At 52.3% G+C, this 55506-nt stretch overlaps 2 protein-coding genes across 2 annotated transcripts; one reads left to right on the top strand and one right to left on the bottom strand.

Annotated features, from left to right (window-relative positions):
- The first annotated feature begins 3740 nt into the window (after positions 1-3740).
- On the top strand, positions 3741-29870 carry ZAN (zonadhesin). Its single transcript, XM_059691965.1, has 38 exons — positions 3741-3783; positions 4744-4806; positions 5294-5440; positions 5606-5877; positions 6074-6161; positions 7221-7829; positions 8966-9150; positions 11143-11284; positions 11460-11576; positions 11679-11803; positions 12244-12389; positions 13382-13525; positions 14267-14371; positions 14480-14649; positions 15350-15552; positions 16710-16851; positions 17152-17399; positions 17633-17813; positions 18108-18219; positions 18570-18664; positions 18952-19128; positions 19935-20143; positions 20381-20522; positions 20942-21189; positions 21288-21452; positions 21653-21777; positions 22119-22429; positions 23810-24021; positions 24749-24890; positions 25215-25462; positions 25952-26081; positions 26253-26424; positions 26674-26847; positions 27135-27274; positions 28551-28691; positions 29530-29626; positions 29718-29761; positions 29836-29870. Exons 1-38 carry the CDS (start codon positions 3741-3743, stop codon positions 29868-29870), a joined length of 6249 nt encoding a protein of 2082 aa, XP_059547948.1.
- Positions 29871-31925: 2055 nt separating this feature from the next.
- On the bottom strand, positions 31926-47672 carry EPHB4 (EPH receptor B4). Its single transcript, XM_059693614.1, has 17 exons — positions 47149-47672; positions 44405-44475; positions 43885-44172; positions 42844-43240; positions 41697-41852; positions 41188-41520; positions 40742-40866; positions 40225-40390; positions 38859-38961; positions 38607-38671; positions 38381-38494; positions 38032-38279; positions 35625-35840; positions 35185-35334; positions 34598-34791; positions 34249-34404; positions 31926-33019 (listed from the first exon to the last, which is right to left on the bottom strand). The coding sequence occupies exons 1-17, from the start codon at positions 47198-47200 to the stop codon at positions 32890-32892; spliced, it is 2964 nt and encodes a 987-aa protein (XP_059549597.1). The 5' UTR covers positions 47201-47672; the 3' UTR covers positions 31926-32889.
- Between the last annotated feature and the right edge of the window lie 7834 nt (positions 47673-55506).

Below are 55506 nucleotides of genomic sequence, written 5' to 3'. Positions count from 1 at the left end.
AATATATATTTTATTGATTTTTTACAGAGAGGAAGGGAGAGGGATAGAGAGTTAGAAACATCGATGAGAGAGAAACATCAATCAGCTGCCTCCTGCACACCCCCCACTGGGGATGTGTCTGCAACCAAGGTACATGCCCTTGACTGGAATCGAACCTGGGACCTTTCAGTCTGCAGGCCGACGTCCTATCCACTGAGCCAAACCAGTCAGGCTAAAAATATTTCTTAAGATTGTGATAAAATGCACATAACATTTATCATCTTATCCATTTTTAAGTGTGCAGTTCATATGCACGAAGTACATTCACATTGTTTGTGCAATCCATTACCACCACCCATCTCCAGAACTTTCATCCTGTAAAACTGAAACTTTATACCTATTAAACACTAACTGCTCATTCTCCATTCCTCCCAGCTCCTGGCAACACCATTCTAATCTCTGTCTATGAATTTGCCTATGCTAGGTACTACTGGATAGAATCATATAGTATTTGTCCTTCTGTGATGGACTTATTTCACTTAGCATAATGTCCTCAATGTTGTAGCATGTGTAAGAGTTTTCTTCCATTTTAAGGCTGAATAATATTCCACTGTATGTATATATTATATTTTGTTTATCCATTCATTTGTCTATGGATACTTGGGTTGCCTCCACCTTTTGGCTACTATGAATAATGCTGCTATGGACATGGGTGTACAAATATCTGTTCCAGTCCTTGCTTTCAATTCTTTTAAATTTTCTCAATTCTATATACCTAGAAGTGGAATTGATGAACCATATGGTAACTATTTTTTTGAGAAACACTGTTTTAATTTAATACTTGCATAATATTCCTTGATATAAATAATATTCCTTGAATATGATCTACTGGTAAACATTTGGGTAATCTCAATTATTTTCCTATTGTAAACAATGCTGCAATGAACATATTAAAGGTATGTACATCTTTGTGCAAATAAGCGTGTATTTCTGTGGGAAGATTATTAGAAAGATAATGCTGGGTCAGAGATATGCACATTTGGAAGTTTAATAGTCATTGTCAAATTACCTTCTAAGATGTTTTCACCAACATACAGTCTTATCAACAATGTATTTGAGTGTATCTACCTGTATACTGATCAGCACTCAATGCTATCAATATTTTTAAAAAAATATATTGATTTTTAGAGAGACAGGAAGGGAGAGGTAGAGGAAAAGAAACATCAGTGTGAGAAAGAAACATCAAGTGGTTGCCTCCTGCATGTGCCCCAACTGAGAATTGAACTGGTGACCTTTCAGTGCATGGGAGGATGCTCAACCAACTGAGCCACACTGACCAAGGCTCAATGTTATCAATCTTTTATTTATTTATTTATTTTTAGGGTTTTTTTGTTTTTTTTTAAATCTTTATTGTTGAGAGTATTACAGACGCCCCCTTCGCTCCCCCAACCCTCATTACCCCCCTCCACCCAGTTCCCACACCATCACAGGTCTTCACCACCCTATTGTCTGTGTCCATAGGTAATGCACATATGCATATAAGATCTTTGGTTAATCTCTTCCCACCGCCCCCCTCACCCCTTCCCTTTGAGATTCATTAGTCTGTTCCATGTTTCCATGCCTCTGATTATATTTTAGTCATCAGTTTATTTTGTTCATTAGATTTCTTGTTCATTTATTTTGATTTTTTTAAAAAATATATTTTATTGATTTTTTACAGAGAGGAAGGGAGAGAGATAGAGAGTTAGAAACATCGATGAGAGAGAAACATCGATCAGCCGCCTCCTGCACAGCCAGCCCCCCGTGGGGACGTGCCCGCAACCAAGGTACATGCCCCTGACCGGAATCGAACCTGGGACCCCTCAGTCCGCAGGCTGATGCTCTATCCACCGAGCCAAGCAGGGGTGGGCAAACTTTTTGACTCGAGGGCCACAATGGGTTCTTAAACTGGACCGGAGGGCCGGAACAAAAGCATGGATGGAGTGTTTGTGTGAATTAATATAAATTCAAAGTAAACATCATTACATAAAAGGGTACGGTCTTTTTTTTTTTTTTTTTTTTTTAGTTTTATTCATTTCAAACGGGCCGGATCCGGCCCCCGGGCTGTAGTTTGCCCACGGCTGGCTAGGGTCATTTATTTTGATTTTTAAATTCAGTTGTTGGTAGAAACCTATTTATTGCCATTTTATTGTTCATATCTCCTTCCTCCTCCTCCTCCTCCTCCTCCTCCTCCTCCTCCTCCTCCTCCTCCTCCTCCTCTTAAAGAATGCCCTTCAACATTCCATGTAATGCTAGTTTGGTGGTGATGAACTCCTTTTGCTTTTTTTTTTTTTTTTTTTTGTCTGTGAAACTCTTTATCTGACCCTCAATTCTAAATGAGAGCTTTGCTGGGTAGAGTAATCTTGGTTGTAGGTCCTTGCTTTTCATCACTTTGAGTATTTCTTGCCATTCACTTTTGGCCTGCAAAGTGTCTGTTGAGAAATCAGCTGACAACTGTATGGGTGCTCCCTTGTAGGTAACTAACTACTTTTCTCTTGCTGCTTTTACGATTCTCTCTCTGTCTTTAACCTTGGCATTTTAATTATGATGTGTCCTTGGTGTGGGCCTCTTTGGGTTCCTCATGTAAATCTACTTTTTTCAAGGGAAAGTTTTCTGCCATTATTTCTTCAAACAGGTTTTCAATATCTTGCTCTTTCTCTTTTCCTTCTGGCACTCCCATAATGCGAATGTTGGTACACTTAAAATTGTCCCAGAGACTCCTTACACTATCTTCATATTTTTGGATTCTTTTTTCTTTTTGCTCTTCTGATTTTTTTTTTTTTGCTTCCTCATACTCCAAATAATTGATTTGATTCTCAGAATCCTCTACTCTACTGTTGAATCCATGTAAATTATTCTTTATTTCAGTTAGTGTATGTCTAATTTCTGACTGGTCCTTTTTCATGCCTTTGACATTCTCACTAAGATCCTTTCAATCTTTTAAATTATTGTCAATATGGCAACTTAATTTGCTCAGCATTTTCTTTATTACTATTGAAGTAGAGAATACTTTCCAATACTTGCAGGCTGCTTATATATCTTCTATGACTTGTCCTTTTCAATTATTTGCCAATAAGGATTTCAGCCTTCACTTTACTTGACCTTCTTGTTGTCTTTGCCATTGTTGCCAGCTATAGAATTTCAGGTTTTAAGTTATTTTCTGTTGGAATTCTGCAGACAATGTTCCGCTGACTCTTAGAATCTATGGTTGCCATGCTGATTCCTGATACTTAGTGTGTGACCTGCTTTTTTCTGTCTGAAAGTGTTCAGGATTTTCCCTTCACCCCAATATTCTGAAATTTTATGACAAGCCTTTCGTGGGTCTCTTTGCATTCATCATACCAGACTCTCTTAAATCAAGAGACTCATGTTTCTGTTCTGGGAAATCTTATGTAGTTCTTCTGAAGTAATTTCTTTATCTTTTTTTTGAACTATTTTGGTGGATGCTAGCCATCCGAGACTGACCTTCCAAGTCTCTTTTCTTTCTCTCTTGCTTTCCTTTTCTTTCACTCTCATTTTATTTTCTCAATTTCAATTTATAACTCTTCTATTTGGATTTTAAATTTCAGCCATCATAGTTTTTATTTCCAGTTCTCTGATTGTTCACTTTTCATGGCATCCTTGGGAGGATGCCCAGCAAGTAGGATCGGGAATATTTAAAGTAGCCTGGGCCCCTTACTCTTCCCTCCCCTTATCCCCTGAGAGTTGACTCCGAGTCCCGCATGGCTTCAACAGTCTGGATCCTGGTGCTAATGATGGGGGCTGCCTATAGCCAGGACTACATTCCCACCTCTGTCTGGTAAGCTGGGTTCAGGGCGTGCTTGGGATTGGCTCTGAGGAATAGTGAGGGTCAAAGTCAGAGGGGCAAGCAGACTAGTGATGAAGGGCACAACCCTGGGAGGAAAATGGGAACCCCATGGGATTGAAAGAGGATGAACGGAAACAAGGGGGGCCCCACAGCCTGAGAGCCGGGAACTGAGAGGTGCGAGAGCTCAGTGGGAGCAGGATGGAGCTGAAACATGAGGAAAGGGGAGGCGGTATAAGGCTGGGGTGACAGGTCTGAGAATGGCACCCCCTTAATGCGAATGTTGGTCCACTTAAAATTGTCCCAGAGGAGAAGAGAGACATCAAATCGTCAGGAAATGGACAAAACCTAGAGCAGACCCAGCACATAGGAGAGACTTCAAATAGGAAGTATGAAATGCATGGCTCAGCGTCCCAGAGCTCATTTGGGGGGATTTGAACAAGTGGAACTTGGACAACTAAAACCAAGGACTATTTTATGTGGCCCACGCCACCTGAGGAGGGGCAGGGACTTCTCTGTAGACTTTGGAAGGAGAGGAGGGGCGGTCCCTTGGTGAGTCCTACGTTCAGATGCATGTCGCTGGGGCAATATCACCCCCACCACACACCTAACAAAACAGGACCCAATACAGTCCCTTCTTTGTGGGGAAATCTGGGCGATAGGACAAGAAGATCTCAACCCAAAGGAAGGAGATTCCCCAGGTATAAACTGGTTCCTCCTCACCCAAGATTCCACCATGCCTGACCCCCAGCGCATAGAGGGATAGAGGCTACTGGCAGGGATGTGAGGACCTCTCAGGGAAGATACCTTTTTGGAGAGAGATGAGAACTTAAGGTGAACTCACAGTTATTGAGGCTTATAATTCTTTGATATTGACAAGTATTACATTTTTTCTTTTTCTTTTTTTCTTTTTTCCAAATCAACCTCAAGGACTGAGACGCCTCCAGACCAGAAGCCAGTTGCCCAAAGTTCTAGGGACAACTGTGAGTTGAAAACCAGGACTGCTCAGACTTTCTCTCCCTTCCAGGGTGGCCACCCATGTGCCCTCCAGGCCAGGCAATTACGTAAATGTGTGAAGGGCAGCCCTTACATGACAGAGGGTGGAGGGAACAGTGAGTAGTACAAGACCTGCCCACAAGAGTCACATTCAAATGAACAACAACAACAAAGTGTGTGCTGCCCAGACAAAGCCTGTCTGGTTCCCCGAATCCAGGCCCCTGGACCTCAGTGTGTGACTCCAGACCTAGGCATTCTGCCCTCCCCACCCCACCCCAACCCACCCCTGCCCTGAATTTCTCCTAAGCGGTGACTTATTTCTCAGCTTCTCTTTCCCAAATCTCTGCTCTGGACCCTAATCTTGGTGGCTGCCTTCTCTAAGCTTAGCAGTCTTGCTAACACCGACCCCCCTAGTTCGGCTCAGCAGCTAGTCCTCTCCCCACTCGTGGCCTCACAACGGTCTTTTCTTCCTAGCCGTTATCACCCAGTGTGATTTTGAGGACAACTCCAAACCCTTCTGTGACTGGACTCAAATACCCACAAATTATGGGAACTGGATTCGAGCCAGTGGGCCCTCCATCATGGGCAGCACTGGGCCCACCGGGGGTTACCCCAATGGACGTGAGAAAGCCTAAGGTTTAGGGAGGCAGCTGGGAGGTGGCACGGGCAGATCTGGCTGGAGGGACCAATGGAAGGAGCTGGGAGTGGGCATCTGGGCTCTGGGAAAGGGTTGGAGCAGCCCAGGGGGGTGGCAGGGCCTCACTGTCCTGGTGTCTGCCTCCTCAGAGGGCTGCTACCTGCATCTGGACTTCGGCACCTCCCACCAGGGCTGGGTGGCCCGCCTGCTCAGCTCCCCCATATGGGAGCAAGGCCCTCTGTGTGTGCACTTCGCCTACTACATGTTCGGGCTGTCGTGGGGTGCCCAGCTCAAACTGCTGTTGCTCACGGGCACAAAGAACAGGCACCCCAACCTGCTTTGGAAACACATTAACACTCAGAGCCCCTCCTGGATGCCCACCACTGTCACTGTGCCCAAGGGGCATATCCTGCCCACCCAGGTGAGGCCAAGGGCAGAGTCTGGGGACCCATTGGGAATCTTGGTATCAGGTGTGGTGGAGGGGCGGAGGGGGGGGCGAGGGGGGGGCCAGAAGGGACTGGGACAATGAGGAGGTGTGGAGAAGGCTGGGCCATCAGGAAACTGGGAGCCTGAGGCAAAGGGGCTCACAGGGTGGGTCATCCTGCTCCCTCCCACAGCTGATATTTGAAGGAGTGAGGGGCAGCCCTGCTTTCCTGGACATCTCTCTGGATTCTGTCTCTATCCGCCGTGGCTCCTGCAATAGGGGTGAGTCCCTTTCTCTCCTTTCTTCCCACCTCACCATCTGGCTAGGGTGGCAGGAGTAGCTTAGGAATCATGACCTGGTTTCTCGCAAAGAGAGTCTACTTGCTTCTCTCTACCTTCATCCCCTGTACCTTTGATTCCTGAAGCAACCACACCTAAAGAGAGGTTCTCTTTTAACACAGAGCTGTGGTGATAGCTGTCCTGGGTGACCAACCATTCCAGTTTGCCCCGGGCTGTCCCTATCTTAGCATTGACAGCCTTACATCTCAGGGAGCACATCAGTCCTGGCCAAACTGGAATGTTTGGTCACCCTGGAGGCTACCCCAGATCCGTCCAGAATTAGCTCTCTAAGCTGATGTTAGAAATTTGAGGGGAGCAAACTCAAAGGAAGGAAAATTCCAGAAGCTGGATGCAAGGAACTACCAGTTACTGAGCACAGGCACTGTGCTAGATGCTCCCCACGCATAATCTAGGCTACAACATGCGGGCGCTGTTGTTCCCAGTCTACAGATGAGGGAACAGAGGATTGGGCAGTTAAGTAATCTGTGCCAGCAACAGCCGCTGGGGAGCGGAACGGTAGCGGCTTGAAAGCCTTCCATGGCTCACAGGACCCAGATTGGGACCCACAATTCTGACTCCAGATGGAGGTGTTCTTTTTGGAGCTGCCTCCTTTTAGAAAAAGCTAATCCTCCCTCCTTTCATTCACCTGTGGTGGGGTCCAGAACACCTCACCTAAGGAACAGTGATCCTGGAGGGAGGACCAATATCCTATTCATTTTGTGTTTTCTGTATCTGGCACAACATCTGACATATATTAGGAGCCGTGGTTGCTGAGTGTTTATTAAGTGAGTGAAGGTTAGGTTGGGAGTAGAAGGAGGAATATGAATGCTACCCTTTTGATCCCATCCACTCCAATTAGATGTGAGTGAAGAGGGTAGTGGTATGATTTTGACTAAACTCCAGGAATTTTTTTTTCTCTCTCTGCAGGATCTGTGCCAACAATGCTTCCTTCCAAATATCCAGTTCCTCTTACTGGCCCTTCTGCGACCCCTCTCTCCACAGAAAAACCTATGGCCCCCACTGAAAAGCCCACACTCCCCACTGAAAAGCCCACCCTCCCCACTGAAAAAACCACCCTCCCCACTGAAAAAACCACCCTCCCCACTGAAAAAACCACACTCCCCACTGAAAAACCCACCCTCCCCACTGAAAAAACCACACTCCCCACTGAAAAACCCACCCTCCCCACTGAAAAAACCACACTCCCCACTGAAAAACCCACCCTCTCCACTGAAAAAACCACCCTCTCCACTGAAAAAACCACCCTCCCCACTGAAAAACCCACCCTCTCCACTGAAAAATCCACCCTCCCCACTGAAAAAACCACCCTCCCCACTGAAAAACCCACCCTCTCCACTGAAAAACCCACCCTCTCCACTGAAAAAACCACCCTCCCCACTGAAAAAACCACACTCCCCACTGAAAAAACCACCCTCCCCACTGAAAAACCCACCCTCCCCACTGAAAAAACCACCCTCCCCACTGAAAGGCCCACAACTCCTACCACACTTACACCCACTAGGCCTACACTCTTTTTGCCTCTTCATCTTCCAAGTACCTCCATATCTACTGTGACCCTGGCCACCACTACAGCCCCTAGGCCTACTCCAGGTAGGTGATCATTGGATAAAGAGCTAAAAGCAAGAGACAATGACTAGGAGAGAGCATTCGGGAAAGGGGGTCTTCAAGTAGAAAACTACAGTCTTAGAGAAGGATGAATCAGACACAGGGACTTTAGAAAAAATAATGAGGACTGACTACACTGAGAGCGAGGGACAGCGGGGCACAGGTGGGGGGGCATTTGGGGATCAAGCAGGGCTTTATTCTTATTATTACTATTCATTCTCTTAAAGTATACAATTCAGTCCTGGCTGGTTTGGTTCAGTGGATAGAGCGTTGGCCTGAGAACTGAGGGGTTCCAGGTTTGATTCTGGTCAAGGACTCATGTCTGGTTGTGGGCTCAATTCCCAGTGGGGGTAGTGTAGGAGGCAGCCAATCAATGATTCACTTTCATCGTTGATGTTCCTATCTCTCTATATTCCTCTCCTTTCCTCTCTGAAATTAATAAAAAAGATATATTAAAAAAACAAAGTATACAATTCAGTGTTTTAGTATATTCACAAGATTGTGCAAACATTATCACTTTCTAATTCCAGAATATTTTCATAACCCTCAAAAGAAACCCCATACCCATTAGCAGTCACTCCCTACTCCCCCTCATCCCCCAACCCCTGGCAACCACTAATCTACTTTCTATCTCTATGGATTTACTCGTTCTAGACATTACATACAAATGGAACCATATAATATATGACTGGTTTCTTTCACTGAGAATAATATTTGTGTGTTTTTTAAAAATATATTTTTATTGACTTCAAAGAGGAAGTGAGAGGGAGAGAGAAATAGAAACATCAATGATGAGAGAGAATTATTGATCGGCTGTGTCGCGGACGCCCCACACTGGGATCAAGCCTGCAGCCCAAGCATATGTCCTGGCAGGGAATTGAACCATGACTTCCGGGTTCATAGGTTGATGTTCAATCACTGAGCCATGCTGGCTGGGCTGAGCATAATGTTTTCAAGGTTCATCCCTGTTGCAGGACTCCATTCTTTTTTTTTTTTTTTTTTTTTTTTGCTGAATAATATAGACTTACTTCTTAGAGAAGAAGGAGAGTAGATGAGAGACAGGAAGTCTCCCCTAGGGAAGCTGTAGAGTGTCTGCTTGATGGAAACTGTTTCCCCTTTAGCAAGCTGCCCCCCAAATGCCCACCACGAACCCTGCGCCTGCCCAGCATCCTGCCAGAACCCCAAGCCCAACTGTGAGCTCGCCTGCAAGCCCGGCTGTGTCTGCAATCCTGGCTTTTTGTTTAATGACTCCCACTGCATCAATGCCTCTTCCTGTAACTGCTTCTACAACAATAATTACTATAAGGTAAGACCAGTGGGATGCCCAGGTCCTCCAAGGGAATTGCGAGTGGAACACCTGAGTTCTGGTTCCATCTGCTTCCCTGGTGAGGTGAATTTGGATCCATGGAACAGTCCAAAGGGGTCAGCTCTCAAGCATTGGTAACACAATGATGGAGTCATTCATTCAGGTTGTGGTTTTGATTGGCATCTCTGTTCATATAATAAATATTTGTTAAGAACCCACTTTGACTGGGCATGATGCTAAGCTGTGCAGATGCTTCCATTATCCCGTGGTTCTGTGCTAAGTGCGCCTAACGGTCTGGATATCTCTGTACTCTCTGTTCCATACTGGCAGTCTTGATGCATTAGACACTAGACCACCAGGTGACACAGGGCCCTCATTTCCATCATGAGGGAAGTTTGGGGTCCCTGAGTATATAGAGAGCCCTGGATGTTGAGTACAGCTTCTGCCATGTTCAGGGCAGAGTTCAGTATTCCAGACTCTTCCAAAGGAACTTGCAAATCCTGATAGGATAGGTCGAAAGAGAGGAGTTGTGTTCTTATATCCCCTTGTCGATGCCCACCCTGGGGGAACATTTGGCAGGAACAGAGGCTCTCAAGGGGAACAGGTTCTGGGCCAGCACTGTCCAAAGGGGATAGCATTCAAGCCACGCGCCATTTTACCTTTCCTAATAAACACATCAAAAACATAAAAGGAAACAGGTTAAACCAATACCAATAGCACCTCAGTCCCGAATATTCTGATTTCAACATGTGACCAATAGTTATTAATAATATTGTTTACATTCCTTTTTTTCATACAAATAGTCTACAAAACCCAGTGTATATTTTACACTTACAGTATATCTGAATTTGGACCAGCTACATTTCAAGAGCTCAGTGGCCACATGGCTAATGGCCACTGTGTTGAACAGAGCCCCCCAGAGTCAGGCCAGTCTGAGCTTGACTCCTGGCTCCCGCACTTGGCCGGATGACCTCGGGCAAGGTTCTTTGCCTCCCCAAGTCTGTTTCCATGTCCATAAAATGTGCACGATAAGATTTTCTACTTTATTAGATGGTTGTGAGATGAAGTGAGATCCTGACACAGACCAATTACTTAATACATGTTAATTATTATTATTCTTAACAGTGTGTAGCTATCATTTGCAGCCTATTAATTAGCAGTGCATTTCAGCTATTTATTAGTGTCCAGTGCCTCTTCTCAGAGCCTAGTGTTCTCCCTTTCGGGTTGTCAGAGTTCCTAATTGTCTCTTCAGGGGCTACTTCCTCCGTAGTCCACCTCCCTTTACCAGTCTCCTGGGTGTCCCTGTGTCAGTGTTAGGATTAGCCTCAGCTGCAGCCTGGGTGGAAAGATCTGTGATGGCTGTCAGTATCAAGCATCTCTTCCCTGCCAAGGAAGACATACATTAACTTATTCTATAGTCACTTATGCATTCAGTGAATGTTTGTTGAGTACTTTGAACCCTCCTGGCACTGGGGTCACCATGAATAGGGCATGGTCCTTGCTCTCCTAATACTGTCTGATCCTTTGGGACACATTGGATCTTCATTCAACAGGTATTTACTGAATGAGAGCTCTCTGCCAGGCACTGTGCTATGTGTTGGGGCTTAAGTAGCGAGTGAAGATAGACATGGTGCCTCACAGGGGGATTATAATCAAACAATCCCAAAAGAAAATATAAAAGTGCAATTGTGGTAAGTCCTGGGAAGGAAAGGTACTCAGAGCTATGAGCCAGACCCCTAGTCAGGGAGGTCTGGAGCGTCTTCCTGAGAAAGTAGTGTCCCTTGAACTGACCTGCTGAGGCCTAAGAATGATGTAAAAGAGGGAGAAGGGAGAGCACTCCAGGATGAGAGAACAGCAAGTGCAAATGTGCTGTGGTGGGCAGGAATACCTAGTCGGGGTGGGAAGAGGAAAAGGCTAGGGCGGGTGCACTGGAGGAGAGGGGGTTATAGCATGGGGTGACAGAGTGTTGTAACCCCTGACCCCTACTCCCAGCCTGGGGCAGAGTGGCTCAGCCCCAACTGCACAGAACGATGTCACTGCTGGCCTGGCAGCCGGGTACAGTGCCAGACCTTTCAATGCAAGGAAAACAAGGTGTGCCAGCAGAAGAACGGCCAGTATGGATGTCACAACTATGGTGAGACCCGCCCCTTCTTCTTTCCCCACCTGCCAGCCTTTCAGAGTGGCTGTGATACCAGGGTTCCAATCCCTCCCTTGACAAGAGAAGCCACTTGTGGGGGGGGGGGGTGAGGTGGCTGTGAAACCTGGCATGGTGACCCTGTTTCCCATGGTCTCCTTTCTTCCCTCAACAGGCTCTGCCACCTGCTTTGTCTATGGGGATCCTCATTATCTCACCTTTGACGGGAGGCACTTTAGCTTCATGGGCAAATGCACCTACATCTTGGCCCAATTCTGTGGCAACTCGTTAGGTAGGGTTGCCCCAGTGCCAGGTGTGGGGCGCTCCCTCGGGGGTGCTCAGAAATGCTTGTTGAATGAGCTCCTGGGTGCTTTCCCCTCCTCCCCCCAACCAGAGCCCTTCTTCAGGGTGGCGGGGAAGAACGAGGAGGGAGCACAGGAAGGCATGTCTTGCCTGAGCAAAGTCTACGTGACGCTGCCTGAGACCACAGTCACCCTGCTCAGGGGCAGGCGCACGCTGGTGAGTCCATTTTCTGTGCAGCTCAGCTGGGGCCCCTGGGGCTGCCGCAGCCTTGTCCTGGCCCATTCCTGCAGCTTCTAGGCCAGTGATGGCGAGCGAACCTTTTGAGCTCGGCGTGTCAGCATTTTGAAAAACCCTAACTTAACTCCGTGTCACATATAGAAAATTTTTGATATTTGCAACCATAGTAAAACACAGACTTATATTTTTGACATTTATTTTATATATTTAAATGCCATTTAACAAAGAAAAATCAACCAAAAAAATGAGTTCGCGTGTCATAGGTTCGCCATCACTGTGACCCTCTGAGGCACAGGCTCCAGAGCACTCCCCGTGAAGATGTCTTTAGGGTGCTGTGAGGGGGGATGTGGGAGAGTTCCGGGGGTCTTCCTGACCCACGGAGCTGTCTCTCTGTCTCTGTTCTCGGCTCCTCTTTCCAGGTTGAGGGTCAGGAAGTCAACCTCCCAGCCATGCCTTCTAAAGGCATCTTTCTGGTTTCAAGCGGGCGATTTGTGGAGCTGCAGACTGCATTTGGTTTGCGGATAAGATGGGATGGTGACCAGCAGCTGTTTATAAGTGTGCCCAGGTGAGGCAGCTGCCACTTCTCCCTGCTCCGCTCCTCCATCTCCCAGGACCCTCCAGTCCTCTGCACTTTCCATTCCAGGCATTAATTCTCAGTCTAGCTCAACAGCAGGCCTCCCTTTGGATGAGGAGGCAGGAGGAAACGGTTTCCGGGCAGTGGGTAATAGCAGGATATACTCACAGTGCTTTGGGGAAGTACTAGAAGAAGTCACTAATGGGCAGTGGGAGCTTTCAGAAGAGTGGTCACTTGATCTCAGTCTTCAAAGAAGGCTCATAGGAGAAGGAAAGACTTTATAGAATAGTGATCAGCAAATGCAAGAAAAATCTGGAATGTCTTGGGACCGGCAAAAGGTTTATTATGGACCTGGCTGGTGTGGCTCAGTTAGAGCGTCATCTCATGTACCGAAGGGCTGCGGGTTCGATTCCCGGTCAGGGCACATATTCAGGTTCGGGGTGTGTGCATGCAGGAGACAACCAATTGATGCTTCTCTCTCACATTGATTTTTTTTATTGTTTTATTCTTTAAGTATTACAAAGAGAATTATATATGTCTCGTTTTTTTCTCCCCTTGACCCTCCCCTAGCCTCCCATACCCCCCAGTGTCTTGTGTCCATTGGTTATGCTCATATGCATGCATACAAGTCCTTCGGTTGATCTCTTACCCACCCCCCCCAACCCTCCCCTGCTTGATTTTTTCTCTCTCTCTCCCCTCTCCCTTCCTCTCTCTGGAATCAATGAAAAAAAAGAAAAAGGAATTTGTTAGGCTGGAATATGAAATGTGAGCAAAAGAATGGGAGGAAAGGAGACTATAAAGATGGCTTGGGGGTGAGGGCTGTGAGGTCCTTGGGTGTCTGGCACTTGGCATGGAACCCTTGATCTGAGTCTGCACCTCTTCCTTCCCTGCCCGTCTCACTCATCCCACTTTGCTGTGGTCCCTCAGATAACTAAGGCCCCTTCCTTCCATTAACGCCTCCTCCTCACCCTGCCCCCCCGCAGCACCTACTATGGCCAACTCTGTGGTTTCTGTGGCAACTATGATGGCGACAGTAGCAACGACAACAAGATGCCTGATGGCAGGCCAGCACAAGATGAGGAGGAACTGGGCATAAGCTGGCAGACAATAGAGGATATAGAGGAGGAGTGAGTGAGGACGTCTCCATCTCTGTCACCGCCCTCCTGCTTCTTTATCCCTTTTAAGAACCAAACACCCTGACTGGAATCACCCTTCTCCTCCTCTTTCTTCTTCTGCACACCCCCACTTCTGTCCCAGCCAAGTCCATGAACTCATTATCAACACGCGCACGCATCCCACTCTGCTATGATCCCTCACATGATGAAGGCCTCTTCTTTCCATTAATGCTTCCGTGTCTCTCTGCCCCCCGCAGCACCTACTCTAGCAAGCTCTGTCGTTTCTGTGGCAGCCATGACAGCGACAGTAGCACACGTAGCAACAACTATCAGATACCTGATGACATGCTAGAGCAACACGAGGAGCTGGGCAACAGCTGGCCGGCAGAAGACAATATGGAAAAGAAGTGCGTGAAAACGTCTCCATCTCTTTCAACAGCCTCCTTTGCCCCCTTTAAGAACCAAGCGCTCTGACTGGCATCACCCCTTTTCTCCTCTTCTTCGGCACGCCCCCACTTTTCTCCCAGCCAAGTCCATGAACTCATTACCAACATGCTCACCCTACCACCAGTGTTCTTCAGACAGTTGTGAAAAGGCCCCCTCTTGCTTGTCCAGCCCAGGTTTCCCATCTTTAGAGCTTGGTGTTCAAGTGTTCTCTACTAGGGGTTGCTGAGAACCGGGAGACTGCTGGGGTAGGGGCTGAATGGAGGAAAACTTTGGCTCTTAGGGCATTTGTGGGGGGGTCTCTTCTAGGTGCCATAACAAGGCAACTCCCCCATCTTGCAACTCAACCTTGCAGAACACTCTATCGGGGCCAGAGTTCTGTGGACGGATCATAGTCTTCCATGGAGCTTTTGAGTATGAAGGGGGGCAGGATGGGTGTGGGGGGGCGGTTGGGGGTCCTCCAAGACAAGAAGGTCTTCCCTCTCTGCCCCTTGGTCCCTCTGACCTGGCCTCTCTCTGCAGGACATGTCTGCCTCACCTCATGGCCTCTTTCTTCTTCAACAACTGCATGTTTGACATGTGCAAATACCAGGGGCTGCAGCAGATGCTGTGTGTCCATATGGCAGCCTTGACTGAGGCCTGCCAGGATGCTGGCCACATGGTGAAGCCCTGGAGGGGACCCCAGTTCTGCTGTGAGTTGTGCAGAGACGCGGGGGGTTGGGGGGAAGGGCAGTGCTTCCTCCAGGCACATGGAAGCAGAGGGCCAGCATCTAAGGGTGTTGTTAGCACAGGCTTGGGAGCACCTGGTTTAATCCCTTCACTTCCACATGTGGATGGGGAAATCTGCAGAATCATAAACATTCACTGAGAAAATCAGTCACTTAGAAACTCAGAAAGCCTTCCCAGCTGCCTGAGCTGTGCAGAGCAATGCCTATGGGTAGATGCCTGATGCACACACAAAATACAGACTTGTGGCTGGGAGGTTGCACCATGGCTGCTGCACACCTGCTGATTATGACCCAGCTCTCTGGAGAGATGCTTTAGGGCAAGGCCATGCCCTTGTTCGAGGCCACATGGTGGTCCCCTAGCTCTCCTTCCACCCTGACCATTTATGTTGGCTTTGTCTACATAGCACACTCTTGAGGTTCTTGGATCAGTCTGCTCCCACAGACCTGACTCTTGGTCGTCCCCTGCAGGTCTCTCTTCCAGGCTTAAGGTAGACACTAAGCTCCTCAGTCATGCTGCTCCCAGCTCCTCTCTTCTTCTCAACATGGGCAGAAGTCTCTAGTTGTGGGCCTTCTGAACTCTGTATTATGAACTAGATACGGACCTTCTTTCTCTTGTCCTCGGCTGGCCTCATACCCTTCTCACTTGTGCTTTTCCTTCCACCAGCTCTGGACTGCCCACCTAACAGCAAGTACACCATATGTGCCAAGCAGTGCCCTGAGACCTGCCACTCTACGTTCTCTGGCATGTCCTGCCAGGACCGATGTGTGGAGGGCTGTGAGTGCAACCCTGGCTTCGTCCTCAGTGGTCTCCAGTGCATCCCCCGATCCCAATGTGGGTGCCTTGACTCCATGGGCCACTACATCATGGTGAGTCTCTGGGGCTGGGCCTCTTAGCCATGAAGCCAGAAAGCCCTCCTCAGGCATCTGAAGTGACAGCAAGAGAGAAGGGGGTGTGGCAGGGCCTGCAGGGCTGGGATTAGGGAAATTCTGGCTCAGTTCTCCTTGCCCTTTTCCCTTGTTTAACTCTAGCACTTTTTAAGCAGACAGGGATGGAGTCAGTTACTGCTTACACTACCCGGCCGAGCCCGAGACCCCTGCTATTCTCCCCTCCCACCTTCCCTGCCTCCATGTCCCTGAGTCATTTTCTTGCATCTGTGTCTTCCCTGCACGTTTTCCAAACACTCTTCTCTCCTACCAAGCCTTCTTTCTCTGCTGAAAGACTTCGGCTCCCTCCTAGGCCACTGTCTCCACATTTTTCTCAGAGGCAGCATTGGAGTCAAATCCTCATCTATATCGCTTCTCTTTTTCCTTCTTTGCCTGTCCTTCATTCACCCCAAGTTCTGGAAATAACACTGATGTCTGTCAAAGCCATCTACCATCTGAGGTCCACTTGGATCTCCTCCCCTGGGCCCCAGTTCCAGGCTCACTGAACGCTCTCTCTCTATGTCTTGCCTTCCTCTCAATTTCACCTTCTTTTCAGTTCCTTTCACCCTGCTCTGCCTCCAGCCACCTATGCCTGTTGGAATTCTTCACCTCCTTTGAGGTCCTGTTGAAATGCCGCCTCCTCCTTAAAGCCTTCTTGAAAGGCAAAGTCAGAAAGCACCCTCTAATCTCTTGTAGCAAGCACTTACCGTCTGTTTTGAAGGCAGGAAACTCTCACTGGATGCCCTGCTTGTCTTCTTTGGCTGCATATGGTGTTGGAGTACATGGTCTATCAGTTTATTTGTTTACTGCCCCCACTGGGTATGAGTTGCCTTATGGCAAGGGCATCGTCCATCCAGTTGGTTACTAAATTCCTAATGCTTGGCACCCTGCAGACATAAATATCTGTTGAAATAGTGAAGGAACAAGCAGATGATGGAATTATTGGATTGGTGAGTGAATGCCAGACTTCTGCCACTAATCCTGGAGCTTTGGGCAGGCCAATGAGCAGGCCAATGGTCTGAATAGCAGTGGGCACTGAATAGCACTGAATAGTCAGACCTGGGAATAACCTCTTTTTCTTCCTTCCTGTCTTTCTCCAGGTAGGGCAGCACTGGTTTGCACCAGACTGCAGACAGCTCTGTATCTGTGAGGGCAACAGCAAAATCCGCTGTGTTCTCTGGAAGTGCGAGGCTCAGGAGGTCTGCAGTCAGCAGGATGGCATTTATGGCTGCCATGCCACAGGTGAGCAGCCAGGTGGAAGGTGAGCAGAGGGGCTGCCTATGCAGCCTCAAGCAAGGGCATGACCTTGCCCTAAAGCAGGCTCCCCAGAGAGCTGGAGCATATCCAGGGGCTGGAAGGCAGCTGCCCAGAACCGAGCAGTGTCTTCAAGGACCCAGAGAGCGAGGTTGGGGTAGTCCCTGTTCTTGACCTCTCCAAGCCAAGCTGACCACCCAGTGAGATATGGGGACCACCCCAATGCGGACTGACCAGGATGGAACCTCAGGGTTAGTGCACCTCTGAACTCCATCTCGGCCTTCCCAGGGACCGCCACCTGCACCGCCTCAGGAGACCCCCACTACCTGACATTCGATGGAGCCCTGCACCACTTCATGGGCACCTGCAGCTACACCCTCACCCAGCTTTGCTGGCCGAGGTCCTTCGACAACTACTTTGTCGTGAGCACCACCAATGAATTCCAAGGTGGGAATGCGGAGGTCTCCCACGTGACCGCCGTCCACATACAGGTCTTCAAACTCAGAATCTCACTGATCAAAGGCTACAAGGTTGTGGTACGTGCCTACCTCCCGGGGCTCCACACCGACCAGTCTGCTCAGAACCTCTATTCTGACCCTCCTTGCCTGCAGACCTGCCTATCTGGCTTCCAGGGCCCCTAGGAGTTCCCCACAGCAGATCCAGCCCCAGGTCCTGACACACCCTCTGCCCCCCTCCTGCTCCCGTCTTGGTCCTGTTGTTATTCTTGTTCCAAATGCCTTTCTTTACCACGTCCTCCCTGCCTTTGTAGCTGAATGGTCGCCGGGTGACCCTGCCTGTATGGCCTGCACAAGGTCGGGTCGGCATTAGGCACAGTGGCTCTTTTATTTTCCTCTACACGGATTTGGGGCTTCAAGTTCGCTATGATGGGAACCACCTGGTCAAAGTGACAGTGCCCTCCACCTATGCTGGCCGGCTCTGCGGGCTGTGCGGTGAGTTCCTTGGGCACCTGCAGGCAAAGCCAGGACAACAGGAAGGAGCCTGTCCTATTCATCGCTTAGCCACACACTCAGTTCCGTGTCCCAGGCGCTTGTCCACTGCTGCATGGGTGGAGGGCTTTAGGCGTGAGGGGGGTGTTAAGGGAAGCTCAAGGTGAAGAGAAAGTTAACCTGAGTCTGTGGAGTGCAGAGCGAAGGAGCCTCATGGGGGAAGGAGAGTGGTGGTCCTGGGGCTGGGTCTGCTTGCAGGATTCGTCTGTGGCCTCTGTTAACTGCTCCCTCCTCCAGGAAACTACAACGGCAACAGCTCAGATGACAATCTGAAACCAGATGGAAAGCCTGCAGACAACTCCATCGAACTGGGGGCGGCCTGGAAGTCAAATGAATACTCTGAATCTGGGTGAGCTGGGAAGAGAGGGGCGATGCACCCGGGGAAGAGCCGCAGCAGGCAGCCTGCGGGTGTCCTCGGTGCCCCCAGTCTCTCCGACACCGGATTTGATGGAAGGTGTTCGTACCTCCCGCCCCCTGCCTCCTGTGCTCACTGATCTGTCTCTTTGGAGAACCTTGGGCAGTCTATACTGAGAAGGAAGCTTCCTTCCTTCTGTATCTTCTGACCTTCCTACTTGAGGGCACAACTTGGTTCTCTTCTCCTGTTCTTATTCATGTCCCTGTTTTTCTCTCTACTTTTCAGTTTTGGGGAAGGTTCCCCCAACCCTAAATTCCTATCTTTCCTCCCTTTTTTTGGGTTAGCTGCTTCTCTGCGGGTGGCAAACCTCCCAGATGCCAGGAGAATGAAGTGGCAGACACCTGGAATAAGAACTGTAATGTCTTAATCAACCCTCTGGGTAAGCCTCATCCCCTGCTGGCTCTTTTTACCTCCCCCAAGGCCAGAGAAAGAGGAGGGAGCTGGTCAGGGAGGCAGGAAGAGAGACATGAAATAGACGGAAGGTCAGGAGGAAGTGTGCAGAGGTAGTGTGTACCTTCTTGGGAGCCTGAAGGATAAGCTGCTTTTACGTCTCAGGAAGTAGGTTCTCAGTAAATACAGGTTTTGATGAAAATGGATGTTGAATTTGCCCCAAGCAGCTTCCCAGGTTTCTGCTCTTCTCTCACACACTATGGTTTCCTCCTCCAGGCCCCTTCTCCCAGTGCCACAAGGCGGTACCCCCAGAATCCAGCTTTGCCAGTTGTGTGCATGGCCAGTGTGGGACCAAGGGTGATGCCCTGACCCTGTGCCGCTCCCTGCAGGCCTATGCATCCCAGTGTGCACAGGCCGGCCAGCCCCCTGTCTGGCGGAACAGCACCTTCTGCCGTAAGTGACCTGCGGCCTGGAGGAGTCCTCCCCACCCCAGCCTTGTCCTCTCCTCCTTTCCCTACGTTCTGTTCCTCTGATCTTCCCTTCACAGCCTGGTCCTCAGCGCCCACAGGGGACCTCCTCTGTTCTCCACTCTCCAGTCTCCCCAAGCCCAGCCCTCATCCTCTACTGCACCGGGAGCCTCCTCCACCCGATTCTCACCTCACCCAAAAGTTCCACCCTCACTTGGTTACTGCATCTTTCCCTCTTACTTAGGCCAGCTCTGTTTCCTCTCTTCCTGTCTTTCCCAGGAACTCATTTTTTTTTTTTTAAATTGCGTGTAAAATATACATACTGTAAAATTTCCCATTTTAAAGATTTTTAAGTGTCCAGTTCTATAACATTAAGTACATTCACACTGTTATGCAACCATCAACTCCATTCATCTCTGGAACTTTTTCATCTTCCCAAACTGAAACTCTGTCCCCATTAAGCACTAACGCCCCATCCCCACCCCACCCTCCCTAACCCCGGGCACCCAGCATTTTCTTCTCTGTCTCTATGAATTTGACCGCTCTAGGGACCTCAAGTATTTGTCTTTTTGTGACTGGCTTGTTTCACTTAGCATAATGTACTCAAGGTCCATCCCTGTTGTAGTAGGTGCCAGAATTCCCTTCTTTTTAAGGCTGAATCATATTCCATTACCTGGATTGACCCCATTTCATTTGCCCACTGGTCTAACACACATTCCCAGGAATCACTGATGTCCCACGGGCAGGGAGGTGGAGATCACGCAGCCCTTCCTAACACTGGTTTCTTCTTAGCTCTGAAGTGCCCCTCTGGCAGCAGCTACAGCCCCTGTGCCAACCCTTGCCCAGCCACCTGCCGCACCCTGAGCACCCCAAAAGACTGCCCGGCAGCACTGCCCTGTGCCGAGGGCTGCGAGTGCCAGAAAGGCCATGTCCTGAGTGGAGCCTCCTGTGTGCCCTTCAACGAGTGCGGCTGCACCGACCCCCGGGGCTCCTACCAACCGGTGAGAGGCCAGACAAAAGGCGTGCCCTGCCCTTCCGAGCTCTGCGACTTTGGGGGCAGAAGGAGTAAGGCGGGCCAGTACGCGGGGCTGAGGAGTAAGTCCAGAGCCAAAAGGCTGAGAGAGGGTTGCGATGGAGGGAAACACTGTGTGAAGCCAGCCTCACAGGGAGCTCTCGGGGTGTGTGGGGTCAGTCTGTCTCTGGCTTCCAAGTTTCTGCCGCATGCCCACATCCCACAGGTTGGGGAGAGCTGGTACACGGACACAACCTGCTCCAGGCTCTGCTCCTGCTCCACCCACAACATCTCCTGCCTCGACACCTCCTGCATGCCTGGACAGCTGTGCTGGGCCCTGCACGGGCTGATACGCTGCCGGAGTTCAGGTATGAGGCCACTGAGCATGCAAGAGGAGCCCCCGGCCACCAAGACAAGCTCTCCCCAATTTCCCCTTACACTCTCCTCGCTGCCGTCGGTAGCACTCCAGTTTGTGGCCCTGCTGTACAGAGCTTCTGGTGGGGAAAGATGACCACTGCACTGTCTGCTGGGAAGGACTCCTTGAAGTCACTCATGGTTCTCCCATAGCGGATGTGGACTTAGATGGGACATTCGAAGTCTCTTCCTGGCAGAATAATACCCGTCCTACCCCTAAGCCTCACACCAGCCTAGCCCTTGTTTCCTGATTCTTTTATTTTGTCTTCCTTCCCTTTGGAGGCCCCTTGCCTTCACATCCTTTCCTTGAAGGTGAGGAGAAAGCCTGTTCTTGATTGAGGCTGGGCACTCCTCAGCCACCTCTCCCCTGCAGGTATGGGAGTGTGCCGGATCGCAGACAAGTCCTACTATGTGAGCTTTGATGGCCATTATCATGCCATCAGGGGCACCTGTGCTTATGTCCTGGTGAAAACATGTCACTTCACCACGGACCTGCCCTTCTTCAAGATCAGTGGCGAAAATGAGGAGAGGGAAGGCCAGTCCCCTGCTTTCTACCTCCGCCAGCTCAATATTAGCATCTTTGATTCCCTGATCACCCTACAAAAGGACCATCATGTGCTGGTGAGCTGGGCGACACAGGCAGGGACAAAGGAAGCAAGCTCTGGGGAGAGGGCTCTCTGGTCCTTCTTGCTACTCGCGCGCCCTGCTCTCCTCTGCAGATCAATGGCAAACGGGTCACCCTTCCCTCGAACAACCGGGTCCGGGGCGTCAGCATCTCTGCCAGCGGCACCTACACTGTGCTCAGGCTTTACATTGGGCTGGTAGTCAAGTTTGATGGCAATGGGTTCTTAGAGATTGAAATCCCTAGAGCCTATTATGGAAAGGTGAGGAAAACACCTGGCTCTTGCCCTAGGGGAGTCAGCACCCCCACCAGGGGTGGGGCCCTCGACCCAAGATGGCCCTGCCCAGAACAGGAGAGGGATGGCAAGTGCTCCTTTCTCTTTAGCGTGGAAAAAGGGGTACCAAATGAGAAGTGCCTTCCTGCCCCGACCCTGCAGGCTGAGACTCCCCTCTGCTCACCCAGGTCTGTGGCATATGCGGAAACTTCAATGATGAGGAAGAGGATGAAATAATGATGCCCAATGACGAACTAGCCCAGAATGACATTGACTTTGTGCATAGTTGGCAAGACAAGGAGGCCAGCCCAAAGTAATTGTCCCCAATATCGTTCTGCCTTTCCATAGGAACAGGAGTTGGGATTCTAGATAATGTGGCACACCTGGGGTAGAGGGCGCGGAGCCCTTCCTTCACGCGTGTGATTTGACTGGGGGTGGCTTCTGGGTTCTGGGGGCCTATTTGGAGAAACATGCAAGTTTTCTTTTCTTGGCTTCAAAACATGGGCGCGAACCGAGCCTGCATGGAAGGTGGCCAGAGCTCAAACCAGCTTCCCAGTGAAAACAGGAGGTGTCTTCAGGGTCATTTGGGAGCACCAGATACTTTTCAGGGGTGGGGCAGTGGCTATCCCTACGATGACCCCTTCCCCTTCCCAGTTGCCAAGAAGATGACCAAATAGATGAGCAGATGAAGACCAAAGCAGGATATCAGGAGACTCGGACTGCCAACTGTAAGCCATCTCACCTAATGAGAGCCATGAAGCACTGCAAAGTGGCCTTTCAGACCCCGGCTTGGACCAAGTGTGCGGCCCAGGTGGCCCTCACGCCCTTTCTGCTGGACTGTATGCACAGCCTCTGTGAGTTAAGAAGCCTAAGCCATGCCCTCTGCGACGCTCTGCAAGCCTTTGGGGCCGCCTGCCAGGCCCAGGGGCTCAAGCCCCCAATCTGGAGAAACAGCAGTTTCTGCCGTGAGTGTCCCCTATGGTTACCCCAAATAGTTCCCAAACCCTGTTTCTATCTGTGGAGCCCTTACAGCTGTCCTCCTTTCCAATTACTTCCGACCCACTTCTGACCTCACTGTCTCTGAGAGTACTGTTGACAATAACCTCTTAGCCCAGGCCCCTCCCCCCAGGACAGCATGCTGTTTCTCATCTATGTCACTAACACTGTCTTTCCAAAGGACATGTGGTCATGTTACTCCCCTGCATGGCTGTTGTCTGCGATATTAGTCCAAGCTCCCGCCTGAGATGTATGGTGTCCTGCACACTGCCCCAGCCTCTCCTCGCGCACCCCCGTCCTGGCGTCTGCCATCACCTGCACCCAGTGACCGCAGTCCCCACACAGCCCTGCTTTCCCGCACCCTCCCTGCCTTTATACACACTACACACTGCTCCTTGCACCTAGGAAGTTCTTCTCCCCTCCTGGCAGACTTCTAGGCGTCCTTCTGGAGCTCTTTTCTTTAACATTTTAAAGAAGAGATTAGTCACGTACCGTAATATTCACTCCTTTTCTTAAAATATATTTTTATTGATTTTAGAGAGGAAGGGAGAGGGAGAGAGAGCTAGAAACATCAATGACGAGAGAAAATCATTGATCGGCTGCCTTCTGCACGCTGGACATTGGGGGTGGAGCCTGCAACCCGGGCATGTGCTCTGACCGGGAATCGAACCCGTGACCTCCCGATTCATAGGTCCATGCTCAACCACTGAGCAACGCTGGCCAGGCTCCACTCCTTTTAAAGTGTACAGTCCACTGGCTTTTTGAATGTCCACGAGGTTCTACAACCATCACTACTATCTAATTCCTGAAACTTTTAAAATTTAAAACAGTGATTCAAGTGTTGTTAGTATGCGATGCATTCATATGGTTCAAAAACTTCAAAAGTATTAAGAGTCCTAGTGAAGTCTCCCTCCCACCCTGACCCCATGGGTGGAGTGCCTAGCCTGCTCTTATCAGCACCTCAGTATTTTCCCCAAGGTCTTTCTGCCCATACAAACATACAAATTTACTTTCCTTATTTTCTCACAAATAGCCTTTGAGACCCAGTTTTTGCACGTTTTTTCACTTGGCAATCTAACTTGGCGATGCTGCTATATCAGAGATTCTCTTCCATGTCAGGTAGCCACGTCCCATTTTGTCTTGCAGCTGGGTAATGTGCCATTATTATATCATAACCCATTTATCATCACTTATTTAACTAGTTTCCTATTAATGGACTTTCCAGTTGTTTCCAATCTTTTGTCTCCCAAGCTGAATTGGGGGAGCCATTCTTTTTCCTTCCTTCCCTGGGGCCCTGGCACATAGCCCACGATCACCAAGCCTTTACCTCTCCCCTTGGTTCCCCCCAGCTCTGGAGTGCCCCACCCACAGCACCTACACGCCCTGCGTTCCCTCCTGCTCACGTTCCTGCTGGGACCTGGAAGGCCAGTGTGATGACACCCACGTTCCCTCCACCTGCGAGGAGGGCTGCATTTGCCAGCCTGGCTATGTGCTCAATGAGCAACAGTGTGTGCCCAGAACGCAGTGCGGCTGCAGGGATGCCCAGGGCCGTTCCCTCCCCGTGAGTGGGGAAGGGGGTTGGGGTGGGGACAACACACCTTGAGGATGGTACTCTCTCCTTTCCTCAGCCTCTCTCAGCCTGGGTGCCGTGTCTGCATGGCTGGCCCGACCTGGGGCAACAGGGCAGGGCGGTCTCCAGCCAGGCCTGGGCTGGGGGGTGTGTGGTTCAGATCTGAGGAATTCAAAACTTGGGATACAGCACAGTGTATTGGAGGAGCATGGCCTTGGTTTGCATCCTAATGGTACCACTCAGGGGACCGTGTTACCTCAGTTTCCTTATCTGTAATATGGGTCCAGTAGTTAACTCCTGAACAACGTATGTAAGACACCAAGCACAATGCCTCTAGGGCAGGGGTGGGCAAACTTTTTGACTCGAGGGCCACAATGGGTTCTTAAACTGGACCGGAGGGCCGGAACAAAAGCATGGATGGAGTGTTTGTGTGAACTAATATAAATTCAAAGTAAACATCATCACATAAAAGGGTACGGTCTTTTTTTTTTTTTTTTTAGTTTTATTCATTTCAAACTGGCCGAATCCGGCCCGTGGGCCGTAGTTTGCCCACGGCTGCTCTAGGGGGTGGTACAGCGACATAAGTGTGGATGGCTCCAAAACTGCCTCTCGCCTGCACCAATTAAGCTATTTAGACTGTGGGCTTGGGCTGAAGGGGTGAAGGAAGGAGAACTGACCTTCCCGCCTCATTCCCTTGCTCTTCCTATGGCTTCCACAGACAGGGACAACCTGGCTCTCCAGTGGCTGCACCCAGAACTGTACCTGCAGAGCAGGAACCATTCAGTGCCAGCCCTTCGCCTGCTCCTCTGGCTCTCACTGCCAGACCAACTCCAACGGCAGCAGCACATGCGCCCCCCCAAGTAAGGGAGGCATATAGGAGGTGGAGAGTGGCTGCAAAGCCCTGCAGAGGGAAAGCCAAGCTCAGGCATGGGGTGGGCCTGGGTTCTCTGTGGCTCCCTGCAAGGCATGACCCTCCATGGGATTCACTCCTTTAAGAGCAAAAGGAGGGAACTGGACGAGATGCTCTCGGGTTTTTAATGGGACTGAGAGAGGGGCAAGTTTCAGCTTAAGTATCAAGGGGGCTCAGGGCTAAGAGTGGGGGTGGGGGCAAGAGACCAGGGCAGGATTCTGGGGGCCGTTATATCTGGGCAGGATGCCTTCTCAGTGTTGGCCCTTCTTGGCAGAGTTGGAACGTTGCTCAATTTTCGGAGACCCCCATTACCGCACATTTGACGGTGTTAGCTACCACTTCCAGGGCCGCATGACCTACGTTCTGGTCAAGACCGTGGACACGCTCCCCAGGAATGTGGTGCCCCTGGTCGTGGAGGGACGCAACAAAATGCAAACGCCCCTCAGCCAGATCTTCCTGCAGGAAGTCATTGTGGTAGTCTACGGCTACACAGTCCAGCTCCAGGCTGACCTGCAGCTTGTGGTGAGAGGCGGGCCAGGCCGGGAGGTTCTGGGGAGGCCACCGGGGTCGTGGGGGGCCACCTGGAGCAGGTGACGCCGGGACTCTGTTCCCTGGGAAGTTTCTGACGGCGGCTGCCTGATTATAGAACTCGGAGTTAGTGTCATCCTCATGTCATGGGGAGAGGCAGTGGACGGCATGTGATTAAGCAAAAGGCTGGAGAGAGACGGGATGAGAGAGAGAGAGAAAGCCTGCAATGAGAAGGTGGAGCTGCCCGAGGAACTACCAGGGCCATCCACTCTGCTAATGTTTTTGCAAGAAAGGGGCTGGGGCTGCAGAGGCAGCAGAACTCTGGGAGGCCTTTGACACACAGACAGCGAAGCCCACTGGCGTGTCTCATTCCATGGAACAATGCCGCAGAGAGGCACTGAGCTGTGCCAGGAGGGGCAGAGCCAGAGCTGCGGAGGGGCAGGTTGAGTCAGGGCTCCCCTGGCTCCTGTCTCCCCTCTCCAGGTCAACGACCAGAAGATGGACACCCCCTTCAACCCCAACCAGCAACTGCAGGTTACCATTCGGAGCCATCGGCTGTATCTGATCACTGATTTTGAGTTCACTGTCAGCTTTGATGGGAAGAACAATGCAGGTACCTGAGGCTGGGACAGGGACGGTTCTGGGATGGCAGCGGAGGCGGCCGGGGACCCAGCATGGTGAGAGAGGACCCCTGCCTGGGAGTGGGGCCCTGAGCTCCAATGGAGGCCCCAGGAGGGTGGGAAAGCACAGAGGTGGGAGTCTTGGATGCCCCTTCCTTCTGCAGTGATCTCCCTGCCCAGCACGTACGAGGGGCTTGTGTGTGGCCTGTGCGGGAACTTTGACAAGAATCAGGACAATGAATTTATGCTGCCCAACGGTGCCCTCACCCAGAACCTCAACCATTTCGGCAACAGTTGGGAGGTGAAGACCAAGGGCGGCCTCCCCCGCTTCTCAAGGTGAGAGGGTCGGGGCTCGGGGCAGGGAGCCCAGGCTCCTGGGCATGAGCAACAGCCCAATATCTGTCCACACCCCGCTCACTCCATCGTCTCAGCAGCGGAGGAAACCCGCAGGCGAGTGCCCGGACACATTGCCTGATTCTCCTAATCCTGGGGGTGGAGGGGCAGCTGTGCCTATGCCCTCCCCTCAGTTCTTCCTAAATTCATGGGCTTCTGTGCGCCCCTGGCCCTTGGCTGTCTCTGCCCCAGGTCCATCCAAGAGGAGGAGGAGGAGGGAGACGAGAAGGCAGGCTTCCATGTGTCAGAATGCAGCCCGGAGCAGCTGGAGCTCATCAACAGCACCCAGGCCTGCAGGGTGCTGGTGGACCCCCAGGGCCCCTTTGCCGCCTGTCACCAGACTGTGGCCCCGGAGCCCTTCCAGGAGTGAGTCAGGAGCCCAGGACACTGGGAATTGCCTTTCTCTGGGTCCTGCTGCCTATCTCTGTCTGTCCCTGTTTGGCTCACTTCTCTGTGGCCGCCATACCTTGTGACCCGCCCCCTACACACACACACACACACACACACACACACACACACACACACACACACACTGCCTGATGTCTTTCTACTGGGGCTTCCAGGCTTATTCTGCAGGGCCGGGTATTATTGCCCCTTCCCCCTCTCTCCCTCCCCCTCTCTGACAGCCTTCACTGTCCCCGCGACTCCCGTAGGCACTGTCTGTCTGATCTGTGTGCCACCCGGGACCCTGAAGAGCAGGTGGAGCTGCGCTGCCAGGTTCTCGGCGCCTACGCCATCATCTGCCAGGAGGCAGGTGCCACCTTGGCCAGCTGGCGGGACCACACTCACTGTGGTGAGGCACTGACCTGACCCCTCAGCCATTTCTACTTCTGTTCAGCTCTGTGCCTCCACCATTGCTCCTACCTGGGGCTTCCCCAACGGGTGCCCCATCACTCAACACTCACCATGCCAGCGTCCTCCCAACCTAAGCCGTCTCTGCCTCTGCCAGGGAAGCTTCAGCCCCACCTGTCACCAATCTTGCTCCTTCTCACCAATGCCCACCTTTTCTCCGCCATTTCCTTCATGTGCTTTAATGTCACAAGGAGACACTCAGAGCCGGCCGCTCTCTGGCTTCCCTGCCTATACCTTCTTGGCCGAGTTGGAACAACGCTCAATTTTTGGAGACCTCGTTCCCCCTCCAGTCCCACACTCCCCACACCTGTTGGGCCGACCCCAGCTGGCCACTCTCTGATTGTGACTCTGTCCCTTCAGCCTTGGCGTGCCCAGCCAATACCATCTACCAGAGCTGTATGACACCCTGCCCTGCCTCTTGTGCCAACCTGGCGGCTCCCAGGGACTGTGAGGGCCCCTGTGTGGAAGGCTGTGCCAGCCTCCCAGGCTACGTCTACAGTGGCGCCCAGAGCCTCCCCCTGGCCCTCTGTGGTTGCACCAACAATGGCATCTATCACCAGGTCAGGGGGGTGTGGGAGGCCCTGGGGGGTGGAGGTGTGGAGGCAGGAAGCTACGGCCGTCTCCTCCCAGCCCTTCTTCCCTCTCCAGCGGGGTGACAGCTTTGTGACTGAGGATTGCTCTCAGCGCTGCACCTGCGTCAGCTCAGAGCGCCTGCTGTGTGAGCCCCTCAGCTGCAGCGAGGGGGAAATCTGCACCCTGGGGAACCGCACTCGTGGCTGCTTCCGAGGTGAGCCTAGACCACCCTTGGCTCTCAGCTGCCTCCATACCTCAGGCATCCCCGGCCTGAGGACTGATGGGACTCCCCCCCATCAGTGCCAGCAAGTTTGTGCCATTTAGTTCTGCTCCTTCTCGCTTAGCCCCTTCCTTTGTCAAGAGGGGCAAAAGGCAAGGACCTGATGTGTCCTGAGCATCTGCCATCTGCCAAGCACTTAGCACCAGCTTTCCATGATCTCCTTTAGGCCTCACTCAGCACTTGGTAGCAACACGATCGTCCCATTTTACAGGTTAAAAAAACAAGGACTTCCGAGGTGAACAATTTCCCTAGAGCCAGGGCTAGTGAGCACAGAGACAGGAATGGAAGCTGCTGCTTTCTTCCCTCTCCTGGACTGTGGGTGTCCTCCCAGAACCTCCCCCCGCAACCCCCTTCATCCTTGTAGAAAGCCCGTGTCTGCGGAACCCCTGTCAGAATGACGGGCACTGTCAGGAGCAGGGCGCCCACTTCACCTGTGCGTGTGGACTTGGCTATGGAGGAGACCTCTGCACGGAGCTTCGGGACCTGCCGCTCCCCGAAAAGCCAGGTAAGAGTTTCATCTCTCGCCCTGGATCCTCACGGTCCCTGCCCCACCCGCAACTGCCACTATTCCATGTATATAATGTTCACATCTAATAGATATTACAGACATGTAACAGATAGGTCATATAGTATTAATATAATCTATATTATAGAAAATATGATATTATAATATGATCCATAGAGATTAACAAGACGGGGTTCTCAAAGAATCTGAGTCACTGGGGAACCTCTCTGAACCCCAGCTCTCCTCTGGGGTCTATATGCCTCATCCCCACTGTTACTTCCCCTCCGGTGTCACTCCAGGCCTCTCCAAGGCCTTTTGCTGTTTTCCCCTCCAAAACTACAATTCCCTTGAGCCTCTGGGCCAGTGATTCTTCAACTTTGTCCAACTTAAGATTGGGAAGGGGGCAGGAGGGGGCAGGGCTGGGAGGGTTGGCTTGTTTAACACATTTATTCCGAGACTCACCCCCAGAGACTCAGATTTAGTAGGTCTGGAGTGGGCCCAGAAATCTGCATTTTAACAAGCTCCCAGGTGACCGATGGAAGTGATTCTAGGATTCTTCTTTGAGAAGTGCTGGTGGAAATGCTGCCCTGGACTCCAGGGACTATCTGGATGAACACCCCCCCCCCTAAAAGGCACATGGGAGTTATGTGCCCAGAAACGGAAAGAGTTCCTGGGGGAGGGAGTGGCACTAAGGACTTGGAGCCCCTGGGGCAACAGCCCCCTGGAGGAGTTAGCAGTCACAACCAGGGATTTAGGGGGATGCAGGACCCTCAGGATGACAACCAAAGACCAAAAGCAAGTGTCTCCCCCTCCACCGCTTCCTGACCCATTCCAGAAGTGTCCAACTTTGCGGCCATCCTGCTGGGAATGCTGGTGCCTGTGGTGGTCATAGTGCTGGCCGTGGCCAGAGAATGTGTTTCCAAGAGGAGGAGGAGGTGAGTGCTGGGAGAGAGGATGAGGACAGGCAGCTGGGGGGGTGAGTGAACATGGGGGTGGGCACTGACCCTGTTCCCCACCATCCCTTAGGGAGAAAATGCTGAGCCAGAACAGAGACGGGCTGGCAGACACAGGTGAGAACCAAACCCACCGCCCAGAACCGGGAGCGGAGGCAGCCTCTAACACAGGCTTTCTCCCTTTCCCCCAGATTTTGTTCCAGAAGCTGCCTTCAAAGTCACTTAGTTTGAGTTGTCCTGAAAAAGGAAGAGATAAAATTATTTGTTTTGAGATGTGGATTTCAATCATGGTGGAAGGAGGGTCTGTGAGATGGGTCGTTGCGGGAGAGCTAGGAGGGAGAGGTGTGTGGGCCATCAGGCTCCGTGCCCCACAGAACGCCCAGAGAGGGGATGTCCGAGGTGAGGTCTGTTCCTGAAGCAAAGCCACATCTGGACGGGCAGTCAGCCCTCTGGCTTCGTCATGTTTTCCCCCTAGGAATCCTCGTTCTCAGGGACCTGGCCCCTGAGCTTCCCACCAGGGGTAGTGAAGTGGCCCTGAGGAGTCCGACATTCCTAATGATGCGATGACTTGTGGGCAGAGGCTAAGAATGGGAAGTGTGTTTTATTTTAAAAGGGTGAACAGGCCTATGACCCTCTGAGGAGGCCCCCACCATATGCACACATCCATTTCCCAAAAGGACCTAAGGGTTACTGTGGCAACAGAGTGGGACTTGGGGCCTCTTGCTGAGGAGCCTTAAGTTCCATCTTAGTAGGAGAGACAACACCCCCACACTTTAGCCCGAGGTCAAAGGGAAAACATTCTGGCCCCAGCCCTGCCTTGTGGGTCCTTGTGTGGGAGAGGGGGTGGGACAGTCTCCTTGGGCTCAAAGGAAAGGAAGGCTCCCAACTGGGGTGTGGGGATCGGGATGTAGGATCCCAAGGGTCAGTGGCTTGGCTTTGGGGACACCAAAGCAGGCAGGACACTGGGTTCTAGAAAGGTATCCTTACTCTGTGCTTATCCTCTGAGATCACCGATCCTGCAGCCACCTTCCTTTTAGGAAGCAAGACCTAACGTGGTTGGTGATAGGGCTCCGTTGGGGATAGGGCTGGGGGAGGAAGGAGTGCCCATGGCCAGACCACCCTGAACCTTTGCTGGAGGAAGCAGCTCACAGTTGACGGGGTGTGGTAGGCAGGCTCAGGAATCCTGGAACTGGGCTGGCCATGCTTTAATCTGGGTGCCACGGGGCTTCCTGCTCTATACCTGCACAGACCGCCACCAGTCTTTAACCCTTTGCCTCCGTTCTCCATCTGTGCCCTGCTCTCTTGATCTATTCCTCCCCCAGCCAGCTCAGGTCACCTTCTCAGCCAAGCGTCCGGTTGTCAGGGAAGGGGTGGCCTGAGCCAGCATTCTCCAGATAGACCTCCTCCTCCTGGATCCAGGCCCCTTGTCCTTGGCAGGACTGAGTCCCTCCCTCCCTTGGAGGTGGAATATGGGCAATAGCTCATCAGACGAGGAGACAGAGAATTCCAGATTATTGAGACGGGATCACTGCCTGCGGCTCCCTGGGCTGGGAGAGGCAGAAGCTATGATTTAGGATCCTGCACTGACCCCAACACCACAACAGGGGGGGCAGCTGAGATGCAGAAATAACAGCTGCGCCATTTAAACAAAGCCGCCCTAGTCCAGGCCTGCCCCTGCAGGTGTCCCTGAGGGCGGGCAGACTGGGAAGAAAGAAACAGAAGATGGCAGAGAAAAGCAACGGGGACTGACCCCATCTTCATCCTTCTGGTTGGGAGGGAGAAGTGGGGGAAGACACCCAAGCACTTCCCCCTCCCCTTCCCAAGAGGCTGGGAGAACCTGCCTGGGCAGCGTCTTGAAAGGGGGAATTGTCCTCCGGATCCGACCCAGCATCTGTGTTGTGTACACACGTGGGGGCCTGCATCCTCCACCCCAGCCCTCCGCACCTCCCCCACGGCCAATGCAGACACTTTCCCCCTCTGTCTTTAAACCCACCCGTTGTCAACATCTGGTCTACATCTGTCTCCATCTGACTGGACCCCCATCCCAGTGGATTCTCCCCCCACTTCAGGGGGCTATAGAGCAGAACTATGAGCTCAAGGCCTCCTCTTTGCCTCAAACAAGCACCCTTCCAGGGCTAGGGAACCAGGGCAAGGGAGGGGGGCCAGCCCCACCCCGGAGGTGCCCCAGGCTCTTGGCAGAGCCATCCAGAGCCGTTAGAAGCAGCTGCCAATGACTCATCTCCCACTGCCCCCACCCCACCACCTCAAACACACCCTGGGGCTGGGAACTTCCCATTTTCTTTTATTTATACAAAAAAAAAAACTGTTTTAAATATAATTTAAGAACCCCTCCAAGCACCAGTGTCTGTCTCTGGTTTCTACTTCCACCTTGCCCCCCACGCCCCCTCATGGACACAATTTGGGGATACTTGGCGGGGCAGGGACTGTCTAGGGGTTGTGGCATGACCAAGGCACTGTTCTGAAAATAGACACAATGATGGGTTCCTGTTTCAACTTGGGCAAAGGAGGTGATAACGAAACAGGTCCCTTCCGACACAAAAAGTTATGACAAGGACAGTAAAAAAAAAAAAAAAAAAACCAGAAAAAGAGAGAAGAAAAAAATAAGACCAAAAACAAAAATTAAAACTCAAAAACCTTCAATATGAAGGCAGCAGATGGGGGAGGGGCATTTACAAGGGCAAACTGAGTTCGGTGGAGACAGCAGCAAGGTTGGGACATCCAAGTCCAATGATTTTGTCACTGGGCCATGACACCCTCCCCGCCTCCCACTATGGTGCTCCACTCCCGAGCTTAAAGGCTTGTCACCCTCTTCTCTTTGGTCTACAGGGTCTGCGGCCCTTCAAGGTGAGGAGGGGCACCGGGGCCCTAACTGGGGATCAGAGGGAAGCTGCAGGGATTGCACACAGCCACCCCTGGGAGTTGGCAGATTATGGGCACTTCCTTTCCCTCTGGGCACACCCACCTGGGGGCACACCCACCCGCAGGGAACGTTATTTCTACCCTTCCGTTATTTCTACCCTTCCGTATGGCGGAATCCCCGAATCCTGTCTCTCCAAATTGCCAGCTCCCCACCCCCATAGGTTCAAAGTGCAATCCAATGGGGCGCAGGGATGGGGGCCTCTTGGGTCCCCACCTGACTCTGCCCCCCAAAGAAGGGGAGCGGTGTCCCCAGCATGGGAATTCCTGCTGCTCCAGAGCTGTGGGGCCAGGTGAAGAGGTGCAGGTCAGTACTGGGGGGCTGGTGCGCACGGCCCCCCTGGGGCTCCAGGTTTGGCCTGGGACTTCATGTGCTGGACACTGGCCAGGATTTTCTTCTGGTGTCCCGCCAGGGTGACTCCTATTCGGAGCAGGTCCCTGAGGAAGAAGAGAGTTAGGTGAGGCCATAGGGCTGCTGGGACCACTCTCCTAGCTTAGCTCCAGAAACCTGGTCACCGCCTCCGGACTGCCAGCCAATCAGGAAGGCCAGCGGGAGACTGGGTGGCAGTGGGGGAGGGGGAGGTGGGAGGGAGGGGAAGGGTCACACGTGAATAATTGCCGGGCAGGGCAGTTTCTTTCGGGCAGGGCAGTTTCTTTGGGAGGATTTAGGCGCTAGGCTGCAGACCTGCACAGCCCTAGTAGGGGACGGGACTTAAGTATCCAGCAGGCCCCGGCCAAGGGGGCGGGGTCTAAAGGCGGGAGGTTGGGGGGCGGGGTCTGCCTGGATGGAAGCTCCAGCAAGGATTAAGGCAGAGAATCAGAGAAGGAAAGAAAGGCCCACAAAATGGGGGCAGGGGATGCACAGATTGCTTTAGAGGAGAAGGGAGCCGTCAGAAGGAAAAGGCCGGAGAGGAAGGGCTGGGTGGAGAGGAAGGAGAGGGAAGGGGGAAAACAAACCCGCCCCCCCCCCCCCCCCCATCCTGCGGCCTGGAGACTGAGATAAGGGAAAAAAGAAGAGGCGGGAAAGGAGAGCTAGAACCCGTGTCAAGGAGAGGGAACAATCTGTGAGGAGGGCGCCCAGCCCCGGTGGGGCGGACTGGCCTGTGAGAGGGCCTCCAGGACCCCTGGTTCCCGATTTCTATTTCTTCTATTTCTGTTACTCAGATTTGGGGCCAGAAGAGTCCTTGGGAGAGAGATGGGAGGGCAGAAAGGAGACGTACCAGAGAGAGCCAACTAAGGGGGGAAAGAAGTATTTGGGAAGCGTTGAAATAATAAAACCATTTAACATTAAAGCTGGAAAGGTTCTCCAAAACCTAGTCCAATCTTCTCCTTTTATGGGTGGGAAAACATCCGAAGTTGACGCGTTGTTAATGTGAGAGAAGGTCTGGAATGTAGATAGATGCACAAAGATAGATACAGATTGCCAGGGAGGGAGCGACATGACCGAGGGCTGAAATGGTGCAAGAGGGTGAGGCGGGCACAGCTGGCCGGGAAGATTCCCTGGGCTTTCAGCCCCAGCAGCTGTTGTTGCGTTGGAGAGCTCTAGAATAGCTGGCACCAGGAGCTGACCCCAAAGGCCCCTGATGAACCAGTGGGCTGGATTCTGGTCCCCAGGTGCCCCTCTGGCTTGGCTCTACCCCCCACCTCCAGCTCCTGCCATGACTTACTCAGCGGAAATCTGGCTGACCAGCTCGAAGGAGCCAAACCCAGCGGCTGCAAAACTTTCTTCGTATCTTCCCATTTTGATGGCTCGAAGCCACTCACCCACAGAGCCAAAAGCTGAGTAGTGCGGCTGCCGCTGATCCAGCAGTGGGTGTGAGGCCCTGGAAGGCAAGGATGGGGAGGATGCACTGAGTACCTGGGCTGTGTCAGGATGTCGACGACACTGAGCCCAGCCTTGGAGAGGCGGACAGGGACAATCCCACATACCGACAAAGGAACACACTTTTTTGGAGGTTTTAGGGGGGGAGTGGTGGCAGAGTGCAGCAAGGAGGGCCCATTCTTAGGAGTCCTCACCCGCCATTCTCCCTGGCCACGATTTTGAGGCTGGCAGGGTTCCGAATCATCTTGTCCAGGGCACTGACCACCTGGGGGAAGCGGGGCCGTGCATTCCGGTCCTTCTGCCAACAGTCCAGCATGAGCTGGTGCAGGGAGGTGGGGCAGTCTGGAGGAGGGGGTAGCCGGTAGTCCTGTTCAATGGCATTGATCACCTAGAATGACAGAAGCACTGGGTGAGGATGTCCAGGGAGAACGAGGATGCCAAGGACCCCAAGGAAATGGTGACTTAGCAGATGCTTGGAGGGGTGCAACAGCCCTCCAGATGGCAAATCTAGGGGTCCTCCTGGCTGGGGCTGAGGCTGGCCCTGACTCAAAGCCCTAGACACTCTTGGGCTGTGATTCAGATGCGCAGCTTCCCAACCGTGCCCTCCATCCTGTGTCCTGTGACCAAACATGCTCTTGGGCACAAAGATCAGCTCTTCTTTGTGCTCCTCTCATTATCTCAAGGACCCAGCAGTGGTGAGCTCTCTGGGAACCCCCCCCCCCACACCCATATCCCTGGTGAGAACATTCAAGAAAACATAGTAGGATCATGGGACACTCACGTCCTGATTGCTCATATCCCAGTATGGCCGCTCCCCAAAAGACATGACCTCCCACATCACAATCCCGTAACTCCAGGCATCACTGGCAGATGTGAACTTCCGGAAGGCAATGGCCTCAGGGGCTGTCCATCGGATGGGAATCTTTCCTCCCTAAAGATGAGGAAAGCAAAGATGAGCTCAGGGACCCAACCGCTCTGATCCCAGTCTTTGCTTTTCCCCTAGCTTTTCCCCTTTCTTCCTGGGACCTAAACACCCAGCTCCCCAACGCAATTCTTTTCCTCCACAACCAGAAGTCAGATTCCCTAAGCGGATCCCCCCACTCCTGTGGTCGGCTCTTTCATCTTGTCCCTAGATCAGAGCTGTCAACCCCCTAGTCTCCCACCTTTTCCTTCCCACCTGACCCTAAGAACCTAGTTCCTATGTCAGTCCCTCAGCCTCACCAGAGAGCTCGTGTAGGTGGGGTCAGAAGAGTTCTCCTCCAGGAATCGGGAAAGGCCAAAGTCTGAAACCTTGCAGACAAGGTTGCTGTTGACCAGGATGTTCCGGGCAGCCAGGTCACGGTGAACGTAGCTCATCTCAGCAAGGTACCGCATGCCTGAGGCAATGCCCCGTAACATGCCCACCAGTTGGATGACAGTGAATTGTCCATCGTTCAACTGGAGACCAAGCAAGAGAGGGGGGCATGATTAGGATAGCTCACTCTCCATTCCCCCTGCCTTCCACATTCTAAACCGTATTTGGCACTTCAGATCCATCTCGTGTTCACCTGTAGAACAGGCCTGCAGACTTCCCAGGTAAGCCCTTTTCCTTTCTCTTATCCCAAGTTCTCTGAGCTCTTACTACACAATGCTTATAACTGTTCCTGTTTCAAATGTATACATTCACTCTCTTAATTAGACTGTAAGGAGAGATTTAAAATTTTTCTTCCTTTTAATCTACTACAGTGCTTTATACCCAGGGCATACTCAACAAATGCTTTTTATTTAAGAGCAACAGAGTTCTGACAAGAGTGTGCTGTGAGCTACCACACACTCTTGTGAGCCAAAATCTAGCTCAGCCTTCTTGGACTGTGTGTAGTATCAAGAGAACAGTGAGGAATCAAGGTACCATCAGCAACCACAGCATCAAAGCCAAGGTCTAAACACTGTCCTTGACCTTTAGTTTGCTCTCACCAGGTAAACCAAGCAATCAAAAATCGTTAACTAATCCCATCTTCTGGGTTCAGCTAGCATACAGGGGACCCTTGGCAGCTCTGCAGAGCCAGGGACACAAGAGTCCAAAACAGAATTCTGAACCAAGCCTCCAAGCCTGAATACACCCCAGGCCTCGGATCTGTTCGTGGAAATACCACTTGCCAGATGCTCAGAGTATAGACCAGGGGTGGGCAAACTTTTTGACTCGAGGGCCACAATGGGTTCTTAAACTGGACCGGAGGGCCGGAACAAAAGCATGGATGGAGTGTTTGTGTGAACTAATATAAATTCAAAGTAAACATCATTACATAAAAGGGTACGGTCTTTTTTTTCGATAGTTTTATTCATTTCAAATGGGCCGGATCCGGCCCGCGGGCCGTAGTTTGCCCACGGCTGGTATAGACCTTGGCACCTCCATGATTTCTTCCTCTTTTCCCCCCTCACCCACCACTTATAATCCATCAGCAAGTTCTGCTGGCCCTGCTTCCAAAGCATACCCCAAATCCAACCTCTTCTCCGCACCCCCAGCCAACCCTCACGGCCCGAACGGCCACAAGTCTCCTCACTGGTTCTAGGCTTCCTTCCACTCTAGCTCTCCCCAGCACCCACCAAAGGGATCTCCCACTGAAACCCCTCCAAAGCCTTGCCCTTGAACTTCTAATCAAATCCAAATTCCTGACCAAGGCCAAGAGGCCCCTGTGGCAGGGCCACCACCTACATTAAGACCCACCAGGGTTCCTCTGCTCCCCAGGTTCAGCCTCACCTGCCTTTCTGCTTCTCGTTGACCACTCTGGTCTCTCCTCTCTGCCCCCAACACCATTCTTCCCCCGTCTTCTCAAGGCTGGCTCTTTCCCATTGACCCAAATGTCATCTCTTCTAAAAGAGACCCTCTTCCCTCCCTGCAACGCATCTCTGTCCGGTACCAAGGGAACAGACACCTGTGTCCACAAGGGAGGGTCAGGCCATCATCACACTACTCCAGGTCAACCCCCTCAGCACTCATGGGGGAGCCAGGTGGCCCGTGTCTCCTGATGGGGTGCCATGTGGAATTCACAGCACCCCCAACGTAGGCTGGCCACCAATGTTTAATTTTGAATGTATCAAAACATTAGGCACAGTTTCTCTTACAGGAAATATAGATAAACAAGCTAAATGACCCCACCGGGAAGAATCTGATAAATCCACAGGGTGAGACATTCAAGGGGACAAGTAGCCCAGTTCTTCAGCATGTCACGCTCAAAAGTGAGAACCATCAGGTGTAACGCTTGCTCCTGAACTGCATGGTGGTTTGAATAAGCCAGTAGTAAGGGACATTTTGGAAACAACTGGGGAAATATGGATATCGATTGAGTATTAGAAGATACCAGGAAATTGTAATTTGATTAAATGTAATGTTATTTTTTTAAATCCTCATCAAGGATAGTTTTATTGATTTTAGGGAGAGAGGAAGGGAGAGGGTCAGCTGCCCACAGAGAGGCCAGTTCCCCACAAGGCCTAAGGAAGGGCCAGTCCCAGGACCCCAACCTTTTCTAAAGGGGGAATGATGGGCGAAGGGGGAGTGATGTGGAATCCACCATCTGCCCTGGGTTCTGAGCTCCTTGGCTGCTTTGGGGGAGCACAGGTGGACGCGGGAGGCTGGAGGCAGGGGGCTCACCCGCAGGAAGGAGTCCAGGGCACCGTTCTCCATAAACTCAGTAAGAATCATGACTGGCATGCTGTTGGTAACCACGCCCTCCAGGCGGATGATGTTGGGGTGCTCGAACTGGCCCATGATGGAGGCCTCGCTCAGGAACTCCCGCCGCTGCCGCTCGGTGTAACCACCCTTCAGGGTCTTGATGGCCACGCAGCTCTCCTTCTTCCCCGGGGCCTTAAGTCGCCCCCGGCACACCTCCCCAAACTCACCTTTAGGAAGGATGCCAAGAGTCAGCTCTCCCCCTCGTCTGGCCCTGCCTTCCCTCCCCACCCCATTTCCCTCCTGGGCGTCCAGCCATCTTTCCTCTCACCTGCACCAATCACCTCCTCAATCTTGACATAGGAGACATCGATCTCTTTTGCGAATTCCCTCACAGCTTCATTAGGGTCTTCGTAAGTGAAGGGATCAATGTAGACCTTCGTACCTGAGGAATCACGTGGGGCCCATTAGCCAGGTAACTTCTTGCACCCAGATGCCCTCATTCTTGGCACACAGCCTTGCCCCGGCCCTGTTTCCTTCAGGATAGGCCTACTTACCGTGGCCAATGAGATACTGTCCGTGTTTATCTGAGTATTCAGCTTCTCTCCCACTGCTCTGCTTCCTAGAGCCAATGGGAAAGAAAAGGTAAACTGAGTCACATGTGTGTTCCCAGAGAGACAGGATGGGAGGAGAGGAGTGGGGATCAGAAAAGATTTCAAGTGGAAATGGGCCCTTGGGGCAGCCAAGGAGGCTCGCCCTACAGCAAGAGGGCAGGTTTCACAGGGCCTCCAGGCGCCCAGAGCTCTCACCTGAGGCAAAGAACTGCGATGACAATAACCACCAGGACCAGCACCACACCCACGACCGCAGTGCCTGCAATCAGGGCCAGCTGCTCCCGCCAGCTCTCCTTTTCTGGGGGAGAGAAACCATGATCAGGAAAACCTGATGGCCACCGAGGGCCCCACCAACGGAATGAGCTGTGGCTCCCGGAGAGCAGCGTGGCAGGTGGGGGAGGACGGAGGAGAAGCAGGTGGGGGGAGCGTAGTGGGGTTTTCAAACTGCTTCTCGTGGGCTGTGGGCCCCTACAGAGCCCCTCAGGGCAAGGGAGGGAGTTCCGGCCTTTTCACTGCCAGCGTGGGTTTGATCTGGTTCTGTTCTAAATACTGGTGACCACAAACCGTCCCATTTGAAGGAAAGGTTCCAAAGGCTAAATAAAAATGAAAGGGTTTATACCCTCAAAGTGGAAATAACCCAAATGTCCATCAATGGATGAATGCATAAATAAAATGTGCCATAGCCACACAGTCAAATACATGCTACAATATGGATGAATCTTGAGAACATTATGTTAAGTGACGGAAACGAGTCACAAAAGACCATATATTGTATGATTCCATTTGTATGAAATGCCCAGAACAGGCAAATCCATAGAGACAGAAAGTAGATTAGTATTTGCCAAGGGCTGGGGGGTGATGAAAGAGGTATAGGTTCTCTTTTTGGGGTGCTGAAATGTTCTAAAATTGTGATGGTTGCACAACTCTGTGGGTATACTAAAAGTTGATGAATTATACACTTTAAATGGGTGAAGTGTCTGGTTTATGAATCATATCTCAATAAAACTGTTTAGCCCTGGCTGGTTTGGCTCAGTGGATAGAGCGTCGGCCTGCAGACTGAAGAGTCCTGGGTTCGATTCCTGGTCAGGGCACATGCCCTGATTGCGGGCTCGATCCCCAGTGTGGGACGTGCAGGAGGCAGCCGATCCATGACTCTCTCTCATCATTGATGTTTCTATCTCTCTCTCTCTCCCTCTCCCTTCCTCTCTGAAGTCAATAATAAAAAAAAAAGTAAAACACTGGGCCAGCATATTATAACTAACAGGTTCCATCTTATTTATTCCCCGGAGCCCTGTGAGAGAGGACTCATATTTCCTTTTTTTTTTTTTTTTGGATGAGAGAGCTGAAACTCAGGGATCAAGTTTTTGCTAAAGGTCACACAAAGTTGAGGGAAGGTTGCTGAGCAGCTCTTCACACTCAGTTGTTGGTTTGGGTTTCTGCACCCTCTGCTCTCTTCACCAGGCCAAAATACCTCTCAGTTGAGAGAAAAAGGAGCATGGGAGTGTGACTTTAGGGGTCCTTCAGGAGCAGCACCCCCTCCCATGCCTAGTCCCAGGCTCACCATCCAGCTGGGTCTGGCTATGGTGCTCTTGGCCGAAGGGTCCATAGCCAGCCTCAGAGCGTGCCCGCACCTGGATCAGGTAGCTGGCTCCCCGCTTCAGCCCCTGCAGCTCTGCCCTGTTTTCCGATGTCTTCAGGAACCGAACGCTGCTGGGGCCCTCTGCACCCTGTCAGGAGGAGGAGGGGTTGGCCATAAGTAGAGGCCCCCAGTTTCCGCTGTTCTTCCAACCTCCCCCTGCCCTGCACCCCCATAATGAGCATCTTGGTCTTGTAACGTAGCAGGCCAGGCCTGGGTGCTGACTTATGTGCACTGTGCTGAGCGTTTGCATTCACTGTCTCACTTAATAGTTGCGTGATAAGGCGACTGTTTTACAGATGGGGATGCTGAGCTCAGAAAGGCCCAGGGGCTGGCCCAAGGTCTCACAGAGCTGGAATTCAAGTGTCTGCCATTCAGCGCTCCACTCCTCGAGCACGTCGCACTGCCCACCCCCAACCCCCGGGGTGGTGCCTGGTCTCACCTTCTCATGGTACTTGACCTCATAGTCCAGCACTGCTCCACTGGGTGCCCGGGGAACAGCCCAGGCCAGGCTCAAGCTGCTAGGTGAGGACCGAGTCACCCGGATGTCAGATACTGGGGGTGGCACTGTGAGAGACAAGACATGTTGGGGCTCTTCCACTTAGCATGTTTGTGCCTTGCCTTTCCCAACGCTTCTGCTGGCTATACCTGTCTTGACCCTGCCGACGTTCCAAGAATCCCTTCTGACTTCCATCCTCAACTCTCCAGCCCGCCTTGCATCTTTTTCACTCTCTTCCTGCCTCTTGCGCCCAAAGCCCTGATGCTCCATCCTTCCTGGGGATCCCACTCCATAGCCCCTGCCTTTTCCCCCTTTAGACCTCGCTGGCTTCTTCTACCACCAACATCTCTCCCATCTGACCACAGGCTGCCCCCAGCCGCCAGTCTCACCTTCACGGTCAGTGGTGACATTCACAGCCTCAAATGGGGCGGGCATGGCGGCTAAGGAAGATACCCCATTCAAGGCAGCGACCTCAAAGGTGTAGGTGAAGTCAGGACGCAGCCCTCGAATTGTGACCCAGGGCTCCACCAAGTCCCGGGGGCCAGGGTCGAAGGTCAGGTCTCCTCCACAGGGTGTGCAGGCCCCCCCAGGGCGGCACTCCCGGCAGCGGAGTGCATAGGTGAGGTCCTCCCGGCCACCTGACTCGAGGGGGGCACTCCACTCCAGGCGCAGGGAGGAGCCATTTAAGCGGGAAACCACACTTCTTGGAGCCGAGGGAGAGGCTGCAGGAAACCAGGAAATCAGACAGAGGCTGAGCAAATGGAAGGGGTGGGTAGTGGGACAGACAGGTAGCCACACTGACTTAGCTGGGCACCAGCAAGCTAGGGTCAAGAGGAGGAAGGCCTGGGAAGGTGGAGGCTGGGATGGGGGTCCACCCCCGGGGTCACTGGTCACTTACTGGTACAGGGTGCACTCCGGGGGTCTGTGCGGGCCCGAAAGTACCCTATGCGGCACTGGCAGATGGGTGAGCCGATGGTGTTGGAATGGCTGTTGGCTGGGCATGGCTGGCAGGACCCCTCCCCAGACAGAGACTTGAAGGTGCCCTGAGCACAGGCTGAAAGGAAGCAAGCATTCAATAAACATGCACAAAAAACATGCAGTTGGCCCTGGCTAGTGTTGCTAAGTGGTTAGAACATCAATCCAGGGACCAAAGGGTCTCGGGTTCGATTCCCCATCAAGAGCACGTACCTATACATTCCCTGGCCCTGGTAGGGGCACATGTGGGAGGCAACCAGTAGACGTGTCTCTCTCACATCATGTGTTTTTCTCCTCACCCTCCTCCTGCCTCCCTCTCTTCCACGCTCTCTAAAAAAACCAATGGAAAAATATCCTCAGGTGAGGATTAGTGACAACAAAAAAACACGCAGCTGCTTTTAAGTTTGCATGACGTGCGAAGGGGGAAACAGGGCAGGAGGAGCTCAGAAATCTCCCATCGAAGAGAAGGAACCTCCTCCAGACCAGGGTTTAACCCTAATACCCACAACCCCTCAACCCAAAGACCAAGGCTCAGAACAATTTGAAATGCACACCACAAAACACACTGGATTATAAAGCAAATCAAGCAACTTGAAATACAATGATCATAAAATGAAGAAAAGTCTGTGACATAGCAATGTGTATGCTTCTTTCTTAGCAAGATACAGTAGCCGCTCTAACAGCCACTGTAATATGAAGTGGTGAGGAGCACACACAGCATCCGACATGCTTGCACCCTCTGTCATACTAGCTTGTGAAAATAGCCAGGAACCGTAACGAACAAGAGTAGAGACCATGACACCTTTGTCCTCTGAGCCCAACGAGGTCCTGCATCCCTGGACAGCCTCCAGGTCCAGAACAGAGTGGACACAGGAAGAATGTGGAAGTGAGGAAGACTCAGAACTACGCTGGGAATGGGCAGGGGAGGAAGAGAGGCCCCCCAGGAACTGAGTACCTAGGAGAGCAAAGACTGTTCCAAGTGGAAATTTAAAAAGTGGGTCCAAGACCAGGGTACAGGACCTTCCCCACATAAATTGGCCACAATTTCTTGGGGACATGCCAGCCCTCACCTCGGCACCTGGTATTCCCCTCGGCGGCCTCGAACCCCGGAGCACAGCTGCAGCCCGTGACCGGCTGCTCAGCCCACTGGCCATCCTCCCGGCAGTAGAGGCTGGGACTGGGGCCGGAGGCAGGGACAGCGTCAGCCACACAGCTCCCTGCCACGGGCACCACGAGCTCACGGGGCACTGTCTCCGGGAAGCGGGTGAGGTTGACGGTCAGCTGGGCACACTTCTTGTAGAAGAGGTGCAGGGACAGCAGGGCCATGCAGGCGCCCTGGTCCTGGAAAGCCAGGTAGAAGCCAGCTTTGGTGAGTGGGCCCAGACGCAGCGTCTTGACGTTCACTTTACCAGTTGCCTCAGCCCCAGGACGCTTCCGGGTCAGATGCTCAGCAGCCACTGTGTCCACCTGCCGGGTCGGAGAAGAGACTCAACCGCTGCGGTCCTCCATGCCCCAAGGACCCAGCGGACTGTCTTCTTCCCAGCTCCTCCTTCCGCGGATACTTGCTGGGCTCCTGTGATGCGTCCAGACTCTGTCCCGCGCTCCCCCTTTCTGTTCATTCACTCATCCTACAAAACCTTGTCAGCACGCAAAATGTATCTGTTCTATGCCAGGTCCTGAACTCAGTGTGGAGGGAACAGAAATGAAGGCAACGCGGATAGGTTACAAAGTATGAGGAGTGCTACCACAGGTGGGACCCCACAGCCGGGCACCTCAGCGAAGGTACCCAAAGGAGCTGGAACTCAGAAGACATAGTAGGTGGGAAGAAGAGGCAGAGAGAAGCCATTCCAGGGTGAGGGGTAGGAAAATAAAGGGGGGAGTGCAGGGTGGCCTAAGTACAGTAGAGTAGAGTGACTGAGAGAACCGCCCCTGGCGGCCAGGCCGGCAGCCCAACTGCATGCTGCTGCTCCACCGAGCAGACCACCGTCTTCCCTTCCAGACCTGAGGCTCCTGCTCCCAGTACCCCAAGGGCCTTGGAAGTTCACCTCCACTGCCCCTAGACCACAGGCCTGCCCGCCCTGGCCCGCGGGTGTGCCCTGAGTGGTGGGTACCTTGATGTAAGGGTTCTCCATCCAGGCTGGCGTGAGGGCTGTGGCCGTGTTGGCGTCGCTCTCGAAGTAGAAGACTGTAAAGGTCTCCTTGCAGGAGCGCCCCGCTCGGGGCAGGGACAGGCACTCGAGCATGGTGAAGCGCAGTGTGGCGTACACGTGGACAGCACCTCGCCGGGGGACCCAGCCTGTGCGCAGCCAGTAGGCCAGGCCTGGGGCTCGCTGCACATGACACACCTCATAGGTCCTAACGCTGTGTTGCTCCTCATCCAGGCCGCTCAGCTCCTCCCACTGTGGGCAGAAGGGGTCAGCATGGGGGCTGCTGAATGGCTTAAAGGTCAGTGGGAGGGTGTTCGTCATGAAGCAGGAGTGGCTAGGGAAGGGGGCCTCTGAGAGCAAGAGCTCAGAGGATGCTGGTTCCTGCCGGGACCTGGGGGGCAGTGGCGTGGGAAGCAGGTCAGCACTGGTGCTACTCGTCCTTCAGTTTCCCTTCGGAACCCCAGCTCCTGGGCCCAGCTCTTACCTGCCCCTCCACCTGAGGAAACGTCACCCACTTCAGATCGGCAGTTTCCAATTTTGTGTTCAGTAGAGTCTCTAAGACAGACAGACAGAGCCAGTCAGGGCTTAGGGGAGACACTGGGAAGAGCAGATGCCTGGGAACGGAGATAGTGGGGGTCCTCCTAGCTCCAAGCTGGAGGGGTCAGTCAGGCTGAGACAAGAGATGAGGGGAGTGAGCCTTGCCCTCCCGTTTCTTGCCTCTTTTTCTGAATGTTTACCCCATCCCTAACAGCTGGTAGGCTGGCTGCCCTCTTAGGACTCCCAGATCTAGGCCTCCCTGGATGGCAGTAACCTGGAAGACAGGGGAAGGTGCAAACACTGGAAGGGGGAGAAGGGCAAACAGCTCAGAAAGGATTAAACTAGAGCCCGGACCTGGCCTTGACCTTGTGGTGGGCAAAGGGCTGCTGGCAAGGGGACACCCTTCCAGGGCCAGGGCCTCCAGGGTCAATTCCCCAACCCCCAAGTTGCTGCCTCCCTGCCCCCAACTCTATTCCTCTTCCTTGTCCCCACCCCTTTTGAGACCCAACACTCCAGTCCTTCAGATCCAGGAAGGTGGTGCTCAGCTCCCGAGGCCCAGCCAGAACCCCGACTCCTTCCCCTCCCTTCGGCTCACTGGTGTCAGAGGAGGAAGTGCTGGAGGCTGGGATGCTTGGGTTCCCGCCCTGGCCCCAGCCTGCAGAGGCCTCACATCTGGATTTGGTTATGGGGAGGAAAAGGGGAGGAGACTTTAGGGGTGTGTGTACGCGGGGTGGTGAGGGTGGTGAACGCACCTGGCTCAGCTCAGCCTGGGGGAGGGACACCAGAGAGGGGTGGGCCCCTGGCGGAAGCGGTGGATTAGGGGAAACTGCACAGGCCCTGGCAGCTGAGGGTGGAGGGAAGGTGGGGGAATCCCCTTGGAGGCCAAGGCAATGGGATGGCCCCTAGGGGGGCAGCCAGCAGCACACCTGGGACCCGGTCCCCACTTCCCAGCATGGGGGCTGCTGGAGAGAAGGGAGGGCAAGTGGGTGAGGCAACCTCTTCCCAGGGACCAAGTGATATCCACTTAGGCAAGGGATTAGGTGGGACTGGCCAGCCCCAGGTAGGGCCCAGGCCCCCAGGAGTGGCGGGAGACGGACCAGCATGCTGGGGACAGGATGCCAGGGTTCTGGGAAAGGGGTGGATAGAGGCTGCCGTCTCCACCCTCCATTGTTCCAGCCTGGATAGTGTTTTCCTGTCTCCAATTTACACACTGTCTGTTTCAGGGCTGTCCCTGCGCTCCGAGTGGCTCACTTTCTCTGGTCTTGCCTCCTCCTGGAGCTCTCTTTGATCTGTCAGTTCTTTTGCCTCTCACCTCTCTCCAGCTCTCTGTCCACCTCCATTTCTCTAGCCATCTCTCTCCTCTTTCCTGTCTCCCACTTTTCACCCAGCCTTGGATAAATTAGTTAACTCCTCTAAGCCTCAGGCTCTTCATCTGTAAAATGGGAGAACAATCCCTCCCACCCACAAGGCTGTGGGAACCATGAAAATGTAAAGCCCCCAGCATGGGCCTGGGGCCTAGAAAGCGCTTCGTAACAGCAATTAGAAGTGACTCCCTTTTCCTCTTTGCATCTTTCTCTTCCTCTCACTCCACTTCATCCGGGTGGGTTTTCTCTCCGCTCTGCTTTCCTCTCTCCCAGTCTTTCCCTTCTTTCTCTGAGCCGGGCCAGTCTTCCCTCTCCCCACTCCCAGCCTTTGATCCCCAGCCCAGAGCAGCACTGCCCAGCCTGAGGGAGAGGGTTCCCAACTGCCTTTGATTCCTCCTCCTCAGCAGCCTCCCTAAAGCCCCCTCCCCAAAGACCCCTTTGATTCCAGGCAGTGAAGAGGAGGGGCGCGGGGGGAGGAGCAGCTCACTGAAAGGAGATTAGGAGGGTTTATAGGGCTCTTGGTTCCCTCTCTAGGAGGTGAAGGAAGGGGAGAGGCTCAAGGATGAGGGAAATTTGGGGGAGAATATAGAAAAATTAGAAATTTAGAGAGATGAGGAGGTAGGTGGTCATTAGGCTGAGTCAGGACTACAGCGGGGCTGCACAGGTCAGTTTCTGCTGGCCTGCAGGGTTGGAGGACAGCCAGCTTGTCTAGGACTTGGGCAGGGCTGGGGTCTAGAGAGCATTTAAAGGACTGGGGTGCAAGCCTGGGGCAGCGGGAAGGGGGCCTCTCTGTGGCAGGGGTAGTGGCTTTGGGAGATTTGTTCAGAGTGTGAGTGCAGAAGGTGGCCATCCCCACAGAGGCTGTGAAACTGCAGGATCAGGGTGTAAATGCCAAGGAATGAGGGGTGGGGGCAGTTTATGGCCTAGCACAGAATTCGCCTTGTCTGCAGTTGTTTCTCCAGAAACCTTTCCTTCTTTTTTTGCCGAGGTGAGAAGAGGGTCAGAAACTTTGAAGAGAGTTTTGAAGATTGGAGTAGGGAGGAAAGGAAAGGCCACCGGAGGCGTCTGAAGTACGGAGTGAGAGTTTGGGGAGCCTGGGCAGGGGGACGTCCCAGGACCGAGCCCGACTCCATCTCTTTTCCAAACAAAAGAAAACTCCACTCCCCGCTGGGCCGCCTCTTCCCCGCCCCCCGCCCGGTCTAGCACTATTGGTCCGAAGTGTTCGGGGTTGAGGTGCTGGGTAAGGGTAGGGAGAGGTCGGCCCCTCCACTCCGAGGCCCAACTTTGGGGGCCCCAGGAGTGGCGGGACGCCGCCAAGGAAACTCACCTTCCAAAGCAGCTGCGAGTGAAGCCCAGCAGAGCAAAGCCCGGAGCTCCATGGCGCCGCCTCACTCCGGTCGGATCCGATCTGAGTTTGGGGGGCGCTAGCCCCCCCAGTTCTGACCCCCCTCTGAGCGGGTAGACGCCGACTCCCCGCGCGGGACTCTCGGTCGGAGCCTCAGCGCAGGCCCATGCGGGCGCGCCGGGCACCGGGCGGCGGCGCCCAGGTGTGACCCCGCGTCCCCACCGCACGGGCTGGCGGGGGGCGTCCTCGCAGGGGACGCGCCGGGCGGGAGCCGAGAGAGACGTGGCTGGAGTCGGGGTCCCTCCGGGGCCTCGGGGTCCCGCCCCAGCTGGCTGGGGGTGGGCCTGTCTCGCGCTTTCCAGCCCCCTCCCTAGAGTGGCGCTGCGCGCGCTGCGGACCGACTGCGCTCCGCGCCGGCGGGGAGGGTGGAAGCCGGAGCGGGAGGGAGGCTGCGGAGCGGGGTCGGACCGCCGGGTTGGGCTGGCCGGGGCCGGGACTGGGCCAGGCGGCGCCTGGCTGAGGAGGGAGGGGCGCGCGGGAGCGGGGGGGCCGCCCCCAGCCCGGGCTCGGCCTGGGGGGCCGGGGCGCGCTGATTGGACCGCGCGCTGCTGAATAATTCATGAGGGAAGCGGAGCGGGGCGCCGAGCGCAGCAGCTCGGAAAGTTGGGAGAAAGTTGGAGGAAGGGGGAGGGGCGGAGGGCGCGGAGCCCCGGGCCGCCCAGAAGTGCACTGGGCTGTGCGCTCCCACCCGGATCTCGCGTGTCCGGATCGGGGCCCAGGGACCCCGGGGCAGACCCAAACCCGGCCGACCAGGGAGCGGAGAAAACACCCAGCAGCGCGGACAGCCCCCCAGAGGTGCGCCTTATTTTCTTGCGGACTTCGGATTCTTCTGGATTAGCCCACCACCCCCTCGTTGGCGCAGGGGACCGTGTTTGGGGGAAGCTTTTGAGGATGGAGGGTGGCCCTGAGGGTCCGGAGGCAGCGATCTCAGCTTAGATAACCCTGGAGTGAACATCCACACAATCATTCAACGAACTAAGTACAGTATCGGGGACTTACTATGCACTCAGCCTAGCGCTGGAAAGTGCGGGGAGGAGGTGAGGCAACTGGGTTGAGATGGGGAGGGACATAGCAAAGTCTAGGAAGCAAGGGTAGATAAAAGGTAGGTGGGTCTGAGCGCGTGAGGGGTCCTGATGGATTCCCAACTCACCGTCCTCATTCTCACTGTCGAGTTTGGGAGGGCTCCGCGCCACCCTCAGCCCTGACCCTTGGGGCTAGGGCCGGGGCTGCTGCTGTCTTTCCTGAAGCTGTTTCCTGTCTGGCTCCTGGGGGCCCTCGGGATGGCTGGGAGGGCTCTTCCTCTCATTGCCACCACCCTCCCCCCATATCATCAGTTAGAGGGGAGGGTCTAGGAAAGCAGTGAACTTCCCACCAACCCGCTTCTACATCAGGGCGCCTAGTGTGAGTCAAGGGGTGGATGGAGGGTGCAGCAGTCTTCCAGTGGGAGAACTAGAAGGAAAGGGCTTAAACTCAGAAAATATTCAATAAATAAAAAATATATATATATATATTTAAGGGGGGACAAAGTCTGGAGGAGCTGAGGAGCCAAGAGAGAGGAGGAGTCACTGATGCCTGGGGGGCTGCCAAATGCCTCTAGCACCCCAGAGAGGACAGCCAGGCCTCTAGTGACCTCTTGTCCCAACTCACTTATCTTCCTGCCACAAGTGGTGCTCCCCACACCCCTGCCCTTCCTCATTGCCCAGCCTGGGTCCTGCTCCGGGGTGGAGGGGTCACAAAGGGCAGGAAACAGCCGGTTTGGCTGGAGTCATGCAGACCAGGCCGGGACTGGGAATACCACCCTCCTCCCTCTCTGATCTAAGTCAGCTTCTCCTCCAGGTCACACTCGCCCCTTCCCTCACCTTTCCCTGCTTTTACTCTCCATTCAGAGTCTGTCCTCTAAAAGTTATGTCTCCTCCTGGGCTCCGCTTGATTTTTCTCACTTGGTGGTAGAGGTGGGGGTGGTGCATCATTATGGATGAATCAGATTCATCACGATGGGGTGGAGGTGTGCATGGCTTAAATGGTAGAGACCAAGATGCACAAAGAAATGAGGCAGGGTGGAGTGAAGAGCTGATAAGACAGAGGGGTGAAATAGTGTAATAGCTCACCCTCACTGTAGACTTGAACCCTGTATTTCTGACCCCTGAATACCAGACCCCTCCCCCCTCAGCTAGAGAGAATAGAGCATCTTAAGTAAGAAAATACCCAGTAGATCCCATATCATTGGGTCCTCAGCTCCCACCCCCTGGCATGTAATCCAGTTCTTAGTACCTAGTACATGCCAATAAAAGGATGAATAAAATGAAACTTATGGAGCATCTACTATGTGACAGATGATTTGCAAGATTTGTAAAACATGGCTTCTGGCCACAAAGATCTTATAATCTGGCAGAGACCCCATTACTTCCCCTTTTCATGGAGATGATGGCTGAGATTTTCACTCCAGTCAATGCTAAGGACTCATCCTTGGTCTATCCTGTAGGTGTGAGGTCATTTCCTCCACCCTCTGACCATCCAAGACTACTTCCTAGGCAAGCTAACTCCATATCCACCATTACACAGGTGAGCAGGCATATCACTACCTCAATCAGCCCAAACAAATCTCAGGCCCTCCTTTCTTCATTATCACAGCACTTAGGGCACGTCACTGTCCTTCCACCCCAAATATTAGGCTGTCACCCCATTCCCTGCCTATGATCAATATGCTGCTGTCATTTATCGCCATGACAGTACCTATGTGGAGCACCCCCACACCCCAGTTAACCCTCCAACAGCTGGCAGGGCTTTCTTTTTGCTATCCACATCATTACAGTTTGGATTAGTCTTGGAGTTAGAACTTTTCCTATACATACTAAAAAAACACACAACAGGTCATCTCTTTTCACCATACATTGTAGAAATTGTCACTCTTCTTTCCATATCCCAGGCCCCGTCTTCTGGCCCATGTAAGCCTGTCAAGTTAAATGTACACTGGGAAGCTCCTGAAGTTTACACTTCAGCAGCCCTCACCTACCCAGCTCCTGCCAAAGCCCTGGTTAATGAGTGCCATCAATTTAAACAGTTTTCAAGGTGAGTCACTGCATGAGAACCTTTGAAATGGTCTGGAATCTTATACCTCTTGTAGGAAAGGAATTTGATAGAGGCTTTTCATCTTACCAATGATGAGCCAAAAGATGTTTATAAATTCAATAATGGGCCCTGGCCGATTTGGTTCAGAGATTACAGTGTTGGACCAAAAGGTTGCGGGTTCGATTCCTAGCCAAAGGCAGTACCTCAGTTGCAGGGTTTCACGGCCCCTTGTGGGAGGCAACCCATTGATGTGTCTCTTTCATGTTAATGTTTCTCTCCCTCCCCTCCCTTAATTCCCCCCTCTTTTTTTTTTTTAATATATTTTATTGATTTTTTTACAGAGAGGAAGGGAGAGGGATAGAGAGTTAGAAACATCAATGAGAGAGAAACATGGATCAGCTGCCTCCAGCACACTCCCTACTGGGGATGTGTCCGCAACCAAGGTACATGCCCTTGACCGGACTCGAACCTGGGACCCTTGAGTCCGCAGGCTGACGCTCTATCCACTGAGCCAAACCGGTTAGGGCTAATTCCCCTCTCTTTAAAAAACATCCCCACATCCTTGGGTGAGAATAAATAAATAAATAAATAAATTCATTAATGGAAGGAAAAATTAAATTGTTCATACTAGAGGGAAGACTGAGATATAGAGAGAATAGAAAATAATACAAAATCATCATCATATGAAGAGGTGGTCAAAGAGTATACCTGTAAGAAAAAGGTAGAACATGAAAGTAGTATTTTTTAATGTTTTTTTAAAGAATATTTTAAATTGTTTTTTAAAGAAAGAGAGGAAGGGAGAGAGAGGGAAACATGATGAGAGAGAGACACATTGATCTGCTACCTCTTGCACAACCCCTACTGGAGATCAAGCCCAAAACCCGGGCATGTGCCCTGACCAGGAATTGAACCAGCAACCTGTTGGTGCACAGGATGAAGCCCAACCCAGCCACACCAGCCAGGGCAGGACATGAAAGCATTATAAAGGTGTATTCAGTAGTTATTTATGACACTCTAACCAACTCAGCTACCCGGCCAGGGTTGTTTATCTAGCTTTTTAAAAAACAATATGTGATTACATTTGAATACACAACTTTTGTACAACAAAAATATAAAACACCACAATAAAATGACAGCAAGACATGTGGTATTTCATTTGCAATGTATGACAAATGGTTAACATCTTTAGTCATAAATAACTTTTTATCAAGCTTTTGTAATATTTATGGTATTTATCACCTTAACATTTGCAAATGGTTGTGATTTCTCAATCTAAATAAACATTAACTTTTATACCTAATTTTATATTCATAATTGTGTTTTCTTAATAAGGGTTCCCCAAATTATATAAACTTCAGGACTGACAAAATCTGAACCCAGGCCTCATCTCATTACCACAAATATTTCTGAAATCATCATATACAAAGTTGTATTAGACACACACATAAAAGCCTTTATTAATTTGTTAGTGATTATATATTTACTTGTATGTGGCCCTAAATTTCATAAAAGCAGGTACAACAGATCTTCAACATATACTGTTTGGCCCATAGTAAATACTAGTAAATAAATATATGCATATACTAGAGACCCGGGCACGAATTCGTGCAGCAGTGGGGTCCCTCAGCCTAGGATCCGGCCAAAATGAAACTTGTTCTTGACATCCCCTGAGGGGTCCCGGATTGTGAGAGGGCACAGGCCAGGCCTAGGGACCCCACTGGTGCAATGATCGGGGCCAAGAAAGGAAGCGGGAAGGCTCCAAGGGGTGTCTGGCCCTTCTCGCTCAGTCCCAATCGGCTGGACCCCAGTAGCAAGCTAACCTACCGGTCAGAGCATCTGCCCCCTGGTGGTCAGTGCACATCATAGCGAGCGGTTGAGTCTTAGCATGTCATTAGCATATTATGCTTTGATTGGCTGAACGGATGACCGGACGACTGGACACTTAGCATATTAGGCTTTTATTATATAGGACTAGAAGCCTGGTGCACAAAAATTTGTGCACTCAGGGGGGTGTCCCTCAGCCCAGCCTATGCCTTCCTGCAGTCTGGGACCCTTTGGAGGATGTCCACCTGCTGGCTTAGGCCCGCTCCCTGGGGTATCGGCCCCAAGCTGGCAGTCAGACATCCCTCTGGCAGCCCAGCAGCCCTTGGGGGATGTCCACTTGCCAGCGGGGAGCAGGCCTAAGCTGCAGTCAGACATCCTTAGTGCTGCTGAGGAGGTGGGAGAGGTTCCCACCACCACCGCTGTATTGGCAGCCATCAGCCTGGCTTGTGGCTGAGCAGAGCTCCCCCTGTGGGAGCGCACGGACCACCAGGGGGCAGCTCCTGCATTGAGCGTCTGCCCCCTGGTGGTCAGTGTGTGTCATAGTGACCAGTCATTCCCAGTGGTTCTGCTGTTAGGGTCAGTTTGCATATTACCCTTTTATTATATAGGATAGAGGCCTGGTGCATGGGTGGGGGCTGGCTGGTTTGCCCTGAAGGGTGTCCCAGATCAGGGTGGGGATCGTGCTTGGGTGCCTGGCCAGCCTGGGTGAGGGGCTGATGGGTGTTTGCAGGCTGGTCACACCCCCTTCAGGGTGGGGGGTCCCTGCTGGGGTGCCTGGCCAGTCTGGGTGAGGGGCTGAGGGCCGTTTTCAGGCTATCCAAGCCCCCTGGCGATGGAAGCTCCCAGCCTCTCCTTTTTTTCTTTTTATTCTGGGATTTATTTACCTTCTTTAATTGAAACTTTGTAGCCTTGAGAGGAGCTCAGAGCTGGCCAGGGGAAGCAGGAGGGAAGCCTCCTGCTCGCTCCAGCTCTGTGGCCACAGCCAGCTGAAAGCAGGTATCTGGGGTTTATTTACCTTCTAGAATTGAAACATTGTTGCTTTGAGTGGAGCTCAGAGCCGGGAAGCTTGGCTTTCTCCATCATTGGGGCAACTAAGCCTCCTGTTTGCTCCAGCTCCATGGCTGCTGGCCGCCATCTTGGTTGGGTTAATTTGCATATAGTCGCTCTCATTGGTTGGTGGGCGTGACTTAAGGCATAGTGAAGGTACAGTCAATTTGCATGTTTGTCTTTTATTAATGTAGATATTTATATATTCTTATTGATTTGGGAGAGGGAGGAAGAGATAGAAACATCAATGATGAGAGAGAATCATTGATCATCTGTCTCCTGCACGCCCCTCCCCCCTTCCCACTGGGAATCGAGCTCACAACCCGGGCATGTGCCCTGACCTGTAATAGAACCTGAAACCTTTTGGTATATGGGGCAACACTCCAACTAACATAGCCACATTGGCCGGGGCTCCTCAGAAATTACTTATTGAACATTTTACTATGGGCCAGGCTTGGGGACACAAAGTCATCCTCTGCCTTTCAGGACTTGACAGCCAGGGATAGAAATAGCCATGGAACCTCTAACATAGGAAGTGTGTTGAGTATAAATGGTGCCATACACAAGGTCCTATGGGATTAGGAAGGAAGCACACCTTGTCCAGCCTGCAGGGTGAAGGTGCGCTTTCTGGAGAAGCCAATGCTCTCTAAATGAGTCATAAAGGAGACTGGCAGGAGTGTTGCTTTAAAGGCAGAAGAAGGAGCGGATACAAAAGCATAAGCATGGTGAGATTGCCCCCAAACTGCCAAGAGTTCATAATACCAGGGTGTAGAGTGCAAGGACACTGGATGAGCTGGGGAGGTGAGCAAGGCCAACCTTGGCCATTATAGGATCTTCCAGAAGTATGTACTTATTCTGAATACCTTGGGAGCCATTAAAGTATTTTCGGCAAAGAAACATCGGTGGATTTGTCTAGAAAGATCCCACTATACAACTTTGGAGAATGGATCGAAAGGGATAAAGGACTGAAGGCAAAGCCCAGCCAGGCATGGCTCAGTGATTGAGCACTGACCTATGAACCACGAGGTCACGGTTCGATTCCCAATCAGGGCACATGCCCGAGTTGCAGTCTTGATCCCAGTGTGGGGCATGCAGGAAGCAACTGATCAATGATTCTCTCTCATCATTGATGGTTCTGTCTCTCTCTTCCTCACCCTTCCTCTCTAAATCAATAAAGATATATTTTTAAAAAGAAAAAGACAGAGAAACTAAATGCAGTTCTCCAAATGACAGTGAGGTTTTGGATGGACATAGGTGTGTGTGTGTGTGTGTGTGTGTGTGTGTGTGTGTGTGTGTGTGTGTGTATCTTAGGGTAGCACTTAAGAGATGTCAAACAGCTAAAGTAGGCAGGACTTACAACCTAGTTGTGGGGATGGGGGAGGCTGAAATCAAGCATGATTCAAGTTTCAGATTTGGGCAGCTTGGTAGGAGCTAGTGAACCAGACCAAGGGGGAGGAAGATGATGGGCCTGTTGAGTTTGAGATCGCTGTGTACTATTTAGGAATTCAGAGACAGCTTTTTGGCTGGAGATTGCAAGTTTGGAGTTTTGAGCATATGTGGTGATGTAAGCTGCAGGGAGTGGGAATGGGGGTGTGGAGGAGAGTATAGACTGGGAAGATTGAGGAAAACCTACTACTTCACCTTTAAAAAAACAAACATTATCATATTTAGATCATCATAAGAACCTGGTTAGACAGGCAGGATGGGTGTTATTATGACATCTACTTTTAAAAAGCAGAGGCAGGCACCCTGGTAGTGCAGTTTGTTGAGTATTGTCCTGTACACCAAAAAGATTGTGGATTCCATCCCTGGTTGGGGTGTGTGTGGGAGGCAATCGATCAATGTTTCTCTCTCCCTTCCTCTCTCTTTAAAGAATCAATGAAAACATATCCTCGGGTGATGATGAAAAATATTTTAAAGATGAGACAGGCTCAAACGGTTAAGCGACCTGCCCAGTGCACTCAGCAGTCGTCAGCAGGTAGCCTGACTCCTCTGAGGTGCTCTCCCACTGCACCCAGGACAGCCTTCCAGCCCCCACTTCCAAGGCCCTTTCCTTCTTCCTCTCACCCAGGCCAGGCCGAGGGCATTTCCCTCCTCTGACTTGAAGCCTTTCTCTTGCAGAGCTTCTACTTTCCACCAGCCTTGAAAGGGGTGTGACCTCCCCCGCTAACATTCACCAGAGGCCTTGCCCATCCAGCCTCTAATCTTGGTGCTGGGGATAGAAGAAGGGCCCCTGAGCACTGATGGGATAGCAGGGGACTGAACCAGCTAGGACTGGGAATGAGCACCAGAGGGGCCTGATAAGAATGAGGGAAGGAGCCAAAACCGGTTTGGCTCAGC

This window comes from Myotis daubentonii, chromosome 4 (genome assembly GCF_963259705.1).
Source record: "Myotis daubentonii chromosome 4, mMyoDau2.1, whole genome shotgun sequence".
Lineage (NCBI taxonomy): Eukaryota > Metazoa > Chordata > Mammalia > Chiroptera > Vespertilionidae > Myotis > Myotis daubentonii.
The sequence above is the reverse complement of the archived record's forward strand: the minus strand, read 5'-3'. Positions and strand labels throughout refer to the sequence as shown.

Coding starts and splice junctions, on each gene's coding strand:
- ZAN (XM_059691965.1), top strand. CDS start 3,741: ATGGCTTCAACAGTCTGGATCCTGGTGCTAATGATGGGGGCTG. Junction 16,852..17,151: donor TTATGGCTGCCATGCCACAG/GTGAGCAGCCAG, acceptor CGGCCTTCCCAG/GGACCGCCACCTGCACCGCC. Junction 20,144..20,380: donor CCCGGGGCTCCTACCAACCG/GTGAGAGGCCAG, acceptor CACATCCCACAG/GTTGGGGAGAGCTGGTACAC.
- EPHB4 (XM_059693614.1), bottom strand. CDS start 47,200: ATGGAGCTCCGGGCTTTGCTCTGCTGGGCTTCACTCGCAGCTGCTTTG. Junction 44,476..47,148: donor ACTCGCAGCTGCTTTGGAAG/GTGAGTTTCCTT, acceptor TGTCTGTCTTAG/AGACTCTACTGAACACAAAA. Junction 38,962..40,224: donor TAGCCAGACCCAGCTGGATG/GTGAGCCTGGGA, acceptor TCTCTCCCCCAG/AAAAGGAGAGCTGGCGGGAG.